At 38.6% G+C, this 72,089-nt stretch overlaps 3 protein-coding genes across 3 annotated transcripts in view; 1 reads left to right on the top strand and 2 right to left on the bottom strand.

The window, feature by feature from the left end:
• Positions 1-29,696, bottom strand: part of LOC133988275 (adenylate cyclase type 6-like) — a 40,826-nt gene extending 11,130 nt beyond the window's left edge. The window contains exons 1-5 of the mRNA XM_062427870.1: positions 29,559-29,696; positions 24,237-24,509; positions 23,211-24,150; positions 2,607-2,756; positions 109-230 (exon numbers count right to left, since the gene is read on the bottom strand). Of these exons, the coding sequence (XP_062283854.1) occupies positions 109-230; positions 2,607-2,756; positions 23,211-24,150; positions 24,237-24,256 (1,232 nt within the window). The 5' untranslated portion in view covers positions 24,257-24,509; positions 29,559-29,696. The remainder of the gene's footprint in view (positions 1-108; positions 231-2,606; positions 2,757-23,210; positions 24,151-24,236; positions 24,510-29,558) is intronic.
• An 8,923-nt stretch (positions 29,697-38,619) lies between these two features.
• cacnb3a (calcium channel, voltage-dependent, beta 3a) lies at positions 38,620-55,773 on the top strand. The gene is made up of 14 exons (XM_062427871.1): positions 38,620-38,700; positions 39,595-39,687; positions 50,039-50,158; positions 51,103-51,225; positions 51,332-51,447; positions 51,533-51,606; positions 51,725-51,744; positions 51,920-51,997; positions 52,203-52,261; positions 52,372-52,472; positions 52,566-52,717; positions 52,808-52,903; positions 53,245-53,415; positions 55,351-55,773. Exons 1-14 carry the CDS (start codon positions 38,620-38,622, stop codon positions 55,771-55,773), a joined length of 1,707 nt encoding a protein of 568 aa, XP_062283855.1.
• Positions 55,774-61,216: 5,443 nt separating this feature from the next.
• ddx23 (DEAD (Asp-Glu-Ala-Asp) box polypeptide 23) lies at positions 61,217-68,332 on the bottom strand. The gene is made up of 17 exons (XM_062426387.1): positions 68,235-68,332; positions 67,000-67,145; positions 66,744-66,860; positions 66,366-66,456; positions 66,210-66,275; positions 65,982-66,120; positions 65,753-65,886; positions 65,524-65,636; positions 65,257-65,400; positions 64,880-65,105; positions 64,469-64,614; positions 64,139-64,316; positions 63,417-63,659; positions 63,142-63,293; positions 62,936-63,044; positions 62,618-62,792; positions 61,217-62,506 (listed from the first exon to the last, which is right to left on the bottom strand). The coding sequence occupies exons 2-17, from the start codon at positions 67,143-67,145 to the stop codon at positions 62,283-62,285; spliced, it is 2,403 nt and encodes an 800-aa protein (XP_062282371.1). The 5' UTR covers positions 68,235-68,332; the 3' UTR covers positions 61,217-62,282.
• Between the last annotated feature and the right edge of the window lie 3,757 nt (positions 68,333-72,089).

The raw sequence follows: 72,089 nt of genomic DNA, 5'->3' as shown, positions 1-72,089 counted from the left end.
CAAGTCCTAAAGGAGTATCCTGCATAAAAAATGTAAACACTTAAGTGACTAAATTCTTAATTCACGGTTAAATCATAAAAAGAGAGACGGCCAAGTGACCAGGCTGACCTGACATTGTCATGTTTCTGGATATAGATCTTATGGAACATCATGTCTTCCTTCTTGGCATTGATGTCAGCTTTCATCTCCATGGCAACGTGCCTTGGCAACACTGAAAGCAACAGACGCTCCTGGAAAGCACACACACAAAAAAAGAACAGAAACAAAATGCAGATTGTGTCATTCATAATATTATTGTCTGTCTGCAACATGTCAAGTGTCCTCAAGTGCGTGTCACGTGGCAGCGAGTTTGAGTTTTACGGAAAAGCTATGTTTTTAAAAAAAAACTAACCCACTGATATTTTGACAATGTTAACAATATATATTGGTGATATAGCCTCTGTGTCTGAGTCCACTGTGTTATTTAATGGTGTTTGTAAAGGCCATGAAAACCTAATTTCTCAATAAAGTGCTTAATATGAGCGATGGGGTTCAACGTTAGTACAAAGTCTCCTGCCAAATTTCAAACAGTTTATTTAAAGTGAGAAATGAGTGTTTGTTTTGCCTGTGTACCACTTACTGGGGAAAAAAGATGGGAAAAAGTGATGTACTTCTGTGCACCAATCAGGATTTAGAAATAGTTGACTCAAAATCTGATGACAGGTTTGAGGTTGTTTAGTAATGTTGCGAGGCCACGTCAATCAAATCTGATCCAACCACAAATACACAGCCCTCGTGAAGCTGGCTGGCAAAGATTCGTAGTGTTAAACTCTTGATATATACTTTAATAATATTACTCAACTTGACTGTCACTTATTTAGTCATCAATATTTAACACCATAGATGAATCTCACAATCTAAATGAAAGTTTTCAGGTGCTGTGATGAGGGTCAAATGAGGGTAGATGACATGTAACAAAAATCCCTGGTTAGACTCAAATAGGGACTTACACCTCAACCCCACCAGTACAACCCCACTCTTGTTAATGCAGCTATCTGACCTAATATAGATGTCACATCATATTGAGCCATGAAAAACCTTCAGCTTAACTTCAAGTAAGTGGTGAATGTCAGATTTTAGGGGTTACACCCCTCTCTCCGAATCAAAGAGGAAGTTCATTTTTCAACACTTTCCATTTTGCACCAAAGCAAGGAATGATCGTGCATCGATATGCCGGATCGGTATTGGTACCAGAAACGGAGCGAAGCCTCCAGCTGCACTGATAAACTATTACATGACTTGACATGTCCCTCTCTGCATCACCTATCAATTTGGCGGTTTGTTTAAACTCTGATGCATGCTTCACTCCCAGGAGAGGATATCCACCATCATCACTCCCCAATATTTCTTTCCCTTTCTGTGTGTGTTTCCTACGGGGAGTGATGAGGTCAGAGCTTAGACGTCAAGCATTAATTATTGCTGGTCTGCTTTCACATGTAAATAATCTTTTTTACTTGAGTTAACTGACTGAACTGAAACCTTTTGAAGCAGATTGGATATCAGCTGATGATTGACCCAATCTACATTAAGCCCAGTTTATTCAAATTGGATCAGCTCTCTGTATCAGAAAATATATACCTATATTATATAATATATATATATATATATATATCGTTGTCACTTTAAATCGATTAACAGAAATAATTGTTATGTTTTGATTTCTACAATAGTGTCAATTTTAAAGAAAACATGAACACAAAATACATTTGCAGCTCAAAATTTGGTATAGGCACTAATTATAAAGTAATACCTAACAGTATGTAAAGGTTAAACATGTTAAGTTAGCCCGGTTTAATCTACAAGAGTTTTCTGACAGCTCATGTAACATGTTTTGCTCAGACAAAGGAAATAAACTCCTGATGAGTGGAAAGCAGTTGAAATCATCTTCTGACGTCATTACTACAGAGATGCACAAGGGACCGAATCACCTGTCAAGCAGCCAAGAATCACTACTGAATGTCCTGATGAGGAGCTCAAACTGACCGGATACTAACAGCTGTGGGGGAAAAAATAAGTCTAGTTGTTCCCAAAAGCCTGACAGAAGAGCGTGTGAGTATGAGACTAATAAACAAAATTAAGAATTAACTGCACTTGAAAAAAAAACATACTTGGACAAGCTACACAAAATGTGGGATTTATGTTTTGCTTTAATGGAGGATTTTCACGGGTCATTCTTTTGTTAGTATCTCTAGGAATCTTTCCCAACAGGATGAGTCTGAAAATGTTTCGTATTCTCTCAGAAAGCAGGCATTGGAAAAGGAAAAAGTCTTATATTCAGGGCAGTATGGTAATAAATACACAGAGGGGTGGTGGAGCGAGTCGTCCACGAAGTTCCTCGTATCCTCAGCTCCTCCAGACTCCATTTCGAAGAATTCTGGTTGAAGTGTGTGTATGTGTGTGAATGAGCATTAGAAACTCATCAGCGTATGAATGCGTATGAATGGGTGAATGTTGGCATGTAGTGTAAAGCGCTTTGAGTGTTCATAAGACTAGAAAGGCGCTATATGTAATGTATGTATTATATGTATCCCATATAAATAAATGTGCATGTGTGTGTGCAGGCCTACCTGTTGTTGATTCTCCCTCTGCAGATGTAGTCTGGCCTGGATGTATCCTCTGGTCTCCTGGAAGGCTTGTCTCTGGGAAACCTCAGCGGGGTAATGGGTGCAGATTCCAATGATGTTAGTGCACAGGAAGATCAGGACATTAGCACTCACCTGCAAAGGAGGAGAAAAAGAAGAGAGAGAGAAAGAGGAATAAAAAGGTGGTCAAGAACAAGAGGAAGAAAGAGAAACTCTGAATGTGATGTTCCCACATCATGATGATTTAAGCATAACAGGAAGCAGGTTAAAAGTGACAATGCTGTCTCATTAAACTAGACTTGTCAAATGTGTTTATTGTACTTGTTGTTGCTTCTGGGACCAAATGGTTTCATGAGTCAGTCTTTACTGAATAAAATGGATCAAATGTGCTCATTTAAATAGTGTAAATCAGTTATTTTATCTTCTAAACATGCCAGGACTTTTTTTCTGTGGGTTTAAACTTCACAGTAAAGCTGTCAGTTGACGGGTTTCATTGAGATCGATAAAGATAGGCCTGCAGTGCATCTCAGGTGCTCGACTTTACCGGGAAATCCTTGCATAAAAAGACATAAAAAACATTATCTGGTGACTTTTATTAGACTCTTTGTAAAGATTAAATTATGATTCAAGTGAAGTGGTGTGAAATTTCATTGCTCTGTTTACTCCTTTTCTCAAATATTCTGTATCCCTGTCTCTAACCAGAGTATACTGTATGTATAGTGCATTTACATCAGTGCATCAACACGATTACAAGACAATGTGTTTAGCTGTGAATCAGTTAATTATATGACAAGTACAAAAACATGCTTAGCGCCAATTATCGCTAATAAATTAGAGTAGAAAAAAATGAAATGAAATAAATAGTGAAAAATGCCTGTTACAGTGACGTCTTCAAATGTCAGTAAAAAATCTGAAGATATTCAGTTTGTTCATGTATGACACATAAATGCTTCAAGTGAGAAGCTGCAACCAGCAACTATTTATCATTCCAGCTTGGACAAAATTACTAAAACAATTAGTCAGTTATCAAAATATATTATTATCACAGTATATTATTCATAGACAGTATATTTTAATTGCATTTACGACTGTATTAATTTGCTGGTCTCGAGTGTTCATGGTTATTCTATAGTTGAATGCCTTACACACACACACACACACACACACACACACACACACACACACACACACACACACACACACACACACACACACACACACACACACACACACACACACACACACACTTCCTCTGACAGGAAATGGTCCTGTTTGTGGGCTCACTTGTCCCCTTTGCTCCTCACAGACCACTGACCACCTAATACTTTTTACAGCATGCTATCTGTGAAGATGCATCATGTGTTCTGCGATGGGATAACCTTCAAGTGTCCATAAAAATGTCCCCAACTGCATCGTGGGAATTGCCATTGACCCGTTACAAGGGCCACTTCCTCAAAAGATCTGCTCTTGTTTACAGCACGAATGTGACGCTCTTCACTCCAGAGGCCACATTTGGACACTAACAAAGGCTGAGAATGCACCAGAAGGAAGGCTGGAGATGATACATCCTGTATCAAACACCAAGAGGAGCAAAGAACAGGCTTTCACATCTAATTATGAGCCCTAATTCAATTCAAACATCCTTTTTTATCCTGCACTTGAGATGAGATCGGTTTCCAGAGCAAATCTCCTTTTTAATCTTTGTACTTCTTTTTCTCAAGGATTTATGATCCACATTTATACAGTATTTGGGTATGTAGCCAGAAATCATTACACACTGACATCTCCTGGGTAGAAATGGAAATACACAAAGGCCAAGGGTTTGGTTAATGCTACTCTAAATTCACATTTTACACCATAAAATGCCCTTATTACATATATGCTCATATGGATTATTTAATAACATTTGTGTTGTATTTTACACATGAAGCCAAGGAGTTAAATTATGATGCAAAAAGCAATGGTGTCTTGTGTTGTGCCTTAAGAGATGAAATCAGATAAGCATTGATTTGGAGTATTGTTTTGTTTCAGTTGTAGTCCATAATATATTTAAGCAAAACATAAAAGAGGAACTTTATGTCACTAAATGCTTTATTTGCATTGCATGATAGATGTGAAAATGTTACACAACATACGTCTGCATAATTAATAACAATCATGAGCTGTAATCTATTATCTTTTTAAACCAAACTGATCCAGATTCATTCATTTAAGTAGAGTGTATTCAAGTTTGTTTGTTTTTTACTTCTGGCTTTAATAATCTTGTAGTTATTTTCCAAAGAAGTCACTGTCTAAAGGTGATCTTTGGCAAGATGTCACGAGCAAATTCATACATGAAAGCCCTTTTTGTAGTAAAAGTTTATGAGTATAATAAGAACAAATTCCATCATTGAGCTTGGCTTCTGTTGTTGATAAACTACGAATACATGTTTAATGATTCTGCTTTACATCATTCATTTTCATTACAACTGAATTTACTATGTTTTTATATACTTAAAATCTGTCACAGTTTCTTTCTCAGGTTTCTGACATTTCTTAAATGATACATTAAATTATTTGTTTTCTTAATGTAATTTCATCACTTTACCAAATAATTCTCTGATATTTAAAGAATCAGTATTCACACATTTTCTAAATGTTCATTATCTGAAAGATATTGTGCATTTCTTGGAGAACTATAACAGGATACTTTTATGAGACTTCATAATCCTTTACTCTTTAATTACCTTTAAATCAAAGTTAGGTGTTGAGGAGCATTTTGGTGTAAAATCAAGCATGAGCTTGTAGGGGAAAACATTTTTTTTAAGCTGAAAAGTAGAAAGTTAAAGTAAAGTTTAGCCATCTCTGAGCTCATTTTGAGTATTCTGCACTTTAAACTTTTTTGGTAGGCCAAACAAAAACACACTTTCCATTCTCCAGAATTAAAATACCTTCTTCAGCATGACTCATGGTAACTTTTAAAGTACTTTATACCGTTAAAATCCTTTGCTCTTCCTTAGAAATTCCTCTTCAAGTGTTTTGACTATCAATCACATTGCTTACCTTAACTTTGAACTTTCACTGGAAAGTTTTCTAAATATGTATAAAAGGAGTGTCACATTTCTGAATATTGACTCTTTAGTTAGAATATTATCAGAGCAAGAAACAAGTGTCCTTTTTATATGTTTCTGCTCTACTTGACCCTTGTATACTGTCCAGGTCCAGTTTTACATTTAAGAGCAGTAAAAACACCCTAAACACTGTTTTTTTAACCTTGATATTTTATGACTTTTACCAAAATGCGAATTTAAATTTTTCAATTTGTATTTGTTTTTTGTAACTGATCTACATTTTTGCATATAAAAGGTGTTCTTGGTTAAATTTGACCATTATTTATTCAAAAACTACCATCTAAAAATGTAGTTGTAGTCCTCACATTCAATAAAATTCACTGAAGTCATAACAGCTGTTATGTTCTCCTGTTTCTGGTAACATAAGACCATAATATATTAATATGTTATTTGGAATGTTTTTTCTCCATAAAAATGTGTAGAAACTAAAGAATATACTCTATCTGCTCTCTGAAAGCTTAATTACTTAATGTGAATATGAAGAATATGTAAGGGTTAATGTCTGATCCTTGTTTGTTCAGTGGATTTCCTGCCATTATACATATAACATATGTACATAAACCCCTTCTCAAGTTTCAACCTTTATTTTACTATCTGGCAGAACAATGGTGAGCAGAGATGATAAATATAGAGTACTTACTAGAGCTCTCTACTGTCTTAACACTGGTCTTAAGAAACTAGTTTAAGGGAAGCATGAAGAAAAACAGAAGAGTATAAATTAATGAAAGAAAATGAATAAAAAAGAACACAGCAGCTAGGAGACGAACAGGAAAGGAGGATAAAGGTGAGCCAAGGTGACACAGAGTATCACTGACACGAGAATAGCAACAGATGGGTAATGGAGCGATGAGTTTAAAAAGAAAGCAAACAAGGGCTGGGGTAAAAAATAGAATAGCAGTATAAAGGACAACAAAGATAAAGTGGAGGACTGACAGATGTTGCGGGTAGGAAGGAAATTAGCAGTAAGGAGCGGGGCGAGGAAGGAAGAAGACAATGCGAGGATGACAACAGAAAGAAGAGTGTGAGTGGGTGAGAGCAAAAAGAGACAGAAAGACAGAGACGGAGAGCAGGACAGATATGGGCCAAAGTGACATTAGGCAGATGGCTCACAGCGCTCAGCTCTGTTTACATTACTCTCACTGTTCAAGCAAAAGCAGCCATGAGACACAAGTGAAACCTGCAGCACGATGTGTGTTTGCAGGTGAACTCCTGTCAGTCTATAGTTTAAATACATGTGCAGACTTCTATGTGTGGATGTGGGGGTTTTTCTCCACATGCAAAAAGCTTCAGCTGTTGTAAGTATTTATCTGCTGAGAGTCACACAAAGTGTGTATCACACTCCATGTGTCTGAGCTCACAGGCTCAAACTAATTGCTTGCTTTTCTCAAGAGGGCAAGGGCTAGTGGGTTTACAGAGTACACAGTAAGGTCCTGTGTTTACGTAACAGCACTCCACCTCTTTAGGAGCTCTGCTTGGCAGCGTTTTACCTGCTACCTGTGCATGCTGCCACGCTCCCTGTTCAAGTCCACTGCACCTGCTCATATCCTCTGTGCTCAACAACAACTCATTTATCTAAACTCATCACCTATTACCTTATCCTGCCGCCCTGTGCGTCGCTTCTTTTTCTCCTGCACCATTATAATCAGACCACTACACATTATAATCTTAATGTCAAACTCCCTGTCAGGTAGGGTTCATGAGTTACCAATAAGATTATGGTCTTTTTTGTCAAGGCTAAAATAAACAAGGAATTGAACATTACGTCACTGGAACATCACATTGTTTTCTGCCATAAAGGCAGTCGTCATTTCCCCGGGGGTGACATGATGGAAGCAGCCAGCCAGCCGACCAGTCAGTGTAGAGGACCTCGGCCTAATCCCTGGATATCAAAATGGCATTATGTAAGAGCTGCTCTCATCTAGGCAGGACAGGCAAAACAGCAGTAGTACTGGCTATTCAGCACAACATAGATTAAAATGTGTTTTACCAGAAAAAGCCTCCAACAGCTTAGGGAGGATGTGCAGGCTTAATCAATAAATGATCAACATGGCTATGTGGATGCATAGCTGCATACATGACCAACTGTATGCATGAAATACCTCCACAATTAACTGGAACCACCCTCTAAAAATGTACATGTATTGATCCTTAAAGGCGTGATCCACATGCATGTACAGAAGCCCAATTTCTTTTATTTCAAACTTAATTTCTACATTATAGTTGGAAACCCAAAGTCTCTAAAGACAGTATATAATCAGGGAAAATGTGTGTAAAATTATGCACAACAATGTTTACTTTAAAGGGAATGGTGCAGTTGTAGTCTTAGGTTTGAATATTTCACTGTAATTATAAAGCTTCAATGAAGAGCTGGAAGAACATGATATTTTAGATACTCAGTGTGGAATAAGATGATGCATTTTTTGTCAAAACTATCAGTCATATGTATAATCATTAATTATATATAATCATAGAAAATAAGTAATATTTATGAAATTATTTATAATCATTATGACATATTTTGACTTATAAAGGACTAAGAATGTGTGAACTGTGTATGTGGCACTCTTAGCTGGTCAGCTTTTGCACATCATTGTTAGTAGTTTTACATATTGTGTGGCATTAAAATGTGTCAGTATGGTTTAATGGAAGCTCAATTCTGCCACTTGAAAGAAACCCCCAAACCACATAAATTATTATTAATTTATAATCCCATATTCATGAGATACTATACAAGATACTATCATGAAATACTTACTATACATCGATTCTATTATTTAAATATGATTTGGCTTTATAATTCCTCTACTTTATGACTTGAGATCTTTATAATTATGGAGAAACTATGAGTCTTTGGCCCTAACATGCTCACAATAATCAATGCTGATGTTAAGCAGGTATAATGTTTAGCATATGCATCATCTTAGTTTTGCATGTTAGCAAGCTAACATTTTCTAATTAGCACTCAACACAAACCACAGCTGAGGTTAGTGGCAATGCCATTAGTTTTGCAGGTATGCAGTTATAAACCATAGTATCGGACATGCTAGATAAAATCTTAAGAAAACTGAATGAAGTTAATGCAATTCAACCTGATTCTTGACCAAATTTCATGACGATCCATCTGATAGTTGTCCAGATATTTCACTAAAAGCCCAACATATCAACCTAGATTCATCATCTGGAGGCCATTAATGTTCATACAAAATGTCATGACAATCCATCAAATAGTTGTTGAGATATTTCAGTCTGGACCACAGTGGCAGACCGATCAACACTGGTCGCGACACTAGCATGCTAACAATTCATAACAATGGAAGAAAATTAAGAGGTGGATCTTTATCTTTAGAAGTGGTGTAAATGGAGAACACAGATGTCAAAACAAACAGGAGACAAGTGCAATTCTGCAGCAACACTTCACCTCCTCCCCACATCACCACTGTGCATCTAATAAAAGCGCGTCCGTGTCCAAGTTGGGCAAGCAGGCGAGGACGAGAGGGGGGCTAATGGAATATTCAGAAACTTTATTTATAATTTTTCTCCTCCTTTATGATGGATTTAGCACAGCAGCCATTTACTTTAGCAGGAAGTCTGTGGTCCTAACAGTGAGTCTATAAACATTGACTTTTAAGGCCATTAGGCCCCTTTTCAGACTGGGAGCGTGTTCTTTAAAGAGGAGAGAGCATGTGGGAGAATGTGGACGAATGAGACATTTAACATTAACCTATAGAGACATAATGTAATGTACCATACACATACAGTATATGCTTTTATATAAACAATATATTACAAAGCTACTTGTATGTGAGAGGAAATGCTCATAGAGATAAACCCTATGGAGAATCGTAACATGACTGCAGTTCCTCTCAGTTCTGCAGGACTTTATAGCATCTTTCAGCTCATTATTTTCCTTTTCATCTGCAACAGGTTGTTGGTTTCAGCAAAAACAAACTAGCTGGTGGACTAGCAGAGCTTTTAGCAGCTAAAGAGACAAATGTTGGAGACCAAAACAGAGATACAAGGACAGCCAATTGGATTTTGTACAAATGGCCAGAAACACAACTCCCAATTAATGGATGAGCAAGTTTAAGTTAAGTTTGCCAGATCAAATTACTGACAATATGACAGTGATAGTATGACAGCGTTGCTAGCGACACATCACCAGCCAGCAGACAGACACAGTTAGCGACAAGCTTGTGAACATAGTGGAGCATTTAGCAGCTGAAAAGCCTTCAAACATGTTGAAAACATGAAGGAACGAAATGCGTTACCCAGGTCCAGGACATACAGACAAATACATACAAATAGACCCTATAATAAATAATTAAATAACCTAAAAGCCAATGAGTTGGTGGAGACCAAAACAAAGCTACAAGAAGAGTCAATATTGGATATTGGAAACACGACTCCGAATGAAAACTTTGTTTTGTATCTCTTGGATGCACTAATAAGCAACTGTTTGCTAACAGGTTTGCCCCCCAAGAGGCTAAAAAACTAATTATTGCAGGTTTATGGGCCAACATAAAGAAAAAATAACTAAAACAGACCTCACCAACGCATACAGGATGTGACTGAAAGCAGCACTCACATGCCAATTACATTTCAAACCACACAACAGTAAATGTGCCAGTTTTGCAATGCTTATTTTTGGGCTGATGTTGCACAGTAGAGGTGAAAACAGAAGCCTTATATGTTGTTAATATGTTTTTGTTGGTGTTTGCTTTTTTCAATTAATTCAAGAATAAAATTGGTTTTAGGATTGTATCTGAGGGCAGATGTTATGTTAAAACTCATTTGGCATAACATTACTAATAAACATTAACATATCTTCTGTGTTATCCTACAAGACTTGAAATGTAATTGATTATCTATCCACACACAATCAAAGTAGTCTGCTTCATTTATGGTTGAAGCAAAGTACTGTTATTGACAGGAATCTGTTCTGTTCATTAGGTGATTTGACCATGTTTATAATAAGAAATATAAAAATAATGCAAATTTCCCCTTTGTGGGACTTATCTTATATTATCTTTGACATCTCGTAAATTTGTTGATGTTACAAGCCTTTGAATTACACTTTTATCATGTAATCTATAAAAGCTGTAACTTCAGCTGTCGTTAGGGTGCCAAAGAGTTTTGTGAAATTTTCTTACCACTGCCATGCAGTCTTAATCAAAATGCATAATATTTCCGTATAGTGCATACATAGTCCGTCTTAAGAAGAAAGTGTCTTTTCTTTTTTCTCAGCATGTTCACACAGCGCAGCAGTAGGTGACCTGCCCCCTCCTTTAATCCCCCCATCCTGCTCTCCATTCCACTTTAACAATACTCAGCCAACACCCAACTGAGACGCTGATCACAGGAAGGTGTGTGTGTGTGTGCATACAAATACTAAGAGGTTAGGATGTATGATCTTAAAGGACGGGTTCACAGTTTTTCAAGTCTGTCTTAAAACAATAATCAGGTACATTAAAATAGGTTTTTCTTGCCATAATAATTCCTCCTGTTAATACGGGCCATAAGAAGATCCCTTCATAATGCACTTACAATGTAAGTATGTATTTGAAAGTTTATCTAAAGCTAATATGACGTTTCAGCTGACTAAATTAGTCAAATAAAGTAGATATATTTCAATGTTAAAGTCTTTTTAGTGCCAAAATTCCTCTTTTTGTGATTAAACTTCACCACAGCTCAACAGGGAAACACTGTCTAAAGAAACACAAAGAGGGAATTTGATGCTAAAAAGACTGTAAATGTGACAGATATCCACTTTCTATGACAAACTATGTCTGCTGAAGCCTCATATAAGCTTCAGATAAACGTTTGAATGCATTTTTACACAAAATGACTGTGTGGACACACTGTGGATTTTGGACCCCATCATTTACTGAAAGTGAATTTGAAGAGGATCTTTTAAAACCAGTATGAATAGGAGGAATGATTGAGGAATGATTACAGTGAGGAAAACCTCTTTCAGTGTTCATTTGGGCACCTGACTGTTGTCTTAAAAGTGTCTTGGAAAATTGTGGACCTATCCTTTAACATATTCCCCCTGGCATGTACAACATCATTTATTCAGACCCTGTTAATGTCAGTTAATGGACAAATGCTGCAGGACATGCAGTTTTTTTTTATACACTAAAATGTTGTGGTGTAATTAACACTTTTAATCCCTTTACATCTATAAGAAAAAAATCAATCAGATACATTTTTCTACAGAGACATGCTTTGCCTCTCATGTCAGTCAGTTTAGAAAGCTGCTGATACGCAAAAACAAGGCTTTACTATGACGTGCATGCAGGTATCATGTTCAATTTCCCGACTTAATACTCCAGCTAGACAGCTCATTTTGAAACCAGCAGTCATTATAGGCCTCTTAAATATGGGAGATGGAGATGTGATGATGATGATGGCGATGGTGATTTTATATTTAACTCAGTGTTGTTGAACAGAGTCTCTCTTTCTCTGCATGTGTGTCCTTCTCAGTCTTGTGAAAGGTTCTGCTTAGTGTTGGCCCGAGACTCACACCCACAGTGAATGTGAATTATCAGAGATGGCAGCTGCGCAGCTTTCACTTAGCAACTATCACCCACATTCCTCAGCCTCCTTCCAAAGACCTGCAGCCCCCCACCCGGGTTCAGGGAAGGTGCAGTGTGGGGACCATCCGAGGAAGAGGAGGAGGAGGATGGTAGTGGGTGTAAGGGGTGGGTTAATGACTTTTACAGACTCATTACACCAGCATCCCACAGTGAGCACAGACTGTATTCGTATTACATGTTCTGACTGTCATGTATGTAATGTTACGTATGTTTTGCACAAATCACAACCAAGTCTCGCCCCTCTAAGCTACTTTTGCTATGCCTGTCAACCTTTCCAGCATTTATGCAATCTAACAGGGACATATTATGGTTTTTGTGATTTTCTGTTATTCATGCAACGTTATGATGTTGGATATTTATGTTAAACTTGCTAAAAGTTTCACAACTTGAAGTTAACATATGCAAATGAAAAACCCAGACATCAACCTGCCCTTAACTCTTTGTTTGCAACATTTTTTTCCTACTATGCCCATAAACGTGCGTCTGTTGTCCACTCCACTAACATTTTTCAGATGAGAATCCAGCTTTAACATTTTGACAAGTTGACTTTTCAAGTAACAAATGAGAAAAAAATAGTGAAATCCTTCTATCAGTTTTTTTTTTGCACTTGATGGCTACATACATGAAGCTGATTATTTCAACACATTTAACACCATTCACAACTACACTATGAAACCAGGAACAAACATCTGCTTTGGCCTACATTTTCAAGAATTTCAAACACCTAATTTAGAGTTTCTGATAACGGTCCTCGATTCTGGAGCTCAATTCCCAGAAATGTTGTAGTAAACTTATCCCCAGATGTTTTTGTTTTTTGTTTTTTTTTAATAAAGAGATTAGGTGATTTTGCTCCTGAAATATGATGATGTTGTGATGATGAAGTTAAAAATTCTTCTAGGGGAGCCACAAAATGAACCTTTTGGCTTTTTTGGCTCTGCCTGTACATCTGTGTGATTTTATCTGCTATTCTGATATTGACATTTGCTGTCAAATAAATAAACAAATAAGCAAACAAGCTAAAGCTGCATGCCCAGGAAAAAAGTCAACATCACCACCACTTGTTTGTCCATGTAGTAGACATAGAAATAAAGAAACAGTGTTGCTCTTGTGCAGCGCTAGTTAGTCGTATAGTTAAAAGTATGATAAGAACAAATGTAAGAAAAGGGATTAACTGGTGTGTTTAGTGCACTTAACGCTATCTCGGATAGGGTTTAAATCCCGCCTGAAAACGCACCTATTCAGAGTGGCATACTCTGTCTCACACTAACTATGCAATCACGTTCTTGTTTATTTGTTGCACTGATGCACTTTATAGTCACATTCATATTTATTTCTTTATCTTTGCACTAAATGTTACCTGATTTTTATTGTTTGATGTACTGTTGTCGTGTTTTATGTGCCTTGTAAGGTGTCCTTGAACGCTATCTCGGATAGGTTTGGGAGGGGTTACTGGAGTGTAAACCAGCTCTTTGCCCAGTCTGCCGACTTAACTACCATGGTGTCAAGAGCTTTCAGCCGATCTGCCCCCTGCCTTTGGAACTCTCTCCCACCAGACATTTGCACTTCGGACTCTGTTTCCACCTTTAAATCCCGCCTGAAAACGCACCTATTCAGAGTGGCATACTCTCGTCAATGAACTACTCTCCTGTGAATGTTATTGCTGTTATTGGTCTTCGGAGCCGTTTCTAAACCAACTAACGTGACCGTAATCCTCACGACGAAGCAACATGTCACCCAGTACAAAAGTGTGACTCATTGACATGTTCTTTAATAGTTTGGGGACAACAACAGAGGTTTGTGGCACAGAGGAATAGGATATAACAGGCTTTGAATACACACACAATACTTACAAGTAGGATCAGTTTAGTGTTGGTTTGACTGCACACATTAAAAAGAAAATCAGCAGCCATGCCCTTTAATGATATGCTTCTTGTCCAAGTAACACCGAATCAGCACTGAGTGTAAACTAGTTAGCTGGGCATGCTAACAACTGCAGACAAACACAGTGTTTAATCCATTCCTTACACTTGGTTTTGAAAAGGCTAAATACATATAACAAATATATACAACATAGTTATGATTGCTGAAAATCACTCTTTGAAGGGGAAGATTTTAGCTAATTAATCAACTAATTCTTTCAGGACTGCCTAACATCAAATAGTTGGGAGCTGCCTGGACTGCTGAGGTTATTTAAATACGCTAAGAGCCATATTTTATGTTGACGTGGAAAAAATCATTTAGCTGGTCAGGACCAGACTGTCCAGAAAACCTTGTGGAGAACAAGATGCTGAATTTATAAGACCTTTTCCCAGAGGGAGCATTGACTGATGGGATATTGTTGTTGAAACGGGGCCAGCGAGAGTGCAAGTCAAAGCTCATCTGCCTTTGAGAAGCATCTGGAACTCCTTATAACATCTGTGTTAGATCAGACTCTGTAAAACATACTCCAGCACCCCAACCGCAATGACACTGCGTTCCTCGTGACAAAACATAAGAGTCTCCCCGGTAGATTGCCCCTTATCTTTCCTTGAGAGCGTCGGTTATTCATTTCCATATTCATTCATTTCATTTATTTTTTCCTGCCTCCTCCCGTGCAGACTCGCGCTCGCTGTCACTTTAGTCTTTTGTAAAAGGGTCTGTGTATGTATGCGGTGCCAGGCAGCTGCTGGGTTTGTGTACTCAGGCTGAGCCTCATGTCTACACACAGCTCTCACTGCCCTTATCAGAAATGACCAGAACCACATCAACAGATAAAGAGTCAAGCCCCGCCTGCTCACTCTGCTCCCTCGCTAGGCCGGGTGGTCTACACTCTGTCTGGAGGTGAGCGTCGACCGACTACAATCAGACAAAACTTCACATCCAAAAAATTATCTTTTAAGCTGTAGAAAACAAAAAATATTTTGCAGATCAATCACCTGAAAAAGAGATTCAGTAATTTGTGATAGTTTTGTCCTTTCACAGGAAATCATTTCCAGGACAACATCAATACAAGTGTTTAAAAGTATTCTCAGTTTCCAAAATCTTTCACCACTACGACATGAAGCAGTGTCATTTAAAAAAAGGCCCAAAATATAATATAATTCACCATCTTAAGTTTTCAATTACGTTCTTCTCCCTTTGAAAGTTTCCATTGCAGAAAACTTAAATTAGTTCCTCTTTCACACAGACATGAAAAAGTACAATTTATCTCATATTTTACGAGTGAACACAAACAGTTTGTAGATTCCCATCATAGATCTTTACATGCAAATAAACCATCTGTGAAATGAGGAAGAAAAACGTCACAGGAAATGTTGACTTGTGTAAATATCATGAATATGTGGGTCCGAAAAATGTCTTCTTTCACATAAAAAGCCTGTGACAAAGTCCAGTCCGAACGCCGCTTTTTTCTATTAAAGAAACATAGATGAAAAAGAGGCCGATTAAGTTATTGTGGATTTAGAAATGATTTACTTTGGGAGATTTGTTCCAGACCAGTCCACATGCTGCGGACAGACAACAAGTTCAGGAATAACTGAACAAAAAGCCTCTTAGAGGAGTTATGTCAACATCAGAAGAATGCAAAGGAGTTGTAATTATCAATAAAACAAATTATCTGCACCAGATGAAGAATCTCATGTAAATACAAACTAAGAATCACTGGGTTCAAATTTGATCAATTTCTGGAAAATATACTTTAGCACTGATGCAATATTGAGTGAACTTTTCCCAGTAGCTCTCAGTATTAGTGTTATTTATTTAGTTACTTTTGGGTTATTTATCCAAACTACAAATTACTGCAAGTTACTAACAATATCAATAACAAACAGTGTCATGTAAGTTTAAAAAGAGAGGGGTAGACTATGACAAGCTTTGTGTAAATAACCCAACAGTAATATAAACAAATTACACTAAAGTCTTTCCATGTAACCATTTTGAACCATTTCCATTTGGTTATGACAGAAGCAGACAAGGTCAATTATTGGAGCCTTCTTTAAAGAGCGTTGTGTATCTGCGAGGCCTGACAACACATTTTTGCACTGTTTCCTCAGCATTTGGGTCTAAAAACATGCACAGTCATAGCGAGCTGACCAGAGATAAGCTTCCCTGAACCAGACAACTGGCAAACAACATCCTGTGCATCCCTCCCTCTCGACTCCCCCACCACCTCCACTCATATGACCTCTCTTCTGTCATCGCCATGTTTAATTATGGACTGTCTCATTTCGACAGCGGGGGGGAGGAAAACAAAGCATGAATCTATCCTGAGCAGCTAAACAGCAGCGTGTCTAGAAAGCTCGGACCCTTCCAACACCCCGCCTGTGAGCTCTCTGATTCTCAGAAGGAGAGAGTGAACGGCAGAAATCAATTTTGGCCTGATTTTTTTTTTCTTTTTCTTTTTCTGTTTCTTTTTTTTTTGTCCTTACTTGAAGCAGCGATTACCAAATTGTATACCAGCAGGCTGAACTGGGTCTCGGCTGCTTGAGTCGTACCTGTTTCCATGGCAACTGCTGGACCAACTGAACACAAGCACTGAGGGAGACACTTAGCAATGCTGTTTATTCCCCATCATTCTCAGAAGTGATGCTAAACTGATAATTCATTTCCAGCGCTCTCATTGGTCCACAGAATGACTGATTGGCAGCGGTGATATATATGTGTGCGTGTGTGTGTGTATGTCCATGTAATTATTATACAAGTAAATACAGGCAATTATGAACAAGAAAATGTATTTACACAGAAACAATTATTACCTTTAGCTATAGTGCTTAAATTTTGATACACTGCAACCTATCTTGAGTAAAGCTGTGGTTTGTATGTGTGTGTGTGTATGTATGTGTGCATGTGTGTGTGTTTGACAGAGAGAGAAAGAGAGAGATCCCAACGGTCAGCACCCATCCTGCTTGCAAGCAAAGTATACATGTGACAGGTATCCTCGTTAAAATGCTGCTGCCGCGTTAAACACACAAATTATTTATCAAGGAGGCTGTGGAAGGACTGCGTGGGGAGAATATCGGATTCTCCCCCGATCACACCACCTTGCCACCGCCGCCTCCTCCTTTTGCTTATACTGGGTGTCTTATTCTATAGCCGCAGCTTCGCACAAGTGATCACAGGCTGACACTTCCTCCACTGGGATCCAAGTCTCACTTCTTAATGCAAGATGCATACACAAGGTTATTCCAGCACCGGGAGCTGCTGTGAAACAATGAACAGCTGATACAGTCGATACTGTGTGAGATTTGCTCTGATTAGCGTGCATTCATTCTCTGTATTAACATCCTGGAAATTTAAAAATTGAGTAAACAGCCTGTCGGAAAGTTTGACGTGAGGCCATTTTGGTCTTGCGTATAAACTAAGCGCATTCCTATTTAAACTCTATTCTTATCTTATCTAATGAATACAAAACACTTAGTGGGAGCTTGACAAGGAGACCAGGGAAACATATTGACTGTCCCCTGACCCAGAGTCCATGTAGAGGCCTGATTTGCCCTCTGTGCTGCTTAATGGGCTTTTAGGGGCTTAACCCACCGTCTCTGCTGTGGTCAAAGATAAAAGATCTATCCCAAAATGCATTAGGTTACGCTTCATTAACGCAGAGAATAAAAAGATCGCTTAAGTGTGTGTGAGCATACAGTGTTAGCAGATTCTACACCTGTGTGAGAGTGTGTGTTTCAGCGCGTACAGGCGGGCCCATGTGTATGCAGAGAAAAGGGGGATAGAGTGACCTGCCTGTTGCTCTGACGCAGGCTCTGATAAGACTGTTCCATGTGACGCAACAGTTAGCAGAAACGCCAAGGGCTGGGTATTTTTAGGAACCAGTCTTTGACCTCTCGCAGCACTTGTGTCAACAACATCCACACAACAATGCACGCCATTGTCACTGAGGCCATAGAGCAAATAACGCCGGGGTGAAGAATGTTAAAATTACGAAAAGATTCAGTGAAAAAACCAAAACATTTCATTGACAAACATATCAGATAGGACCAATGTTCCTGCAAAGTAAAGTGTGGCCTGCCAGAGTGCTGTGTATAAAACAGACAGGAGCACGTAAATGTACATGTCGGTATTCACACGCTCAAATGGACACCCACACACACACACACACACACACACACACACAGGCAGGACAATAGTTATGTGGATTGTTTTGTCCCAAAAGAAAACAAACAGCAGCAATTCTGACAAACATTCAGCAGAGAAGGCGTCAACCATAACAAAGCATGGGATGGTGTGTGTGTGTGTGTGTGTGTGTGTGTGTGTGTGTGTGTGTGTGTGTGTGTGTGTGTGTGTGTGTGTGTGTGTGTGTGTGTGTGTGTGTGTGTGTGTAGATGATAAGTTGGGTGGGACACTGCTGTGGCTAATTGATTTCAGCTGTGAAGACTGAGGATTGCAGAATGAAGGATGAACAGCAGAGTGACGCTCACGTGTTGCAGGACAGGACATCAACATTACAAACCACGATTACAAGTTAAAGCTGATTGGTGTTTGTTTCGAAAGCAGTGTTGAGTTTAGTTTATGGTGCGAGGACGTCGAAAAGTTAACACTCGATTCTACTGTATGCAGCTGTGACAACACACATACCAGCCAACGCCAAGAGCAACACAGCTCAGGAAACTTAGCAGATGGATCGCATGTGTTTTGACAGGTTTGAAGGGATTAAGGATCATACATTTCAAGAGCTGAACATGAAGTACTTCTCATACAGAGGAAAGACCCCATCAAGACTTACATGACAGACTCTGCTCACAATAATAGTGAATTAAAACAGGAAAAAAACCTTCAACTGTATTCTGTTACTCATTCTCGCATGTATAGACATTTAGTGATCACATTCACACATTTGCTGTCATATTTTTAGTCAAAAGGTGAATATAATGGGATTTTAACACTTGTACTGTTTTATTACTGTTCTCTTTTATATTTTATATTTCCTTGATATTTTAAATAATCATCATGATTAATCATCATGAATTATCAGTTTAATACCACATCAGGGTAATGCATTAATGAATAATTCAACTTTTTTAATGAAAATGTTGCTAAATCTTGACTGTTGCATGGAGGCATCTGACATCACCTTTTTCTTAAGGCCTTCCCACTTCAAACCAGTAAAAGGAGCTCAGACATAACACAAAAATGTTTATGTAAATAAATAACCCAATTTGTTGTAAGACACAAAATGTATGTTTTCATGTATTGTTTCACCCCAATTCACATCGTGTGTAGTTCTAATAAATGTGTTGAGTGCGTCTTCTTCTAAAAAAACATTTGCAAAGTCGAATTTTTTTTACTTTTTAACCCTGCATTGTTTACATCTTTATCGTCTTGCACGTAGTCTTTTTCTTCTCTGCACATATCTTACTTTCCCGGCACGTTACCACCAACACTTGCTCAGTGGAATAACAAGAAACAGACAGCAGGAATGTGGATCCCGTCACAACTAAAACAATGCTCCACAGCGCTACTGGTGGTCAAAATCTCCACAGGGAACCTTTAACAGAAAAGTGTGATTATGTGGGACGACATCGCTCAAAAGCTTGTATGCAACTCGGGTGGTTTTTCAGCACTGACCTCAGGTTTCTGAGGCACTCAGGTAAAGACGTTTAGCAGCTTGAGGTGCTTTCTTATGTATTAACTGAATTTATGATGTTTTGTGTGTCATCTCATATCTCAGGTTATTTATATTTTTTCATGAGCTATCACAGTGCCGTAAGCCACACAATTGTGGGGAAAGCACCTTAGAAAATATTTATTGATTTGCATCTTATAAAACAACAGCCTAATATACAAATAATAACACATCTTTAACTGCACACGGAAAGAGAAAAATCAGCTTCTGAGCTCAGTCTTTGTCGGGAATCAACACACTAGGGCTGTGATGGTTTCTTACTGCAAAACTGAAAAAGCAACACATCCCCATGGTTTGACGGTTTACCGACACTCCCACCCCAGACCGAAGAGCGGTTACCCCAGCCAGTTGGATAGCGGAGTCGATGATATTGTCATGCAGCCACATCTCAGTGAAGATTAAGGCACAGCAGTTTGTCATTTCTCTCCAGGAGGTCAGAAAAAAACTTTTTTTTTTAGAAAATTTCAAAAGTAAATGTAATAAGCTTAACCCTGTTGTAGGCATCACTTGGCCGCGGTATGGCAGTAATGCGGTTATCGTCATAGACCTACTAACTAATGGTTATTTACATCATCAGTAATGCTGACAATATATTAATTGTGAGATACAGATACAATAACATAATTTCTTAGAGCCCAACGTCACGTCTTTGAATGTCTTGTTTTGTGTAATCAACAGCCTAATGTCCAAAAATATTAAAATTATTATTCGGTTATAAAAAATATTTTTCTGATTTTTTCCTTCAACTGACTAATCCATTAAATAGGCGTTGCAGCTCTACACACACTCATGATTTAAAAGGGAGGCTCAAGTGAAACCAAACATCCAGAATCTAGTTACAGTCGTCCTTCCCAATGGCTCAATCAACAGAAACCTCTCAACCCCAACTTGAAAACACAGATTCCTCCTCTATTCCCCGTTGAAATCTGCAGCGCATGCAGACATGGGAATGAAAAGACGAGCAGAAAATAAGATCTATATTTACATCACACCTCATACATAACTTTACCATTATCGGTACCCATCAACACCAGCAACCGAAACCCAGTGAGGTTAATGAGTTATTAGAGAAAGAGGAAATACTTTCACGCAAGCGTGAAGTAGTGATTGATGACACTGTATTACTGTGTCACATAGTACACACACGACCATAGGAATAAGCAGCTATATCATGACATTCATACGACAGCAAATAATGTTGGCGCCTGTGATGGATTGCACAATGGTTATATCCTGCATTTTATGTTAAAGATCACACAGCTGTCACGGAGTTCCCACGATTTTTTGTAAAGAGCAGTCCTGTACTTAGCCAATAACTTAATAATACTTTACCAATAATTTATTCATAATAAACAATTAAATTATTAACAAAGTGATTTGTGTTTGTGGTTATTTTCTGCAAATTTAACTATATTTTTCATACAATCAAGATCATACGTGACAGACTATGTGTGAAACGTTAAAGTGATTATCATTAAGTCCTATATCCCTCTATTGTTTTCAAGTTATGGCCTTCCCATTATAGTTTCCATAACTTTTCCCCAAGGAGACAGACAGTTGTAAAACCGTTATGGCAGCTCAGAATGCAAGCAGCCACCATACTGCCCCCCCGCTCCCCTTTGGCCTCACCCCTGTCACCCCACCCTTGGAGAAAAGTACAAAGCGTCCCTTGTTTGCGAGCACAGAGACCTGAGTGATACTGCTTTATATCATGGTATTCTCTCACTGTCACACAACACACACACACACACACACACACACAGAGCCGTCCAGCCTGAGCAGTTCACTCAGCCCACTGACCTTCAGCGAGCCCCTAGGTCCTTGGCATGACGCACAAACAACACACTGTACAGCGAGACCCATAAGCCCCAAAGTACATGTAAATACGCAGATACAATGTGGTGACAGTAGAATTGTACTACAGTTCACACATTATCACCCCATCATAAATATCATGCCAAAGGAGACACTTTAAACACCCCCAGACATGATTGTGGCGACGTAATAATGCGTCAAGCTCAGTTAAATTATGGTGATGACTCTTGTAGCAGTATATCACAATTCATCTGTTTCCTGTGTATTTAGTTACTTGTCAACTCTTTCAACCACGATGTTTCCTATTTTGTCCTTAACATAGTTTCAAATTTTGATGGCACATTTTTTTCAGTGCTTCTGATTAATTGATAAGGAATTTAAAGCTGCACAATCAATTTATTTTTTTTATATCAAGAGTAGGGGAAAAAATGACTATGTTTGTGTGAAAGGTGTTGTTCATAGTAACAAACACAGTTTTGTTTGGCTCATTGTTTCATAGTCCACTATTTTACTGCTTTTGTTCATTCTCACTTTTTTCTCAACAACTGTGTTTTAAGCAAAAACTGATAAACACCCTACTCTACTCTGCCAGTCCGGCACCAAACAGCAGAGAGACAAATTTAGCGACCAGCTGGTGAACATAATCGAGCATTTAGCAGCTGAAAAACCCAAACATTTCTCTCAGGAGCTGGTGGAGACTAAACCAAATCTAAAAGTGGAGACAATTATGGAGTAACCTTCACCAGGGGGCCCCACAATGAATATTAATATTGCTCCATGAATGCTAGATGTTTGCTAACATGTTCACCATATTGACTTTATAGGGTGATAATGTATCAATGGTGTGTTTAGAGCTTGTTATGCTGGCCAAAACAAACACAAATTACAGGTTTAAAATAAAGTTTCTACACTGAAAAAGACTGAACATATATTCACATATGCTCTGGAAATATGACATCAGCTACATCTAAACAGGGACCAGAACTTTTTCCCCAATATGAGACAGCTATTAACTGGACACATGTAATCTAAACGTCTTCACTGCCGCTGTCTCTTCTTTTTCTGGTGAAGTTTGCTTTGTGTTGGAAAGTTAGCTGCTTCACTTGATTAGAAAGCTCAAACTATAACTGTGACCTCATCCCTCAACATCTTGAAGAAAAAAGTTACTTGGATTTGAAAAATGTTTGGCTTCACAACACATATTTGCGCAGATGGGCCCAATAAAGCGCCTGTGTGTTTGAAGAGGTGATACTGTACATGACGGTCATTCATAAACTTTCTAAACCAGGAAATACGGCAGGAAATGTCTACATAATATCTGAGAAATAATATAATAGGAAGGGAAAACCAAGTGCTTTCTAAATGTGGAACTGTCAAATATTTTCCACCCTGTTCACCATCTGTGTCAGTTCAGGTCAACCATGACAAGCAAAGAGAGCAGTCACACAGTCATTACCTGTTTCCAGAGAAACTTGTCTTCCTGGTTGATCTGCCAGGTGGTGACCACGTGTATGATAGACAGCACAGCTCCACTCATCACCGCCGCTCTCATCCTCACCGGCAGCAGTGTGTAGATAATGTAGATGAAGAACACGGACCACCAGATGCCTTCTGAAGCGCTCCGAGGTGCCACCATGAGCACCCCGAACACCTGCACCGACAACAAGACTCCGATCACCAGGTAACTGACCATCCACATGTAGTCCTGGTGGAAGCCGTTGCGGTTGCACACTACCATAAGAGCCATGAAGAGCGCCATCGCCACCGACAGGGCTGACGAATAAGCCACGTGGGGGGGGGCCTGGACACAGTGGAAGGTCAGCATGATGCCGCACACGATCACGAGTACCCCCATTAGCATGGTCAAGGAGCTCTGGTTCAGCCTGAAGAAGTAACGCTGGTATAGGCGCTCCAGTTTGCGGGACTGGAATTTTTTCGACTGGAATACTCGCACCACCCTGAGCCAGCAGTCCGCAGCCGTAACCACCCCTGCTGCACCGTTGGGACCCTCATCACCCATGTCCCCACTTCCTCCGTTACACCCCCCTTTCCTGCCTTTCAAATCCCCGTCCTCAAAGCCCAAGTCGACCGATTTCAGCCCCACCCCTTCCCCGGGAGCCGCAACCCTTTTGCCATAGTGGTCCTCCTGCCATCCGCAACGGACGCCAAAGTTGCCCACGCCTCCCACGGCTCCCGCCACCCCTCCGCGGTGGTGCTGATGGAGGGGGGCTCCAGAGGGGGGCTCCATAGCATCTGGGTCCCGCAGACAGCTCATGTAACGCGGGTTGCAGAGAGATGAGCCTCCCTTCCGTTTGGACTTCTTGCCATTGCGCTCCCCCCACGCAGTCTTGCGGTCATCCACTCTGGCGACTAGGAAACCACTGAACCAGGACATTCTGTGTGAGCAGAGAGAGGACGAGTCAAAACCAGACAACAGATAACCATGTTGTCCTCTATCCACCTGTACGAGTTGCTCATTTACCTGTTGGGGTTCTGGTACATGTCCCAGCCCTTTCCCTTGAAGCCGGTTCACTCATTTATCCCCGTGGACGAAATTTTGAAGAAGTGAGGAGTTTATAGAGGCCGCACTTCAGGGCCACAGGGCTGGAGTGACTGGATCGGGTCAAAAGGTTCACCAGCCGCTTCACACAGCTCCAGATGTTTGTGCCAGAGCCAGTGATCAATGAACAAAGTTAACGAGAGGACCAGTCTCTGCTGCGGCGGGTCTACAGTATCTCCACGTCTTCTGCTGGGTCTAAAAGAAAACATAGCACACATACAGTAGATTACAGAGTGACAAATACTAACAGCTGATGCACAAATACTTAACATCGGCAATGGTGTCATGACAATACATTTTTAGCAAAAAGTAGATAGTTATATGGATGTTTTGTGCAGTCTGAAATTAATGCTAATATAATTATAAAGTATTTTTAATAGCTTGTTAAGTAAAGACTTTCTTCGTCTGAAATCTGACAGGAAATAAAATGCATCATTGTCAGCTAAATGCACATGAATCCAATTTCCTGGATAACCGGACATACTTGAGGTTCCGTCTCATGTCGCAAAAACTGAGTAACTTCCAAAACTGTAGGGGCAAGAGGAGAGGCAGGGAAAGTTAGGGTTAGACCCAAAATAGATTGTAGTGCTGAGTTTTTTAAGGTAAAGCTGCACTTTTTGACCTCCATACAAAAAACACACACCCTCTGGTATAAATACACAACAGAATTTTGGAGTCAGCTGGACTGAAGATAAAGAGAGACTCCTACTAGCTCTGTTTATTATCACAATCAATGATAAAAGACAAGTAATAAATACAGATAAATGCCACCGGACAACAGGACACTGTCAAGACGAATATCAAAACAGACATGGTATATACACCATGACAGCGCTGGATCTGTGGGCCCTACAGCATTAAACCAAAAGTCGGTTAAAATCAATTTTAGCATCACATAACATACATAAATCACAGACATGTGTGTAATTAAATAAGTCTGGTTTTGTTGAATGAAATTACATCGTAACGATTATATTACTGTCCACTCTATCATAGACTTCATAATCTTTGAGTTCAGCTTTTTCTAAAAATTCGATATGACAGATAATGAATCAAATAATGATAATTATCCGTTATTTACGAGGTCTTTGAATTGCCATATATTAAGTTTATATCTGATACAGTATGTTTTGATACAGTACGAAAAGTCTTTCTTTATATATCGAGCTGCTTTATATAAATTGCATCTAGTATTACAGTCATTCATTCATGCACAAACAGGGATGCAATGCTTCAGTACATCTGATTGGGATCGGATTGTATCCTTTTTAAACAGACTGAAGATTACAGCTGCAACAATTATTCAATTAATCAATCAACAGAAGTTAATCAGCAATTATTTTGATAATCAAATAGTCGTTAAAGTCGTTTTTTAGCAAAAATGGCAAAAGTTCCCTGGTACCAGCTTGTCAAATGTGAATATTTTCTGGTTTTCGTGCTCTTTTATGATAATAAACTGATCATCTTCTGGTTTCAGACTGCGCACAGCAAAACAAGACATTTCGAAGAGTAACAATGGACTCTGGGAACTTGGATGTACATTTTATGGGCCGCATGAATAATCAATTAATTGAGGAAACAATCAGCGACTGATCCACAGTTCTTTGTCAATTTCTTCATAACATTCAGTCTTTCTTCTGTCATTTACGTTCATTAAGTCACAACAGGCCACTACCTCAGTTTTTAGTGCCACATGGCTGCCTGCCTTCATGTTACCTAACAAGAGAGCGATCCCAATGACTCCCTCACAGTGAGATACACAGATTTTACATTTGTGAGAGAAGTGGTATCAGACTGGGAATCACATATTGACAGATACTGTGTATTGAAGTATCAGTATCAAAAGATAAGAAGTGGAATCGGTACATCAGACTTTCAATAGAAAACATCTAAAATATTGCTCCTAATGGTCTCTGAGGACTTAACGAGAGGGTTTCTGTCATATTCAGTTGTGGGTTTATGCTGACCAGCTCACATTTATCAACTTTTATCAAATAAACTCATAAACTCTTTGAAACATTTGCCTCCGGCAAGAGGTTGAGGTCTGTCAAGACCAAAACATCACGACACAAGAACAGTTTCTTCCCATCTGCAGCAGGCCTCATCAACGAGGCCCGAGACCCCCACTGGCACGGACTGTATCCCTCCCATGGACACTACACGTTATATATTAACATAAAACCCCCATAATCTTATAACGGCACGTATGTGAGCTTTGATCTGACATGGCGCATTGTAATGCAACTTGTTTTATCATTAATATTATTATTATTTACACCCTGCTGTTTACTCCTGGTCAATATTTTGTACATTTAATCTAATTTTTCTCCCACTTAAAATTTTAACTCGCAGCAGCTCTTCTCTCTTAGTATCTTTTTTTTTAAATAAATTAGGAGTACTTCATTTTGTTTGTATATTTTTGACTGTCATGTACCACAACAACACCAAAGGCAAATTCCATGTCTGTGCAAACCTGCTTGGCAATAACCCTGATTGTAATTTTATATGATATTGATGTCTCCTCTGATATCACTATAATATCCCTGCAGCATTTTTACAATAGAAGTTAATATGATTGTATAATACTGTGATCATTTACTGTAAGTACTGTTTGTTGTTTCATGCTGACTGAATTAGAAAACAGCCACAGCAGCTGCTACCAGCTGATCTTACCGACCAGGCCTCCGCACTCATGAACTCCACATAGTACACGGAGAGCAGTGCTTCTAAAAGTGAGGTTCAGGGACACCCAGGTGTACTTGAGGGGGGATCCAGGGTGTCCCCAGAAAAAAGGGGAATCATTTATTTTCACTATAATTTCATCCATAAGTTGCACAGTGACCGAGTTTATGACTTTTTGGTCATGGGTTTGATACAGTTTCTGTAATAAAAACATCTAAAAGCAGATGGGCGACCCTGAGACAAAATCTTATCAAATTGGGGTCAATTTGGGTCTAATTTGTGTCAGATTAGGGGTCTTTGAAGTGAAAAAGTTTGAGAATCACTGGTATAAAGAGAGACGCAAACACAACACAAGCGCCTCCCATGCCGCCACCTCCTCGACCTGTGTTATCACCGGAGAGGCATGCTGTGTTGTTGAAGTAAAAATAGCATTTCCTGATGTTCCTTGTCTTAATTAGAGAAACATTGACTGTAGAGCTGATCAACGGCCTATCTGGGACCTCCGGACCACCGTGTTTGAATACTATGTCTGACTGACTGTATCTTGGACAGGACAGTATGGATTATCCATTACACAGTGTGGGTTATCTCATATTAAAGGTTGTCATTATGTAATTAGGAACTTCCGGTCTTACTGCTGCCTGTACAGAGTCTTTTTTTTTGTAGTGTTTGGTTGTTGTTGCTTTTGTTTAATTGTTTTCATGTCCTCTTATTTGTGTTTGTAGGAGTTGCTGTCATCTTTGATATTGGTTATGTTGATTTATATTTATCAAGGATATAAATAGGCCTAATGTCTAGTCATGTGAGGTTATTACCAGACTGTTTTCTCTTTGTTTGTTTGTGTTTCTTATTGCTCTGCTTGGTTAATAGTTTCTTTTTTTTTTTAAAGAAGAAAGACACTATATGGTGGTTAAATGTGTCTTTCAAAGATATCAATTTAAAATTAAAAAAAAAGCATCAGAAGCATTTCCTCACTATGTCTTGCCTGCAGGCGCCTTCTTTGGCAGGTCCACGCCGTATCCCTCCTCTCTGGCAGTGGATCGACAAGATTCAAGGAGAACCCACCACCACCACCACCACCCCCTATCTCTCTCTCACACACACACACACACACCTCCTCCCTCCCACCTCCTCCTCCCCTGCGTCCCTCACTCCCCTGCACAAGGTCGACCAGCTTGTACCCATTTGCAAACGTCGCGTTGTGTTGCCAGTCGCTCTGGTGCGTGTGTGTGTTTGCATGGCGCTGCTTGGCTGTGTACTCTCCGGTTTCCCCCACTAGCACTAGCAGAGGAGCGGGGAAGGGAGGAGGAGGAGAGAGGAGAGGGAAAGGGAAGGGAAGGCGGGGGTGACTGACTATTCCTAGGGGACATTTTCAACCGGACAGCCGCTCCAGTGGCGTTTACAGCCACAAACAGCGCGCATAAAGTCATTCATTGTGGGGCTTGTGGATGAGGCTGTGCACGCTCCTCTCTCTCTCTCCCTCCCTCTCTCTCTCTCTCTCACTCTCTCTCTCTCTCTCTGTAGCTCACTTATCAGCCAGATGATGATGATGAAGATACAGACACGAGAACAGATGAAGCAATTAAGGTGGGGGGGGGAATCAAAGGCATGCAAAAGCGTTCAATGGACATGTTTGCGCTGGATTTGTTGCGGCTCATGTGCTGATGATCCGGGGTGGAAAAAAAAAAAAAGGAAAAAAATGCCATGCACAGGCCGTGTGTGAGGGCCCGCATTCAAACAGCGTAGGCTTCTTGTTACATAACACCGTGGCCTATGTGACAACCATAGCGGGGACCATGAAACCATTCCGCTGCGTCCGGTGGACCAACTTAACGCACAAACACGCCGCTGTCAGCGCTTTATTTTATTTCATATTTATTGCACACGTCCTTCAGCCTGCAGCCGAGCGATAGCTGGCGGGATGAGTGTATTGACAAACATGAGTCTTGGGTAAATAAACAGGTATAAACACGTTATTGCTGCTGCACATTCCTCAGCATCAGTGACTGGATGGAGGGCTGTAGCGGTGATTAATGCTTTTTTTTTTAAACAAAAAAACATTTATTGAACCCACATGTGCATATATAGAGGTGAGGAAGGTTGTAGGTGGAGAAGTTTAAAGTTGTGTGATTATAAAAAATAAATAAAAATGTGAGTCGTTTTGAAGCATCCAATGCAACCTGCAGGCGTGTGAATGCAGCCTTCAGATCAGGACTGTCAGCCGGAATAAGACACATAAGCGCACTGTGATGCAGCTCATCCTCGTTTATATGTATGTATCCTTATATGAAAACATGTAGTGACCGTGTATCCTCTGCCACCACAACCACCAGCAACAGCAGCATGAAGCAGCAGCAGCAGCAGCAGCAGCGGAGGCCTTATGTCATTCACTCCGGCAGAAATGGTGTATTGACGGAGAAGTGGCAGAGGCGTCTACGGTCCAATGCAACAGCGTTTGAGACATTTGTCTGACGGGTGAACATATATTATATATGTCGGCCTGCAGTGTACAGCAGCAGCAGCAGCAGCAGCACTCACATACGGTCAGAAAGACGGACTCACCGTGATCATCTTGCGGTTCTCTTGCCCGGCAGCACCGTAGCACAGCAGCCAGGTTGGACGAACATTGGTGGGCGAGCTGTCCGAGGATGGTCCGGTTAAAGTGGTCACCCCTGTGGATCTCCTCCTGTCGTCTTCTCGCTCCACTCCCTTGCCTCTCCTCCCCCTGACCCTCTCGGCTCCAAGCACCACTGTCAAGACGGCGGTGACGTCTAAGCAGCAAACTTCCGGTTATTGTTCACATTAAAGCTCCTTGCAGACAGCAGAGGTGGAAGTACTCAGATCCTTCACTGTAGTAAAAGTACCAATACAGCAATGTAAAAATACTCCATTACAAGTAAAAGTCATGTATGAAAAATCCTACTTTAATAAAAGTAGGCTATGTAAGATTTATTAGCTTGATGTAGTTTCAGTATTACAGTAAAAGTGGTTTGGTCCCTTTGACTGATTTTATTATTATATATGACATCATTAGATTATTAATACTGAAGCATCAGTGTTAGAGCAGCATGTTACTGTTGTAGCTACTGGAGGTGGAGTTGGTTTAAACTACTTTATAGCCTATACAGTTAGCTAATTTAGTCCAGTGGTTCCCAACCTAAGGGTTGGGCCCCTCCAAAGGGTCAGCAGACAAATCTTGGTCTTGACAGTTGTGAGAAGGTTAATAATGGGAGAGGAAAGAAAGTTCTGATACACCAATCAGTTGTCAGTTTTTAGAGCGTAAAATCATTATTTGGCTGAGCTGTTAACTTAATATGCCCACGACTACACACTGCTTACTGTAATTTGCCAAAAGCGACAAAGGTTGGAAACTGGTTTAGTCTTTAACAATGCGCTGTATTTTAAAAGCTTTTCATATTAGCAATTATGTCAAGTATCCATCTGAAAAGTATCAAAAGCTGTCAAATAAATGTAGTGGAGTCGGAATATAATTAGCATCAAATATATATACCTCAAAGTTGTATTTAAGTATGGTACTTGAGTAAATGTACTTACTTACTTTTCACCACTGAAAAGTATGTTGAAACTATGTAAATACTCCATCAGCTACAAGTCAAAGCCTTGAATTGAAAATGACACTTAAAAGTGTGTAATTAATACTAACAAAATGTACTTAAAGTAATGAAAATAAATTATATTTTACTTTCCCACATATTTTATAGCCAGACATGTATTTACACCCAAAGTGTTCAATATTACATAAATTATAAAACACATAATACCGATGAAATATATTATGGAATCAATACAAACAGAATATCAATGGATTTGTAAGATAGTCTTTATATCCTCCAAACTCAGCTTATTGTTTTGAAATGAATTTTCAACCTGCCTTTTCTTTACAATAACAGAGTTGAGTGCAGATCTTGTCCTTATTCAATCAGTTTTATTTCAAAAGGTCAACGTTTTCTTTTTATCTTGCAACACAATTTTTTCCATTGGCTGTTTTTTTAATTTCATGTTAGTTTTCATCAGTTTATTCATTTATTTTGTATCAAACATATTTGGTAAAAAGGTTTTTCATTTTGAAATAAAGAATTAATTATGAAATTTAACTTCATAATTATGATCTCATTTGACAGTGTTGTGTGGTTCATTTCACTCTTCATGTTATAAAATTGTATTTTTCAGTGTTATCCGCCTCAGTTCCTGTGTGGTGTGTCTGACTGTGTCTGACTTGACGCAGCTGTCCTCAGCCTGCTCACACCACTCTTCATTCCACTTCTGTAACTCGGCACTCCCTCTAGAGGTGAAACCGAGTCCTGCACCACCAGCTGGGATCTGGTCCCAGTTGTTCAAAAAGTTTTATCTGGAACACAATAATCTGGATCTGGAAATCACCTTTTTTTTGCTATCCAGAATCAAACAATCAATCTCATTTTTGTTTATCAAAGCAACACTCAAGTGGATCACTCTGATCCAGATACAAACTTTTCAAGATCACAAAATATGGATTACTAGTGCTCAAAATGGGATTATTTACCACAGTGTAGTCGAGCTTTGTAAAGACCAACAGGGCGAGAGGTCACTACACGTTTTTAACTGAGACAGAAGACAGCACAAACATAACTTTCAGTATCTTTTAAACTGTCAGACCCACAAATAATATAAATAAAAACAAACAAATACATATTACACACACACACACACTCTCACACACACAAACACACACGCACACACAAACACATCATATAAAAATCATATATATTTGGACTTTAAGTCAGAGCTTCTTCAACAACATCAACAACATAGTATGTACTGCATTTATATATAACTTAATTTATATATCATTGTATTTATATATTAACTTAACTTATATTACTGTATTTATATATTAACTTAACATATATTACTGTATTTCTTTATTAACTTAAGTTATATTACTGTATTTATATGTTAACTTATATTTGATTGTATTTACATATTAACTTAACTTCTATACTACTGTATTTGTTAACTTCTATATTACTGTATTTATATATTAACTTAACTTATATATTGCTGTGTTTATATATCAACTTAACTTATATATTACTGTATTTATATATTAATTTAACATATATATTACTGTATTTACATGTTAATTTAACATATACATTATCGTATTCATATATTTACTAAACTTATATATTATTGTATTTATATATGAACTTATTATTAACTTCTCTATTAACTTTAACTTAAATCTTAAAAATAACACATTATCATGAAATTGGTTAACATAATAGTTGTCTAATGAAAATGATAGTTAGGCTATATGTAAATTACTTTATTATCATTAGGATACCTTTTGTCCATCAGGATGGAAAATTCACTAAATCATGAACATAAACTACATATTATTCTTATAAGAGACATTGAAGCAATCTATGATAAACAGAGATGAGGCTTCATTATACATTAAAAACAGTGTGAGGCTTAAATCTCATCAGCCAGTTTGCAGAGTGAAGAATATTGATGAAGACTTGGGATGAAGGTCTTCTTCAATACAGTTTTAGGTGCCAGAGGACCTCTGTAGCGCCTCCCGGAGCTCAAAGACTCAAACTGGCTGAACAGAGGATTGGACTGAATCAAGGACCTTCAGGGTTTGCCAACTATTCAGCTGCCATCAGGACAATCTAATGGAAAGTTTATTCTTAGACCTGCAGTTTAAGTGACTGTACCAGGTGGGAAAATAAAAAAAAGTTTAAACACTCTCAATAAGACTTTTGTACACTAGTTATAAAATGTGCTGACTAACACCAAAGCTGCTGAGTCCTGTGAGAAGATAAAGTGACTGTGAGCATTTCTGTAAAATACACTCTGTATTTTCAGAGGAGCTCACCTTGAAGTCAAGAACTGTACCGAGATATTTAAAGCTTTCCACAGTTTCAACATGTTGGCCGTCTACTGAAACTCTATTTTTAAATCATGTTTTGTACAGATAATTAATTTCTAATTTCTTTGTCTTTGCAATGTTGACTTCCAGCTGGCTAATGTGACAGCACACAAACTGTACTTAAACTCTGCACAGTTATTGATAGATAATAACTGTATAAATATTGTGTTTGCATCTTTAATAGCACTGTCCTTTACTGTGTTGTCTATGATTGATGCTCAATAGTGTCCTTTAAGGTGAAGGTACACTGTGAATACTGTAAATACAAAAGTGCAGACGATGTCACAGTATTTTTCCAGCGTTGCGTACCGTATACAGGCTTCATTTTCCTCAGAATTATAGGTGAAAAGTAAGTTATGCTGCTGCTCATAAAGCTTATTTTTAAGTAGAAAAGTGTAACCAGGGAGAGGGTTAAACAAATTAGCCATGGCTATATCCTATATGCATAACATCTGTATCATGTTAATGTAACCTGTTACAATGTTTTGTGCCCAGAGGACAGTGCTGAGAGAGTTTAGTTAATAAATCAAAAACTAAAAGTGGAACCCTTTTCTATAAATAAACTCTATCAATGATGAAGTTGTATGTGAATGAATCTTAAAATGCCCTCTTTTTTTTTTACTTTTTTACTTTTGTTTTAAAAATTGTAATAATGTAAGTCTTGAATACAGTATGAACAATGAATCCAACAGAGATGTGAAACCTTTAGTGAATTCTGGGAATGAAACTAGGCTCATTTACAGCATCAGATTTCTAGGAAACATCTACTGCTTCACTGTCATTGTCTAAACTACTCTTAAATCAGACCTGACAGAGACGTATTTAGAAAGCTGAAAGGTGATAAAGATCACAAAACACTTTTACTGTTTAACAAACAGAAACCAACAGGTGACACTGCAGACAGTTTGCATGTGAGCTGTAAGATACAACAGTTTAAAGTGTGAGACTCTAGAAATGTATGTTTTCTCACTTTAATGCTGCATGGAAAGCTACTTGTTTCAAGTAATGTGTGTAATTAGGTTTAACAAACCCATTTTGAGTTTGTGTACTTTGTATTTAGTTCTTCTAACTTACTGCAGGAGTCACTGTGCATTACCAACATTATGTTTAATAAGATTCTGTTAAGTATCATAATGAATTTTTAAAAAATTAAAAGTTAAAGTTTATTCTTTAATGCAGAAACACTAATACTATCCAAACTGAAGGTGTTCATTTTGAAGATAGAAAGTATTGATGCATGACCTTGTGTACAGCATGTTATTATGTAACCTGATATACTTTATCAGGTTGTGTACATGTAGTACTACCGCACAGACAGCTGGATTAAACTGTAACAGAGATATGAGACTTTACTTTCCACCAAAGATATTACAAGAGATCGTGTATGACATTAAGTTAAAGTTAATTGTTGTCATTCCTTTCTTTAAAGGTTAAGCAAAAGCAGAAACAAAATAGCCATAGTGCCATACATAAAACAGTAAAGCAAAAAATAACAGTATAGGACAAAAGGAGCAGCAAACTTAGAAACTTCACTTAAGATTAAAGTGTAGAAACATCAAGTGCCTAAATACTAAAGTACTGAGATGCTTATGTAAGTCATAATATTTACTCCTCTGTTTCTGAATAGCAAGCTGCCATAGCAGGTGTCTACACTGGGACTGCAGTTTGGAAACAGCAGAGGCAACATTAGGGGGAACAGAGCATGCTGAAGAATAACTTCTTTATTTAAGGCTTGAGCAGACAAAGAACTGAAACAAAGTGCAGCACAAAGAGCAGAATGAACAAAGGATCCAGCAAATCTGAACTAAAACCAGACTTAAATATAAACTGAACTAATGAAACAATGAGGAATAGGTGGCAAAACACAAGGGCAGACTGGGAGCTGATTGGCCGGATGAGACACAGGTAGCAGGATAGGGCTAATGACACTAAAGGCAGGTGAGTACATGCACACAGGAGGAAACAACACAAAGCAAACAGGAAACCAAAAAACATCTTTCTCGCCCTCAGTCTAGTCCAAACAAACCAAAGTGTGCTGTAGTCACATTATGTTAGGTGGAGCTGGAACAATTAGTTAAAAATTAAAAATTAAATTAATTAAAAATGAATGGGTAACTATTTTCATAAACTAATCTTGTTAGTCTTTTTTTAATGCAAAAATACATTTTTTTTTTAGCTTTTTTCACCTTATGTGATAGTAAACTGAATATTTTTTGGATTTTGAACTGTTAGTCAGACAAAAAAAGTTAAGTGAAGATGTCACCTTGGAGTTTGGTGAAATTGTGAAAAGCATTTTTCACCATTTTCTGACATTTTTTGGACTAAACAGTTAACAGAGAAAGTAAGTCGCTCAGTCGTTCTTTGGAAACATTGAACTGTAACAATGTCTGACTGGGCTCAGCATGAACCCATTAAGGCAGAGTTTTACAACACAAGACAGGTGAGGAAAAAGCTGTTTAGTTTGATCAAGTTCAAAAATAGAGTCAGCCTCAGCCACATAACTGGAACATTGATGTAAAAGAAACCTGCCTGTTTATGTAAGTGGATGGAAAGATTTGTCCAAACTTTGACTACAGTTTTTTTACACTCATCTACATTAATGTGGATATGAGTGAAGTCAGATGGCTGAAACCTGCAGAGTTGTGTCGGCTCAGGATAAAGTCATAGCAGGGAAGTCTGTGACTAAACATTTATTTGCTCGTCACCATCATCTGTCAGGACTTTCCTTTTTAAAGTAATCTTTATTCAGTCAGACAGTCAAGATTTCTTTTTCTAGAGAGATGCTAAAACAAAAAAAACATTCATAAGAAAAGCCCACAATCAGCAACAACAAAACTACACAATCAAAGAATTGATAAAAACTGTTAAAAGAGTTAAAACATCAGATAACCACCAGTGCAGATTTTTGCTGGGCAGGCAGCTCGCAGTAGCTTGTTTGCTTTAAATTGCAACCTGTTGCTGAAGACAGAGCTGATAGGGTTAAGACCTACCATACAGTAAATGTGGGCTGTAAAACCAAAACAATGAGTTAAATGATAATTCTCTGGGGGCTCGTCACACTGTAACATTTAGTCATTTGACTCAGTGAAATATAATTATTATTACAGCCCGACTCACAGTGGATATTTTAGTTCAGCTGAAAAATAAACTTGTCAGAGCTCTCTGGTGGACAAACTCCATGATACTGTCTCTGTTTCTAACCCAGAACACGGATCTGTTGGAGTACAATCACGCTGCTGAACGGAGCAGGAGAAGAAATGCTGCGGTTTTTACTTCAGATACAAAATACAAACAGAAAGCAGCTTTATACAGTAATTAAAACCACAACATATGTGTAATCACTGAGCTGCAAATGTGTTGCCAGTATGCTTATTAACTTTCTTGCAGACCGATGTGAACATTGATCCTCATCATCTACTGTAATATGAAGCCAGGGCTAGGAGATGTTTAGCTTAGCTTAGCATAATGACTGGAAACACTAAGCCTTCCTTTGTCCACAGGTAACAATTTGACCAATCAGCATGTCTAAAGTTTACCGACTGAGGTATTATATCTTGTTCTGTACAAAACTATATCTTGCTAGCTCATATAGCTGAACTTTTCCTTTGAAAATGTTCCCCTTTAAAAAAAAATGTGATAGGGCCTCCTTTTCACGCTCCAGTTTTAACCCATTCATTCCTATTGGTATAACTTTTCTAGGATATGCAGATCTATGATTAATTTAATATGACTCCACCCAAATGCACAAATGTATTTGACTGGTTTTCTATAAGCCAATCAGAGAGTTCAGCATCATCTAAAGTGGACTTCAGTAGAGCCACACCCTCTTTTTCATCAAGCATGGCCGACTGTGAGGCAAGGAGGAGGTATATTTTAATCTATTAATCTAATAGTTAAAGTACAAAATTTGTCTTTAAATTTAACATGAGGTGTTAAATTTTGTAGTGATTTCTAACAAAAATAATGAATGCTAGATAGTACTGACAGACGCCACTGAAGTGTGAACAGGTTAACTTGTTTTAGATTGCGTGCTCTGGGCCTAACAATAAACCAATCCAGTACACTGGATACCTTTGGATAAGGTGATTCATTTATACAAAGTCCGACATACACATGCTCACCTTAGTGCAGGTAGATAACAGCATATTTATTCTCGTTGGTGTTTCCATTCAGCACCAACACGGTCAAAAATTGTTTTGCTTCCCTGCCAAACACCTGATTGTCATTACCTGGAGCTTGGCTACATGCACTTCCTGCACTAAAGTGACACACTGTGTTCAAAGTGAGAACTACATGTGTATACATATAATCACATGGTGGTTTAGGTAAGGATAAAATAAAACAATTTTAAAAAACTACATCATGGCTCCAACATATTACTTATACATGTCAAAATGTCAAAGATTTACGGCTTTTACTCAGGAAATCTGTCAATAGTTAGGGGATCTGAATGTTTGTTCAAAAAAAAAACCCAAAAATCACTTTTTTCATTGATATGAGTTAAACCAGCAGTGCAAAACTAAACTATATATAAATGAACGTCAGTTACATTCAAGCCCTTGCCCAACAAGTTCACACTATACTGATTAAGCCACCAACAGATAAATTACTCTATTTTACAGGTTTTAAATCTCAAATCGGGCGGGACATTCCTGCTCTGGGTTTTCAAATGCACATCCAGAGACTAACTTCCAGTATTCCCTTACTTGAATGGGGATTAATAATTTAACTGTGCAGCTCCTCTATGCTTTCGAAATTGTTTTCAGGCCAAATAGTTTGCTGGGGTTTTGTGACACTCAAATCAATTTATTCACCATTTTAAAGCCAAAACAATAGTGACAGACCCTAAGACGTAAGCATGAGTCGACAATATTTTGTAGTTATTTTCACTGCCAGAAGGGGGAGACAAAGTCTACACTACAGCTTTAACAATTTATTAAAATAAATAAACTCATTTTTATTTGAAAAATTGTCTCTTATGACTATTTATTGTCATTTTTACTATTAGGTGGTTTCTTGCATTAATCCTCCGTTCACTGGAATGGATGCAAAGATAACACATAGACTAATAAAGTATTTTAATCAACTTTTTCTTTATTGCTGATGATTTATGAGTGCATTTAGAGTGGAAATCACCATTACAATATTTTTGTGTGGAGCATAAATTGGTTCTGAACGGGTTTTGTAAAAATTTGAATGCAGGACCTTTGCAATAATTTCACTGTGTGGTGTTGAAAGTTTTATTTAAGGAAACACTTTCAAGTACTTCTTCTACCCCTGCCAATACCAGCATTCCCAGTTAGAGAGAGGGTGAAACTGAAGCCTGGGGCCCCCAAAATCACTGGTTCCGCCCCTGTGCGTTGACTCCCCCGGTGGAGAAACTCAGTCAGTACGGGCCTCTGCACGACCGATGACGCTTCGGTCTCTACGGTTTATTTTAGCTCCGGTATTTTTCCTGTTTCCTTCATCTTTTTCCTAATTTAACACACATTTTTCTTTGTTTTGTTTTTTTCCCTCCGGTAGTATGAGCTCAGCTTGGACATTACTGGCCTTTTCCTCTCTGTTTCCGTGCCTGTGTGCTGCCTCCTCGCTGTCTTCGATGCATTCAGATGTATTTTGTATCCCTCGTTGTTTCCTCCAGTAACCCATGTCTGTGCGCATCCCGCCTCCCTGCGCTCTCAATAGATGGTGCAAGTCAAAATGTCCAAATCGCCTGTAGACCCTCTGTCTGCTGCGGAAACCGGCTCGCAATCGCACTATTTCCAGGTAAGTCTGATCACTCTTTATTCACACATTTGTGTGATAACCGAGCGAAGTGTAGAAAAATGGTCCTGCTACTTGTTGTTGAATTTGAGGCGTCGCGTTTTGGCACCGATCGAGCTACTTTTTTTTTTTTTCTTTACCTCTCGCCTTCACTGAAACTGCAGATTGATGTTTGGTCGATGAAAAGCAAATGATTAGAAAGTGTCCTCTCTTCTGATTAATGAAGCGACACACACACACAAAAGGAGCGTGAAATCCTCATAGATGTTGGTGCATTTGCTGCTTTTTTAGTCTGAACTCGCAGATCAGGCCTTTTTATGGATTCTGTATTGATGCTTGATTATTTATTTTAATGCATTTCCTGCTTCAGGCTCAATCTAGACTACATGCAGGGAAGCAGGCACACATATGTAACACGATGGGACTTGTATGTTGGAGCTTTCTCTGAAGGTGCAGAGCATGACTCTGACTCACCTGTAGCCTGAATCTACAGGGCCTGTCAACACACTGCAACATCCACACTGTCTTATTAATGGACTGCGTTATAGGAGGCCAAAGGAAAACTGTCTACTGCATTACACACACATCTGTGTGCTGTTACATTAATGTAGTCCTGATATATATGTGTGATTTTGGCAAAGCTACAGCTGATTATTGTAGCTCTTTTACACCCAGCCTCCTTAAGGAACGTTTATGTTGCCTAAATTATAAAGAAAAGCCTTAAAACTCATTATAGTGGAAGCTGGTTTTATGCTATTCATTCTATCTGTTCATCTGTTGCGCTCCCTTTTTCTCTCTCACCTGTGTGTGTGTGTGTGTGTGTGTGTGTGTGTGTGTGTGTGTGTGTGTGTGTGTGTGTGTGTGTGTGTGTGTGTGTGTGTGTGTGTGTCATCAAAGCTGCCCAGGAAGTTGCCTAAACGCAAGAGCCGTTTCAAACGCTCAGATGGCAGCACGTCTTCTGACACAACGTCCAGCTTCATCAAACGGCAGGTAAAAGCTTTCTGAGCCATTTCTTGATTTGTCCTTCCTTGGTTATGCGTGCATTGTGGGCTACATGCAGGTCTTCTCATAAATGCGTTGTCAGTAGGAGGTCAGATCTGTGGCGTCTATGGTAAATTAAGACTTTAAGGTCTGGAGAAAGCTGCTAGAAAAGAGTATGAAGTTGCTTTTTTGGTCAGTACAGACAGATTTTGTTGGCATCAGTAAGGCACCTGTAGTTTTTCAGATATATTCTACTGGCTAAGACTCAAAATAGGTTTTTTAAAAATTATTTAATTAGTAGTGTAGTGCTTTATTTACCATGCTGGTATCCAATATATGACATTTTTTTCCCTGTATCTTCATCCGGAGAGCAGTCTCCTCAGTTGCAGTTGTTCTTTTGTCCAACAGAGAGCAGCAAAGTGATACTTGAAAGAAGCAGTGTGCTACATCAAAATCCCAACACAGCCCAGTTTTCTAATTAATGTTTTGAGGTCAAGCACGTGCAAAAGACTCAGATTGAGATTTCGTATTATTTAACACTGAAAACAATCAGTAGAGATTTTCAGATTCCCCTCACGCTGTCACTGCATGGACATTGTGAATCTCACATAACGTAACATCCAGATCTACTGATTTGATGATTTATAATAAAGACGATGTTAATTTATCTCCATATGTTGTTTCTGATGGTTTTATTTGATTTGATTTGATTTGTGTGTCAGAGCAGATGAGAGTTGGTTGTAGTTTCACAGAGAGTCCAGCAGAGGGGAGAATACGACCCCTGTAGGAATCAGGTTTGAGTTTCTCCGAGCCACAGACGGACTGTGCATGCAGAGCTCATCCCAAGCCGCTCGATCCCTAAGGTTCATGACATCAAAGAGGGAAAGTCAGGAGCTGGGAAGGATTCAAATATCCCTTCTCAGAAAGGGTCTAATGTGCTAACGACAGAAACTACAAGGCTGTTTTATTTTTTCTGCAGGCTTTGACACCTTCTGTAGGGTATTTCTGTCCGCTTAAACTTAATTTATTAATCTAGAGCTGAAAATATTTCAATAGAATACAGTTTTATTGTCGGCAAAGGTGGAAAATTGTCTTTGGATTATCTGGAAGTTCAATAAAACATTAAAACATACACAGAACAACACTGACAGTATCAGGAAGTCCATTATTCAATTCAATCAAAAAGGAATCTGCAGCCATTTTGATAAATTATCAATACTTTACATAATTTTTCAAGTAAAAATGAATACTTTTCTCCTCAAATGTGGTTATTTTCAGCTTTTCTTTCTCATATATGATAGTAAACTTATCTGTCTTTGGGTTTTGGACTGTTGGTCGTTCAGAACAAGCAATTACAAGTCAACACTAGACTTTAGATGATTGCTCTCAGGCTCATAATTTATTGTAATTAGCAGATTCATCAACAATGAAAATGATTGTTAATTGAAGCCTTTAAGTGTTCAAACCAGCTTCATCTGGTCTAAACTGGGATGTCTTTATTGAAATAAAGTAGCACTGAAACAATTAGTTTGTTTACTTTATTCACTGATTGTCAGAACATGTTTTGATGATCAATTAATAATTTAAAGTGAGACTGATGTAAAATCATCTTTCTCTCCCAAATGAAAAACTGAACTCATAAACAGTAACACAAACCCTTTACAGCTGCAACAATTAATCGATAAGTCGATTGAGAGAAGATTAATTGGTAATTCTTCTGGTAATCAAATTATTATTTTAGTCATTTTTTTAAAGGAAGAATGCCAATATTTGCTGTTTGCAGCTTTTTAGATTTTATTTTATGATAAATGGGATAATAAACTGAATATTTGGGTTTCTGATTGTTGCTCTGACAAAGCAAGACATTAAAAGACATCTTTATCTTTTACTGACATAACGATTCATTGATGAATCAAGAAAATAGTCATAAGATTAATCGATAATACAAATAATCTGTAATTGCAGACCTGGTATAGCTTTACTCAGATGTTATTCTTCTTCAGTCTCACCTGCTCTGATATGACCTGGAGCTTTTAGAGGCATTTGACACATTACTGCTGTTTAAGGTGTTTAAACGACATCACTGAGAATGTTACTATCAGCATTTTTCACGTAATTGTCACTTTGTGCTAAAGCTTTGTTTTATTTTAAATTGTGATCCTTTCATGCTTGTATGCAATAGTTATGTAGTCTCACTTAAAGTCATTTATCAAACCACCAAACTAAGACAGCCACTAACAATTATTTTAATTTTCATTTAATTGGTTAGTTTGCTACTAATTTTGTAAATTATTCAATTGATCACTTGGTTTATGAAAACAAAAAAGCAAATCCCAAATAAATATTTATTATTGTCTCCTGAAATCCAAAGTGATATCTTCTAATTGCTTGTTTTGCCTGATAAAAAGTCCAAAACCCAAAGATTAAATTTATTAGCATGTAAGATCAAGAAAAACAGCAAATCCTCCCTGTAGAGAAAAGGGATGCATGTTTGTTGACTGATTAATTGATTCATTATTTCAGCGCTACAAAATATTTAATTGGACCCAAACTTGGAAAGTCCTTCAACCCTGAATCTGAATAACACAGTACTGTTTTTTAGTAAAACTATTCAAATATCAAATTACAGATGAAACACTTAGTCGATTAATCTTTAACTCTTGATAATCGATAAAGAGTTGATTGTTTGTATGATGTGATTCATGTAGATCTTCAGAATTTGCAGCAGTTAAAGACGTCACATTGACCTTTCCCCTTTTCACTATTTTCTGACATTTTGTAAACTGATTGATTAATTGAGAAAATAAGCAGCAGATTAAACTACAATAAAATGAAACGTCACTTGCAGCCTTGTGTCAAATATATTTATAGTCAATATTGAATTTAAATATTAAAAATGACAAAAAAAGTATTCCACATTCAAAGTGGATTCATATTAAATTAATTGTCAGAGCGAAAAAATATTTAAAACGTGCACAAATTAGCTTTTGTTTAAACTTAAGCTAAAATTAAAAAATGTCAAAATGTTAAAACGACAATAATTGAATCCCTTCATTAAAAGTTCTAAAAGTTGCACATGGGTTATAGAGGGGTGATATTCTTTTCATACTAGAAAGCGTCTTTTGTTTAATATCTGTAAACACAATATTCAAACACCATGAGAAAAAGTCCTGTTACATGCAGAGCAGCGTTAACATCGAAGGAAAGTGGAGCAGTGAGGCTGCGAGGCGTTCATGGTAGAGGCAAAAAAGGGCTGAGCAGACATCTTCCTCAGGAGGGGACATTAGTTATCCTGATAGGAGGGGAGGGGTTTTTGGGGGGGTTAGAGGGGCGAGGGGCTTAATGACAATCTCCAGATTCCCTGAGAATATTGCACGGCTTAAAATATTCATGATGCTCATTTTGAAGGCCTCGGGCGATGTGACGTGTGGGTTCATTGTTCACACACAAGCACCTTTAGTTTCTTTTCAATCATCACCTTCTCTCGGCACGCATAACAGGCAAACCCGACCACCCTCCTCCTCCTCCTCCTCCTCATAGGTAATACAGTATATGTTTTATGCAGGGGGAGTAGATTTCACAAACAGAGCAGATAGTTTCTTGTCTGTGAAAGGGGTGGGGTGTCTATGGAGGAGCAGTGGAGTATGACTCATTTCTGCAGCAGGATACAATAAGCAGTATGCTGCCATAAATGTGGATGTATGTGTTATATGTAGGACATGAGGCTTTGAGGAAAAAATGAGTGGGGGGCGAAGGGGCGGGGGGTTTAAACAGCTGTTATAATGAATTTACAGCAGTTTCCACTTGTGCATGCTGGAGTTTGATCTGATATATCAAATAATGTGAGAGAGGTGGTTTGATCAAGTGATGCAAAAGCTGCGTTGGTTGTTATTCGTGTGTGTGTGTGTGTGTGTGTGTGTGTGTGTGTGTGTGTGTGTGTGTGTGTGTGTGTGTGTGTGTGTGTGTGTGTGTGTGTGTGTGTGTGTGTGTGTGTGTGTGTGTGTGTGTGTGTGTGGTAAGAATAGAATAGAAGGTGTTGCTGTTAGTCGACTCCAGTGCAGGTCGTCCCTGGTTAGGGGATGGGACACAGTGTAGTGTGTCTGCATACAGAGCGAAGTGTATAGAGAGAGGGAGGGACCGGCGGCAGCAGCATCACCACCACATTAAATGAGTAAGTAAAAATGACTCCCAACACAGTCCGCTTCTTCTTCTCTGCATCTAAAACTCCTGTCTCCCCCATCCTCATGTTTCCTCTTTGTAGCATTTCCATCGGATGGTTGCCGCTCATGTTTTTCTTTGTCTTCCTCCTTCGCCCTCTTCCCTCTTCACACACACACACAGGTCAACAATGCTTTTGCTTCTCATTCCTCCACCTGCTTTACTTTTTTTTTCTTTTTTACCCATGTACGCTCCCCTCACCTTTTTACAATTTTTACCGTCTCATCTTCTCCATCAAGAACACCACGCTTGCTCTTTGATTTGTGTGATTGATCAATCTGACAAGTGTCTGATCTTGACTTTGATACTGATGTTTAACCACTGTGTGATTTATTGCTTTGTGTATCACAGAGCTCTGTGCATGTGTAACTTGCTGACATTGAATTATGACCGCACAGTTAATCGAACACTTTTTGAAATTGGATATTTGGCTACAGATTTTCAAATTGCTGTAGTTGCAGTTTTTTTTTCTCAGGGGGGGGGCTTTTTTTTGTTGCACTGAGGGAAGGGAAAGGTGTTCCAGCCTCCTTAATAATATATTCTGCTGTTGTGCAAAATCTCCTTCCTGCACAAAGAAAAAGCCAGAGAAATCAGATTTTAGCTTTAGCATGCACACTTTCCACATTATACAACATCATTTCAAAGGAAAAGTGCAATGTTTTGTATTTCAAGTAGTGTATTACAAATTACTTATACTTAAAAGATGATTTTTATTTCCAAATTGTGATTTGAAAGAGTACAATTTTTAAATCTTACATAATAGTTAACTTATAAAATTAACAGTGTCTTAAAAAGCTTTTTTTAAATAAATCTGTTGATTTAAAAGTACCACTACTTTGATGAAATTTTACTTGAGTACAAGTAAAAATACTGGTCTAAAAATATACTCAAGTAAAAGTAAAAAGTAGCTTGTTAAAAATGTACTTAGAGTAAAAGTTACTTAGTTACTTTTGTCGTTCAAAAAGGACAAAGTGAGCCCATAAATCTCTAACTAGTTGTTTTTTATTAAAGGTAAAGGTATACATTTATGAATTCAACTTCAATGACAAAATTAAATATGTCGACACAAGACATTTAAAACGTTTATGGAGATATGTGTGATTTTAGTGAAGACCATCCCATAAAACTTTTTCAAACAACACAACCATTGAATTGAAGGTGGCATAAATTGTGGATTCTGTAAACCAGGGGCGATTTTAGACCCTTTTTAGGGATGCTCTAACACCCCTAAATTTGATCTCAGCACCCCTACAAATAAATAATAAACCCACCATAGTCTCTAAAAATTGTGTGGGAAACCCTGAATTATTAAACACTTGCAGGGCATTGACTGTCTAATTGTCATTAGGGGCTGAGCCCCTCTAAAGGTCTGATCCTAGTCCTACAATCGCCCCTGCTGTAAACCATCCTCTTTTTTTTACCAGCAAATCTATAAATCAATACGGGTCAAGGTCACAAGAGCAATAACTTTTCTTTAAATGACCCAAAGAAGACCAAACTTTTAAGTATCAATGTTTAAAAGGCTGTGCCTCTGTGCACCATTCGTTTAATTATCTCATTTCCGACGCTGTCCTTTTCACATGAACGCATCATGCTCAATGCCTGTACCTGCAGAGTGAGACAGCTGACGGCACAACGTCTAATGGACATTTCTTTTAGTGTGCGTCCATAAATATGTGAGTCTGTTGTGTTCTGTTAGAGTTTATATGTCGCTATGAGAGCTAGCTGCCGATTGTCACAGGCTTCAATAATTTATGAATGTTAAGTTATTGTATCATGCTGGTTAATGATGCTGTACAATCCCCTTTGCTTTAAAAAGTAAAAGTAAAGATTTTTAAAACTACTTTAAAAAGTACAAGTACACAAAAAAACTACTCAATTACAGTAATGCAAGTAAATGTAATTCGTTACTTTCCACCTCTGGGGCCAACCCAGGTGGGGTTTTTTGTTTGTTTTTAGTCCTGAAAAATAAAACCTATTTTTGGAGAATCATTGCAGTAGTTTAGAGTATGGAAGCTCAGTTGCTTATGAGTGTTTATACTTTTAACTCCCACTGCTACTGTTGATGGCAGATTTACTCAGCTGCAGTTTAACTACAAACATAGCATTAATTCTGTGAATCAGCAAACCAGTACAAAGTAATCTTGGCTGCTGTCTTGTTAAAATGCTCTGTGCATGCTGATGTCTGTACATTTACACTTGGCCAAGGATGGTTTTGTGGAAGCAGAAGCACCACTCTGTAATTTTGTTAGAGAAAATATGGGATTGTGAATGTTTGCTGTTCACAGAAGCCAAACAGAGTGGGAATTTTAGTTAACTCTTAGAAATACTAACTGACTGCTTTACAAAGTAAGAACGTTGTTAGGACTTCAACAGCAAGCAACTACAATATTTCATCTAAGAAATATTCTTGCACTTCTTGTTGGGATGATGTTGTTGGTTTTAGCTTTTTATGTTCAGACTGAAAATGCCAGTGACTTTTAAAATATCAAATTTCTCCAAGGCTGTGCAGAAAAAATGTCTCTGAAACCATCGACACGTTGATGCCTGTCAGTGTGTCTTTGTGTGTGTTTGCATAGTGTCTATACTTAAACATATGTATCATATAAGCACAATTTTCAATTTCTTTTCTGTTTCACTGTGTATAAATGACAATGAAACAAATGACAGCAAACATCTGGAGTCGTCTATAGTGTGACATTATCTAGAAGTTGTCAAGTAAGACGTGCAATTTCAGAGGACTTAAACTTTCATCTGCAACTGAGCGTTCACCAAACATAACTGAGTTCAAACAGCATGTTAGTCCCAAACATGTCAGTAAACAATAACATCACTCTTTTATGATACAATGAGGAATTAAGTATTAAATTAATGTTTAAAATACACTTTTTAGTACCTAAATCTACATTTTTTGTTTTCCCTTGAGCAGTAATTATTAATCATTAGTTATTAAGTTTCTATCAAACCAAGATTCACAATTTATATAAATTAAAGCTGTTGTAATGAATATTTGTTTGTTATAAAGGGATCAATTGACTGTGTAATGTGAAAGTGGTTGCTCAGTGTGATAAACCCACAAACCCAGAAAAACTGACTCTGCGGTTCTCTATGGAGCATTCAGCTCATTATTTTGGTTTTCGGGCGCACAACTTAACTGTGTTGATTGACTCTCCCGGCTCTCATAGCATTGTTTCCAGCAGCAGTTAGCAAAAAGCCGGTAAACATAGTTGAGCATTTCACGGCTAGAGAGACAGATTTTGCAGAGTCCAAAACATTGGATGTCTTTACTTGGATTCTTCAGGTGGACACAAACACGATTGTAAATACATTTATTCCTTCATAAGATGATAATACTATATGTCAAATTTATTTCTGTTTGTTTACAGCTTCTTATGGCGTCCCAATCGTCCAAAACATTCATTAATGCAGATTTGCTCACACCAGGAAACATTAATAACGTCAGATAGTGTACAAAAAAGACCTGTCAATCAATTTTAAAGCAGTAGATTACAATTAAGCATTTTGAGTTTTGGTCACACAGTTTTATTTAATTTGCATAAACAAAAGTATGACCCACACTGCCATTTCTAATCTACATATTCTATTAAAAGAAAAAGAATATAAGTGAGAAATGAGAACACATTTTAATGTAAAATCACTGAACAATGTATTAGTAAAACTGTAGTGAAATTAGAAGAGAGATCCCCTGTTGTTCTGTCCCTCGACTGTAGGATGACTTGGCCCTCCTGAGGACTCAACTAGCTGGATGACACACTTCCCCGTCGGCCCCTCCCTGTGGAGTTGAGGCCATCAATGTTGCAGTGTGTGAAGAATAATCACAGAAGCAGAATGGGAAGGAGCAGAGTTAAATTTAGCCTCCAGACGGGGACATTAGCAGTGAAAAACAAGACATCCTCACACCAGACGATAAAGATGTAGTCATGTCGTTACACACTCTGCAATGCAGCTCAGGCTTCACCTGCAAAATGTACAATTCTCTGTCCAGTTACTTTAGTGGTAACACTTGTTTGTTTTTTTGTTGGGGCGGGGGTTAACAGGTAGGCAGGACAGAGAGCGTACAGCAGTCTCATGTCCAAACATGAATAATGAACGTCAATCACAGCTTAGGCAGCTCACTGTGTTCTAACATCATTAAACAGCACTCTGACATAACGCCTTTCCCCTGCGCCCACCACCACATTTATTCCACTTTTATGTCTGTGTGTGTTTGAGTGCGCTCCCAGTGAAGACAGGGACGCCGTTACAGTCAGAAAATTCAGATTCATGTCTTTATCAGGCTCTAGCGCCGTCCTCCTTATCAGCCAGGTATGCAACTCTCTCTGACCATTTCTATCTGTGTTTCTCTGTCTCTCATGGTCTTTTTTTTTCCTCCCCACCTTCTCTCCCCTTCCCCTCCTCCTCTGCTGTGTTTCCCCTCTTTTTCTTCTATCCATGGTGAGTATAGATATCTAGGTCTCACTCCAATCCTTCATAGCATTTTATTATGTTCTAATCTCATCTTCCCCTTGAGATAGCGTCGCTTTATCTCGTCGTATAAATCGTTTATACCTCTCTCGTTGCACCAACCATGCATCAGTCATGCTCACTCTCCGTCCTCGTAAACATCCTTCTCTTTTCAGTATATCTTGTCAAAGATATTCACCCCACACTTCTCTCTCTCTCTCTATCTCTATTTTTCTCTCTCCCTATCTATCTCTTGTCTTCCTCACCCTCTTTTTCCGTCTCTCTCAGTGCTGCTCTGGTACTGCTGCAGTGTTGCCTTGCAGAGCTTGTGAGTGCTAGAAATCAGATCTAGTTATCTAACATAGACACTCACAAAAAAAACAGGAGATGTTCGCTTGCTGTTTCTCTGGGGTTTGAAGTGGTATTGTTGGTATTTTGGGATATATATATGAATTCTGACGTGCTGCTGGAGCAAAGGTGGTGGTTGTTTTTCATGTCTGTGCACTTTTTTGAGCCTGAATTTCCTTTTGTTGTACTGCTGCTAATTGGTCCTCTGGAGGATCTGTTTGTATATGTTGGCAAGATGGATGACCACGACTAAGTCACTGCACTCTGGAGTGAAGTGGAAACCCAAAGTGAAAACTGTATTAAACGTCGTTTCTCAATGTATTGCTTTATTTGCAAGAATGAGCCTCATTGTCTCAGTGCATATAAATGTAATTATGATTTTCTTGCGTGTCTCGTCCATCACTTCTTTTATTTCTTGTTTTGTCTGCTGTCTCACCTTTCTGTTGCCTAACTTGGTTTTGTTTGCTGCAGCAAGTTTTTTTTTTTTTCTACTGACAGATTCAGGACTGAGCTCCTTCAGAGAAGCCAAATAGATACCAAATATAGGAGGGCTGAAACACACACATAGAGACACACAGAGTGCCCAAACTGTATCTAGAACACCACTTCATATTCGTTTCCTTTTCATCTTTTTCTCTTTGAAAATCAGCATCATGGTTACTGTCTAGATATCCCATGGCCATATGATTATTTTAACATACAATTTATGATAGACGTTTAAGAAAATAACCACAGGAGTCTTCTGAATAAAAGCCAGCAGCAGCACCTATAGGGCAGTTATCACCATTTTACTTTGTGTTTGCTTTATCTGTCGCCTTCAGCATAATGTGCGAGCCATCCCCGCAATGTGTCCTTAAACCGCTTACAATGAAAAATTATAGCCAGCATATATTTTGCTAATGGGGAGATGTCCTTGGAGAATAAACAGGGGAATAAAGGATGTATATGTGCTGCACTGTGGGGGATGATGGAATGGATTGGGGCCAAGCAGGAGAGAAGAGGAAGCAGTTGCCTCCTTTGTGCTATATTTGGTCTGCCAGAGGATGGCTGGTGTGGGAGAGCAACGCATTGTGTTGTAGATACACGCAGGCTCATACATGAATGTGTGCATGAATACAGACACGTATTTGAATGCACACCTGCAAACAAACAGGATCAGAGAGCAGATGAAAGTAAAAACGGAAACAGCAGATCTCTAGCCTCATAGGAATACGATGCAGTAACCTTAGCGTGACTAGACAATCTTCATGTAAGTACTTAAATAATCATATAATTCCTATATGACACAATAATATCCCTAACATGTCCACCTCCAACCATCTCCTGGCAGGGGTCGGCTGATTCGTACACCAGTAGACCGTCGGATTCAGACCTGTCAGCAGAGGAGGACCGCGAGGCGTATCGGCGTGAAGCCGAACGCCAGGCACAGCTGCAGCTCGACAGAGCTAAGGTAGGTCATACAGTGATTTACACTGATGCAGTGGTGTTTTTCAAGTTTAAAAATGTGTAGGTGAATGGATGAGGCAGGCGATGTTCAGTATTTTTGTTATTGTCAACAAACCTCACGAAATCTCAAAACTTTCCAACTTCACTGTGCTGTCCATAACTCTGAGGCCCTATGGTTCATTTATGTTTTTAAATGTCTCACTGATTTCCTAAAACAGCTGGATACTGTTGTTTCTAGGAAGGTGTTGGGGACTACTTAAGTCAAGGAGTTAGTGCACTTGTGAGTATTTACGGTATTCAGATGGTATTTGTCTGTTCGACTCAACATTAACTGCAATCTCCGTGTTCATCAATGTGGCTCATCAATCAGTTTTTAATATATTTTGAACAACAATGGAGTTTCAAGGCACAGAGGAGTAAGAGATATGAGGGTTTTAGGTCTTTTCATGGGATTTGTTGACAACAAATATTGAATATCACAAGACTTATCCTTTATGTCTTGAGCCACATGTCGAGCTCTTCTGCTTTGGAGGCTTTCTCATATGTCTCATCTACTCTCATCCTACTATCTGTAAAGAACAATGAAGCACAGTTGAAAGAGTCAATCCAAAGGCATAAGTTAGTCAAACAAAACATTTAAATCTATTGTACATCTGCAGTCAAACTTCTGTTTTTCATTCAGAGCTGCAACAATTAGTTGACTAGTCAATTTACAGAAAATGAATCGTCAACTATTCTGATAATCAATTAATAATTCAAGTCATTTTCAAACAAAAATGCCAAACATTTGCTAGCTTCAGTTGCTCATTTGATGATTTAATGCTTTTTTGTCATACATGATATTGAGTTTGGTCATTAGTGGCAGCCCTAGACACAATCTTAGAGCTTTCTACTGGAGTTTCCATCATTGATGAGGGTTTTTCTTGTACTTATTTATTGTCACTACAGTCCAAACCTGTAGCGTTTGCAGTAAAGACGAATGTGAGTTACTGTGGAGCTCTCGATGAGGACTGTCCGGTCCAAGGAGCTGCAGTCAACTTTGATGCCAAAGACTTTCTGCACATCAAAGAAGTGAGTGATTATTCATTAACTAATGATGAAGAACTCCTCCCTTACTTTAAAATAACAAAGACACACAGTATGTGACACGGGACTGTTGTCATTCTGAATTTAACAGAAGTACAATAATGACTGGTGGATCGGACGGCTAGTAAAAGAGGGTGCGGACATCACCTTCATCCCCAGCCCTCTACGACTGGAGGCGATGAGACTCAAACAGGAGCAGAAACAGAAGTTTGTGAAAACCAGGATACATTTACTCTTCAGAGGATGTGTTTCCACAGTTCAAGTTTGATAATTTAGTTTTCTGTTGTTGCAGGAAAACAGGGGGTAACTCCTCTAGTCTGGGCGACATGGTGACTGGGAGCTGGAGGACCACACCGCCATCTGCAGGTGAATGTAAGTACTACAAACCTGTCCAGTGTGCTCCAAAAGAAACTCTCTTTGCCTTCTGCTGTCTTCTTTCTTTTTTCCTTTATTGATTCCTACATTATTTTCTTGTTTTCACAAGCTAAACAGAAGCAAAAACAGGTAGGTTTGCATGAAATAATATCTCATAATGCACAGTTTTTGACTTTTACCTTTAAGGGACAAAGTACTGTGTTTCATTGCTTTTCCAGACAAATCTACCCTTCCCCCATCGTTTCTCACCCCTTCTTTCTCCGTTCTCCATCCCTCTCCCCTCATCCTCCCATATTTCTGTCAGGAACACGTACCCCCCTACGATGTGGTGCCCTCTATGAGGCCGGTGGTCCTCGTGGGACCATCGCTGAAGGGCTATGAGGTCAGCCTCTCCCCGTTTCACCTCCAGCAGAGAATAACTGCTTCGCTCTGCACTATTTGTTCTGTTGAAACTGTTCCTGCACTGCTGCATTAGTCGTTAGCTGACCATCTGAATTGAACATTTGATCGTGTGTATTTATACGCTGTTTTGAAGGTTTGTGTCTGTTTAAACAAATCTGTTCGTTTCCTCTTATCCTCCCATTTAGGTGACGGATATGATGCAGAAAGCTCTTTTTGACTTCTTGAAACATAGATTTGAGGGAAGGTCAGTAAAACCAAGAGATACTAGAATAAATCCTGTACGTGTAGAATGTCGGGTCCTCAATACATCTGATCAAAATGTTTTGTCACTGTCATTTGTGGCTTCGATTGCAGAATCTCAATCACCCGTGTAACTGCCGACCTGTCCTTAGCCAAAAGATCTGTCCTCAACAAAAGACCCATCATGGAAAGATCCAACACTCGTTCCAGTCTAGGTAACTGCGAATGATAGCATGAAAAATCCACAGGTCTTTGATATAAAGAAGCAGTGAATTTTCTGATATCTCTCATGTGTGCTGTCTGTGCAGCGGAAGTTCAGAGTGAGATCGAGAGGATATTTGAGCTTGCCAAAACCCTGCAGCTTGTGGTTCTGGACGCAGACACCATCAACCATCCTGCACAGCTAGCCAAAACCTCCCTTGCACCCATCATTGTCTACGTGAAAGTTTCTTCGCCAAAGGTAGGTTACCTCACTCATGAGCGATTTGCTTGGATGTAGGCTTCCTCATCTTCCCTGACCTTTAACGTCTCATCTTTACCTTCCTCTCAGGTGCTCCAGAGGCTGGTCAAATCCAGGGGGAAGTCTCAGAGCAAGCACCTGAATGTGCAGATGATGGCTGCAGACAAACTCTCTCAGTGCCCCCCTGTGAGTGGAGGGAGTGTTTCATACATTTCCACTGCTATAATGCTTGGTCCTTCCAAATCAACCAGTACAATATGTGCACTGGTTAATACATAATATGTGATCAAGTCATATTAACAAAGTGAAAAAGAGGAAGAAAAATCCTTGATCATTAATTTAAATGATCTGAGTTTGCAGTAACTACCATTATAGTTTTCTAATCATATATACAAGGTGTTTGCACCTAATTGGTGGTTAACACTGCTGGTAAACCTGTAAGAGTCCAGCTTGAATTGACAATTCCAACCAAAAGCATCAAAGTTTCTTGTAAAAATAATGTAAAATATTGTTTTTTTCACCTGTAGGATATGTTTGATGTCATTTTGGATGAGAACCAGCTTGAAGATGCTTGTGAGCATTTGTCTGAATACCTTGACGTTTACTGGCGTGCCACTCATCTCCCAGGCACCACCCCTCTTAATCCCTTACTGGAGCAAAGTCTGATGACTCCGCCTTCTGCCATCTCTAGCCTACAGGTGAGTTTGTTGCCCTCGTTTGTTTAAAATGAGGAGAGCTTGAACATTGTTTTAATACTTTTTTAAGATTCTTCAGTAGGAATCTTGTATGTGTTCACTGTCTTTACCAGCTCTTCCCATCTCAGATTCTCACTCTTGTGTTTTTTAGTTAATTGTCTCCAGTTGTCTTGTGTGTCCTTTCACTCATCCATGCTTAACATTTTTGCAGTTTTCTGAAACACAGGAATTAATTGAATGATCGCTTACAAAATGGGGTGAGTAGTAGGGTTTATATATACTATATATATATTAATATTTGCACTCTCAACCCCAACAATCCCTTTTTACACTCCTGACACCTGAACGCAACATACAGGTTGAGACAGTGAATGAACAGCATTTTATTCATTCAGATCTCGCCACAGAAAAGATGACATGTTGTTTTTATTGGGGTTTTTTTTGTTGTTGTTTTTAATTGCATCCTTCCTCCTTTTCCTTAGTTGATGGTCTCAGGTGAATCAACATTGCTCTACAAGCTCTCTGGGAGAAAATTCACAAAGCAGGGCTTCAATTTCATACTATTATTGAAAATGTGCCTGAAATGACTAAACATTTGCATGAAACGTCAGCTTAGAAAAAAAAATCTCAACCACTGTTTTTTTTAAATCGCCGATTATCCTTTTCCAGGCATTGCTTTGTGAATGGAGCCCCCAACTCACATAACGCTATCTTGAATGACGATGCTAATTAACGGCACATGACCGATGCTTTAAACAGTGTATTTACTGGAACCAAATACACAACAATATACTGAGACCATAACATTAGTACAACAACATTTTACATCCAAGAGTAACCCCCTGACCATCCATTCAACTGTTTCACTGGCATTTCTTTTCAGTGTCTGTATTAATCTGTTCACACACAGACAAAACACTGTAAACACTTTGAAGAAGGCTTTACCGACATTGCAAACACTGCTACATGCCAGCTATTAACTGTAACTTAGCAGCAGATTATGGCAGGTTATGCTTAGTATTTACTGTCATGATTTCCCACATATAAACTTTTACTGTGTCTTTGAGCAGTGCACTTGCAGTTTGTGGCTTTGAACACTAGAAACAGAGACCGCCCTCATTAATATCAAATAGCATTTCAGCAACAGAGGTTAGAAAAAATAATCAGCAACAATTTTGATCATCAATTAACAGTTTAAGTCTTTTTAAAGGAAAAATGCCAAACATTTGTTGTTTTCAGCACCTCTCTGTGAGAATTTGAGAGAAATGAAAACCTTCAGTGTTAGAGCTCTTGACTGACAAAATCAGCAATTTAAAAATATCTGTGTACTGAGCTCTGGGAAATTTGTATCAGCCATTTTTCACTAACTTCCATGATACAGACAAAAAATGATTTGACTAATTGAAAAAATAATTGATGGATTAATCGATAATGAAAATATGATTCAGTGAATTTACAATCCTTTTCATTATCAATTAATCTGACCAACATTTTCTCGAAGAATCAAATATACAAAGTAGTGAAAAAAGGATCATTTCTATTTTCAAATTGCTTGCTTTGTCTGAACAATTGTCCAACCCCCAAAGATAATCTATTTATAATTATATCAAACAGGGAAAAGCAGAAAATCCTCACATGGAGAAGCTATAAGCAACAAATGTTAAGTGTAAGATTTTTGCTTCCATATAATTGGAAGGTGGTATGTTATCGCAGTGTTTGTAATCATAACAGCTATGTTAGAGTTAAAGTCCTTCTTCATATGGTGTTCGCATTATTTTGTCCACCCTCTGTGTGTGTCTGCTGTGGCAGAAAAACTGTCACACCTCTTACCAGAAGCTACGTAGAGATGTTGTCCTGGTTTTGGAGGTAGAGCTGTCCTCTAATTCATTCTTTCTTCTTTTTTTTCTCTTCATCACCACTTCAATCATTCAGAACCAGAACAAGAACCAGCCGCAGCCTCGTGAAGCGGTGGGCTTGGAGGGCGACGAGGAGGAGGTGGGCGAGGAGGCTCACTCACCCTTGGAGCAGGACAGTCTGATGCTGTCTGACGAGGCCAGCGACTCCCTGTCTCGTGGCCGGAGGGGGAGCCCGTGCCACAGGGGGGGCGAGGAGGAGGAAGATGAAGAAGAGGAGGAGGAAGAAGAAGAAGAGGAAGAAGAGGAGGAGGATGAGTATGCCTCTCCTTGCCATGCTCGCACATACAGGGACATGTACCCCCCTCACCGTGGGCACACAGGCAGTGCCCACAGTGCCAACGGGCACGAGTCGCAGGACAGGCTGCTCCAACGTGAAGCCCAGCAAGGTCACAACCAGAGGAACAACCGCCAGCGCAGCCGCCCCTGGCCCCGAGACACCTACTGAGGAACAAGAGCCCCCACCGGCCTCTAGATCAGCACCAAGACCCCACCATTCCTCCCCAAGCCCCCCCAACTGTCTCCACACACACACGCAATTTAAAGATGAAACAGCTTTCCCAAAATCAGCTCCAAACAGATTTTAGCGTTTAGTATTTACAATCACTCTCTTCCAGACTCCCAGTTTCACTTTATCTAAACCGAGGGGATGTAACGACTTCTCCAGGGTCAGATCATTCAGATTGTCAACAGGGCTACTCAACTCTGCAATGGAAAGGTTTCTGGCTACCAGCTGTACGCAAACTTTAGCTGCTTTGCCGAAGGTTTCTCTATTGTAGGATGTCTCATATACTGGCCTTAAAATTCCTAAGACTTTTAACTATCTTTACTATTGCATGTATGAATATAATTATTTTGAGACTATTTGCACATTAATGTCAGAACAGGAACTGAATGATCTTTATGGATAAACTAATGTAGGAATGTCTACTGTTGAATCCATTTATGGGAAATAGTAATGCATTTGATTACAATGTATATACCGAATGGGCACCTGGTTTTGTTTCATTGCTACTTTATTTATTTGTTTGATCGATTTTGTGTTCATACAGACTCGTTTGTTGTTTCGGAGAAATGTTTCCACCCATGTGTTCGGTCAGTTTACACTCTGAAGACGGCGAATGGCATTAGGGAGACACACATCAGTTTAACAGCCTCTAAATGGTCACAATGTGAGTGTAAGCGGTTTGTATGGCATTAGATTTTTTTCATAATTATTAAACAAAATCCCCCAAGAATCAAACTAAAAGAAGAAATAAATTGAAAGTGAATAAAAAAGAATTTCAAAACCAAAAAATGACCTTAAAGGCAAAACTTAAAACAAAACTAAAGTGCTACGATTGGCTATAATATTCTACATTTTTATTTTCTTTCACTTATTCTTTTGCTGCCCTTTTTTTTTTTGTTTCGTACCACTTGTTGCATCATTGACTTGTCCCTCCAAAAAGTATTTGGCCAGTGTGGATGTTGCAAATCTGTAATACCTGCAGACCTGTAATACCCACCTGCTAGAGCTACATCAATTAGTCAATTAATTGGGGATTTTGTCATAAATTATTATAAAACAAATCTAATTCCATAGTTTGAAGCTGCAGTACAGTGTCAGTGTCACTTACAGTTCGTTCTGGGCATCACGTGTCTTTGCTGTTGCACAATCACTCTCAACACCTCTAAGAATCTTAATAAAACAGGCACAAAGAATGTAGACATAACTAAGAAAGGGAACTTTTAAAGGACGAATTATATTTGCCAAACTGTTTTGTTTACATCAACTCATTCACATATATCAAGCACATGCTGCGCCGCTGCAGCTCCTCTTCAAATCCAGGCTTCAGAGAATGTAAGCTTGCATGCCTTTGCACCTCCAGCACCACCCGGTGTCTCCCAACCCAACCGATTGCCCTGTAATTCGATTGTAGCACGTTATTGATTGTAGCATCCACAGTTTCTACACTAATCTTACCCCCTTGTATGTCAAACATTCAGTTCAGTTTGTGTACTGCAGTTTAACAGTTGAGCACTGATTAGGTTTTTTTTTGTTTGTTGTTAAAAAAGGCAGATCCTCAGGTGTCCCTGTGAGGGCAAGTCCTAAGCCCCGTTTCCACCAAAAGTTTCAGGTACTTTGGACCTAGAAGAACTCATCTCAGGGACTGAACTTGGAAATTTAAAGTCCCTGCTGTGCAGTCCCGTTAGCTTTTCCACCGCATCTGAGGAACCAGGTAGATCATGCAAATTAGACCCATGAATTTGGGAAAAGATGGCACCAGTTTTGTCCTGTTCTTTGTATTCACTGCTGAGATGGACGTAATGAATGAATGAAAAGGAGAAAGTGTGTCTCCTGAGAGTTATTTATTTGGGCTTAAGAACGTAACCACAGTGAAACAATTAGAAAATATTTTATTTCTCTCGTTCACCAGCTTTGTTCTCCCTACTGCAGCTCCCTCTCCTAACTCAACTACAACAGAACTCTCTCGTGCGCACTCTCTCGCTCTCTCTTTCTCTCTCTCACTCTTTTTAAAAAAATAGTTGGGATGCCAAAACAATGCCTTACTCTACTTCTAATGTTAAACAGAGAAATGTCCTCCCCTTGTCCCCAATCCAAGAGTACTTACTTGTTTTATGAATGAAGCGGCACCCAGGTTGAAGCAGTCGCACTATGTATGTTTGACCAATCAGTGGTGGTCTTCCCTGCAAACCTTGCCCCAAAAGTTTCTGTACTTTTGGAAAGTAAAACTTTTGGGGGGTAAAACAATCTCCCTGGAACTTAATTTAGACCCTGGTTCCTCTGGTGGAAACACAGTTCAAGGAGCTGAGTTCCTCAATAGTTTCTTAGTACCTGTGTAAAGTTCCTGTGTTGGAAACACGGTTCTACAAACACATCATGCTCAACTGCTCACTCCCATGTAATGAATGTGTTGTGCTCCTGAAGGACTTGCAGCTGTAGCACCTCATGACACTATGATGTCAATCTGCGCCATTATCAGTCCATGAGCCGATGACGAGTTGCTGACAAGCAGCAACCTGCTTTTCATTTCATACAAGGGTCGATACACAGCCGGCTTTAGAAAATACTGGTTTACTGCTTCCATGTCTCACAGGTATCTCTATCTAGTGTTCTGTATATTTTGAAGAGAAAAAAAAAAAATCAGCATGATTGAAAAAAAGAAAAGAAAAAAAATCTATGCAAGTGTTGCATGAAATCTGATTGTTTCTTTTCACGGTTAAGTATTTTAGTAATGCATTGATTCTTCTCCTCGTTGTCTTGTAGTGATAGTCTTGTCTTTGGGGCTATTCACTCTGTGAAATGCAGCAGTTCACCCCCACCACTAACAACACTATTACTAAAAATCAGAGCGCATCACTTTATTTTTCCACAAACCCTAATATTGGGGACACTTTATCCCACAATATTAGATGTACGCACTTTTAAAGTCACTCACAAAAAATTGTCCCAGATCAGGCTTATGATTTTTTAATTTGTGATTAAAGGAACGAGTGATTTATCAAAGCCCTGCATGTTTTAGTTCACCAATTAGCTATTTCCATTATATTTTGGCAGTTTTTTCAAAGAGGACCAATTTAGCAACTGATAAGCAGTTGAGGTTTTCTCAATTTATGAAGCACAATTTTTACAAGGGTTATAATTTAGTTTCCTCTGTCTTATTCTGTATGCAATACTAAGCCTAACATTGAAAAAAGTTTAAACGCCTTAGACCATCTGGACTTCCTCTTTTTTGTGTGAGCAGAGAAATTTAAAAAAAAAAAAAAAAAAAAAGAAAAGAAAAGAAAAATTGCACTACTTTTTTTGGGGGATGGTTGCTTTGTAATGCAATAACTGCACTAATATAACCATGTATCCACCAGACGACCACAGCGTGCTAGCGTGACCCAAACACGCCTCTTCCCTCTATTTATCAGAAGAGACAGCAAATGTGTAAAAAGTGAGACATTTCCTGCCTGATGCTGTAAAGAATGCTTTCTATTTGAAAATAGATTTACAATGCTATGTGAAATAAACAAAATAAACATGACATTTTATGTACTTTTAATAGTGTGGGTCTATTTTGTGTTTCATTAGAACACAATCATTAATACATTTAATATTGTTATATAAGTATTTCCATATTTAATTTTATATATATATATATACTCAAAATGATACATTAAATTATCAGTGTTGGGGAAGCTACTTTGCAAGCGTAGCTTGTAAAACTACATGTAGTTCAGCCTGGCAGTAGTTTGAACAAACTAAAGCTAAAAAAAAGTAGCTTTAGCAACTACTAATACTCATTATACTCATTTAACTCAGCGTTAAATAAATCAACAACATGTATATGAAACAAAATATAATAGCCTACAAAAAATTCACATGCCAGCAGAAATATGCCTCTCAAATCGGTTTTATTTTTTTAAAGAAAAAATGCTGACTTTTTTTGTAAACATACTGTAGGTTCACCATAGACATGTTGGGTAATATAAAGAGAAAATGAAAATCCTACCCCAATGCACTTGTAAATCAGAATTGTAAATCAGTCAACAAAAAATGTAATAAAAAATACAAAGACGTAGACATATTCTAGATCGGTGTGTCTTGAACAACAATGTTGGCATGTCATGACATGATTATGCCTTTTTTCAAAGAAAGTTCTGAAACACAATAATGGTAACATACTATTTATATTATTTATTATATAGGTCTTTTTTTTTAAATAAAAAATATTTCATGTTATTGGCCAAAATTGTAGTTTGTAAATTGAGTAGTTAAACTACAAAAAATTACCCAAAAAGTAGTTGAAATACACAGCACAAAATATGAATGTAGTTTAACTGCACGCTACTCCCGGGGGGAAAAAATCTATTTCCGGGAGTCGGAAGGAGAGAAGGAGAGAAGGAGAGAGAGAGAGACGGTGGAGCAGTGGAGACCGGTAGTCAGAGCAACACAGCTCTCATCACGCCATAGATCTCCTTCTCAACTGGACACACACACCACTGAACAAAACGAGAACCGCGGTCAGCTGATCCGGGCTCATTCATACCTCCAGACAAAAAGCATAAAACTCAAAAAACCTACTCGGACCGCAGCTCACACACACTGATGACTTGTAAGTAGGAGGACGTTTTAGTTTTTTGTTTTACTTAATTGACGGATTTTTGACGGACAAATGAACTGCTTTATTTTTATTTTTTGAAGAACTGAATTGAAAAGTGAACTGATTTATTTTTTTCTTTAGATGAATTGCTGATTTCTGAGGTCTGAGCTGAACTGCCTATTCTTTTTGTTTTGTTTTATTTTTTATAGAAAGAATGACATTTTGTTGTGTTTTTTTCCTGTTTTCAATACAAACTTTTCTGTCTCTATATGTCAATGTGGTCTATTTCATTTCAAAGGGTGTAGCTATAAAAAATTTAAAAAAAAGGGTTCGTCCTTGTGTGGGGTTTGTAATACAGAGACGCTGATTTAAAATACAAGCAAATCTTACATGCCAAGAGAGAGACCTGGCTGGCACCTAAGTCAAACTAAAAAAAGAGAAAAAACAAGCTCAAACCATCACAGCATTCATACACAAATGTTTATACTAAAAGGAAACCTACTAAAGATTAGGGCTGCCTCTAAGGATTATTTTTGAGCATTGATTTATTTGCCAACTATTTTCTCAATTTAGTCAGTGTGGCATTTACAATTCCTCCAAAGCCATGATGATGTACTGTGTTCTTTAATGTAATTTATTTATACAATTTAGGGTATATGTTTGATAAAAATCTGCACATTTTCACATTTGAAAAGCTGTAAGAGAATTTGTAGAAACATGACAAATTAAAAACTGATTATCAAAATAGTTTGAGATAGGCACTCACAATTAAGAGGGGCATGTAAAATACGTTAAATTTGATTTAAAAAGCCTTTATTGTTTACATGACATGTTCATAAAACAACTCAAAAACACGTCAGGTAAATGACATGAAAAACAATGTGTACATGAGTGATCTTCCTGATTGACACTCATTATCTTCCACCTGTTGCCCCACATAGCCAATCAGGACACAGCTCTGAATGAACGCACATAAAAGGTAACACTCGGGTATTTTCTATTGATCTGAATCCTGATTAAGACAAGATCAAAATCCTTAAAAAAGAGACTTTAATGAATAAGTCAAGTAACCAGTTATTTTTAATTATGCCTGCCTTTTTAACATTATGCCTGCCTGACATTTGTTTTTTATTTACATGTTTGAAGATTTCAACCCTTTTTCTACATCTCAAGATTTAGTCATTGAACACACTTCTGTGGTCAAGCAGATGTCAGCCTTTCACATTAATTATTTAGGCAGTTACGAGACAAATGTCACACATTTTCTGTATTCACTTCATACAAATGTTTATATTTAAAAAGGGTGCATTGTAATTTAGTCAGTGAACAAAAAAAAAATCCATAACTGCTGGAATTGGTCTCTTGTAAAATAACAAAGAAAGATGTATAACACAGCATTTACTTCTACTCATCTGCACTCAACCCCTAGCTGGTATTTATCACATTTGATAACAGAAAATAAGCTTTTTTACACATCAGCTGCATCATCAGTGATCCTGGACCTGCACTCTTGTTTAAAGAAACATTACAAGCATCATAACATTTATTACACAGTTATGAACTGTGTAAATATAGTCAAATTCACACACATCTATGAGTCCATATTTGAGCCTCACAATGCCAAAAACCAGTTACTGTGATCAATTTTCCACCAGTTAATGTGTTTAAATCAGGCGAAAAAAGGACATGACTACCCACAGAATGGACTAAAACACAGAAACTGACAGAAAGGTAAATCAGAAATACTAAATAATCCTAAATGTGAGACAAATACATATCCTGAGATATGATGGAGGAAGGTGATAAAACAGTCTGAAACTCCTGTGTGTTGTGTGGTCAGTGCATACAGTCCGACAGCCATGATAAATCAGGCAAAGATGGTCTCCTCGCGTCTCTTCTTGGTCAAGATGGTTCCAGGTTTGTGCTGAGCGTCCGGGTGGTTGGCCAGTTCCGGAGGGCACTGGGAGACCGGGCTCTCCAGGATGGCCTGCTTTAGGTCGTAAAACACTGCAGAGTCCTCTTTAGTGAGGAAGGTCATGGCCATACCACTCTTACCAGCACGACCAGTACGGCCGATACGATGAATGTAGTCTGCAAGTGGAGAGAGAAGAGTGCTTTGTTACCAGAGTGAAACAATAAGAAAAACTATACTTCATAAAGAATAAAACTTAAATAGACAAGAAAAAACTGTTCGCTTCTTACCTTCGATGTTCTTCGCCATGTCGTAGTTAAGAACCATGGAGACGTCCTGGATATCAATACCTCGACCAGCAACGTCTGTGGCCACCAGGATATCTTTGGCTCCAGCTTTGAGGTTGGAAAGCGCAAACTCTCTCTGTTCCTGTCCTTTGCCACCGTGCAGCGTGCAGGCGTTGTACTGTGAGGAGAGATGAGACGTGAGATTTTGTTCTATTTGATCAGCAACGACGGCTCATTTAATAAAGTCTATTCACAGACTACATACAAAGCCACAAATTGTGATAGTAAAACAAACAACTGGTCGAGTCTACAGTGACATACCCCCATCTTCTCCAGAGACTTGGCCAGCACGTCGCAACCCTTCTTCTGGTTGACGAAGATGATGATGGGAGGCTCGAAACCATGCGACAACACCTCCAGCAGCTTCTTCCTGCACCACACATAAAGAAAACAAAAACCACTCAGTACTTGGAAGACTTTTTCACAGAAGTAAATGTGATGTTTTGGGTTTACAGTGTCCATCTCACCTCTTCTCTCCCTCTCCCATGAGCAGGACCTTCTGTTCGACTCTCTCGTGAGGTTTGCCAGCAGAGCCGATGTAAACCACAGCGGGACGTCTCAAGTAGCTCCTGGCCAGTCGCTCCACAGCTGGAGGCATAGTAGCTGTGAACATGACCGTCTGCAGGATGCAATAAAATACAGCGTGTGAGTTTGGAAACACATACAAACAGAGAGAGAGCACCTTGTACCTGCATAACATTATTATAAATGATGTTTGCAAATGTTGGACAGGTGAACGTACTTGTCTGTATTTATGTTTTCCAGAATCAAAGTTCATCTTCATTTTCTCGGGGTCCTCTGCTTCGTCTGTGTCTGGTTTCTGGTTGGTCACTGGGATGTACTCCAGAATCTTCTGCACATCAGGCTCAAAGCCCATGTCAATCATACGATCGGCCTCGTCCAGGACCACATAGGTACAGCGGCCCAGGACCAAGTAGCGGTTCTCCAGCACGTCAATCAAACGTCCGGGAGTGGCAATCACAATCTATTAGATGAGAAAAGCAAACAGTTAATGTATATTTGTGTTTTGTGAGCACAGTATTGTTTCCTTAAATATATGTGAAAAGGATAAAAGGATAAACCTCCTGTCTGCACTTGTCTAAAGTATCTGAAAGGAACCTTTTCATTAAATTGTAGAAATTCGATAAGTTAAAGAAACAGCTGCTATGAATCACTTTTACAAACCAAAATAAATTAAATACATTTCCTTTTGAACACATTATCTGTTTGCCACTATTTAATATCAAAAAGAATAATGTCATTTTAGGGTAATGAACATCATGAAGATTTACTAATTTGTTACTAACATTATAAATTGAGAGAGTGATTCTTCATTAAATGAGACCGCACCAAAGACACATTTTTTTATAACATTTGGTGCTCACTGAATGCTGAGCCAAAGAACATATCGTCTGTTTCAGTGTTTCCAGTCCTACAAGAAAGTATAAAAGCTGCATGTTTCACCTCGCAGCCCATCCTGAGACGGAAGCCCTGGTCCTCTCTGGAGATTCCTCCAATCACAGCCACCGTACGGATGCCGAGTGGTTTACCAAACTTAATGGTCTCCTCTTCAATCTGTTGTGCCAACTCACGAGTGGGAGCCAGGATCACAGCATATGGACCCTGATCAGAGTCCTCAATCCTGCACGAACAGCCATAGAGAGCAAATGTGATTTTTTTTAAAAAGGAAAGAAAAAACACAAAATAAGTCATACAAAAAATTCCGGGATTAAAAATGTAATGGGATTTTATTAATGCCTTTATATGTGATCACTTGAGCCTTGACTGTGTTACCTGTCTATTTTTGGCAGGGTTGTAATCCAGACCAGCAGTGGAATCAGGAAAGCAGCCGTTTTACCGCTACCAGTCTCAGCCACACCAATGATGTCACGGTTCTGTAAGCCAATAGGAATGGCCTGCCTCTGGATAGGTGTCGGATCCTGAATTTTAAGGAGGTAAAAAATTACTGTTGGCGATTAAATTCATTTAAAACAAAGACAGTTAAGAGATATCACTTTGTGGGTCAATTACAAGATGATTGAAAAAGGTGAAATAAAAGAGTTAACTATTTCAATAATCAGCATTTAACATCAAAGAAACACTAAAAACAAAAAAAGCTGCTGGTGATAAAAACTCAACGACACTCAAAATCTCTCAAAGTATTCCACTTATGAAAACATCAACGAGGTGACTCAGTGAGCTGACCTTGTAGCCACATTTGTCGATGACCTCCAGGATATGTGCTGGCAGCTGGTACTCCTTCCAGTTCCTGATCGGGTTCGGGATCTTTCCTCCCTTGGTGGTGATGCTGTAGTCCTCTCTGAAGATTCTCCAGTCTCTGTCTGTCATCTCCTCCAGCTTCTTCTGAGACCAGTGTCTGTCGTCCCAGCGCTGCTTGGCTTCCTTCTTACGCATCTTCTTTAGCCTCACTCTGAGAGGAGTAAAGATCGGAGATTGGATAGTGGTGGGTTGGAGGTGAGACAGAGAGTGTTGGTAAGTCTTTATTTTTTGGTTTAAGTTTAAAATCTTGAGGTTGCTTTTGAAAAGAGTATTCCTTTTAAAGCATTTGATGTTTTACTCACTCCTCCTGCTCTTTTTCTTCTAGCGTGCGCCTCTTCTCCATTAGGTCACCATAGAAACGTGACTGCTCTCTTTTCTGCTGCTTCAAGTCAATGCCGGCAATGAAGCCTCGTCCATACAGCTGTACGTGATGCTTTTCTTTGTAACTGGGAGACAGACATAGAAACATCATGTTGTTTTACACATGAAGATGTAATGGTTGAAGATAACCTGCCTCAAATCTAGAGAGGTGCATGTTTGAGTGATACAGTGTGTTCATGTTGACTCACATTGGGTTGTAGTCGACTGACGTGTCCTCAGAAGCATCCCACTCAAACACAAACTTCCTGTCATTCAGGTGACGTGTTCTCCGGCGTTTCTTGAGCCCACCCAGGTAACGCTCCTGTAAAAATCAGATATTCATTTTAGTAAATTACACGATTAAAAGACATATGAAGAGGCACCTTCTGTGAATTCATACAAAAAAACATCTTAAGACTTATTGTTTCAATCTCTCACCTTGATGGCCTGCAGCTCTTTGCCTTTATCTTTCTCCTCTCTGAGTTTTTGTCGTCCGTCGTCTTCTTCATTACCGTTGTTCTCCCTCTCCATTCGCTCTCTCCGCTCTCGCCTCTCCCTTTCTTGCGGGTCCTCTGTGACACACATCCTCAGTTAGGATCAACACACTTCTACAGTGTAACAAAATAAAGATTGTCTACAATTGAACCAATCAGAGGCTGATACACACCCAGCATTTTTCGTCCTGTGTCCTGGAACAACCTTCTCTTCTTCCTCTCCTCTTCTATCATCCTCTTCCTCTCCTCCGTCTGCTGCTCACGGCGTTTCAGAGCCTCGGCTTCTCGCTCTGCCTTTGACAAGAACTTGGGCTGAAAAGGAAAAATTTAAAAGAAGTGAGGACAAAATAATCTTGGGTCAACAAAGGAAAGGAAATTGTGTTCCTCAGGGAAATCCTCACCTTTGCCTCTGCTTCCTCTTCTGCCTTCTTCTTGGCGAGAAGCTCTTCCAAAGATAGTGGCTGGGCCTGAACAGAGGCAACACAGGTCAAACAATCAAAGTAACAACCTAAGAAACACGCATCACCATGAAAGATTCAACCAAAGCAGATTCTTACCTTCTCTTTCTTCTTTGTATCATCTTCATCCTCTTCAGTTTTTATGTCCTTATCTCTCTTTAACTTCTCTTTTGACTTGGGTGATAAACTCCTTTAAAAAAAGAGCGACAGACCGCATTTAACACATCAGAAATGTTATTGAATGCTAACATGAACACTATTCACAAGTTCAAAAATAGTAATTAAGATAACGTGAATGTGGCTTAAATGTTGCTTGAGTTTTTTTTAGAGTGTTATGGTCTAACAGTCACAACCTGAATTGCAAACTAAAATTATAGCATACATTTTTTGGTTTTTCTCAAAGAAAGTAAATCAGCATTCAGTGCATTTGTGATCCTTTTCTATCGCACATTGCTGCAGATGTCAGTCTTTACACACCTGGACCTCTTGCGATCTTTATCACGTCGATGGCTGTCTCTGTCCTTGCGGCCCCTGTCTCTGTCCTTGTCTCTGTCACGTTCCTTGTCTCTATCCTTGTCTTTCATGCGACGATCTCTGTAGCAACAATAAAAAAAGTAAAATAAAAAGTTTTTATTTCAGCATCAGACAGGCTGAAGTCTGGCTATGCAAAAAAAAAAAACAGGGATTATCAGAAAAGATTCAGAGAGCAATAACAGTCTGCCAGTTTTGTTACCTATCTGGAGATTTAGAGCGATTTCGTTCACGAGATCGATGGCGTTTCCGTGTAGGCGAGCTTTTACGATCTCGTTCTCGTGTCCTCTCCCTGTCTTTGGTCCCTGAGGATTCACCATCCTTCTTGTCTGCTGAGTCGGCTGCCATCTGCAAACACAGTGAGTAAGAGTCGGAGGCTGAATTTATTGTTAATACATGTTTATAATCAGTTATTTTACTTTCACTTGGATAGATACATTTTAGACAAGCTATTATTTTTCAGTGGGTTTGCATTAATAAACAACCTGGCACTGTAATAAACTTTTAGATGCATTTTTGCACAAAGGATTTTGGCCCGAATCCCTTTTAATTAAAGGCACATTTAAAGGGGATCTTTTAACAGCCAGAATAAACTTGGATAGGTACGTTTTAGATATGTATTGTGCACTTATTTTTCAGAGTGCTTGCATTAGTAACAGCCCATAAAGAGCACATATAAAGGGGATATTTTAAAGATCAGGGGGAAACACACTTGACAGAATTGTTAACCTATCCTTTAATGGTACAAGAAAGCAAAGCTTGAATAACATCCACTTTTAGTTTTCTGCCAAAAAACAATGAAGAATTAATGCATGACTAAATCATTTTCAGAAGTTAGCTGCATATGAGGTGGGCTAGCAATTCTTTATATATTTGCACCAAAGTTAGTATATAATAACATAGTATATATGTTATTATATATGTTAACCATAGTATTTATTGTATTATATATTTTCCCTTTAAATTTGCGCAATAACAATATCAAACTCAGGTATATTATCACTCAACACCAATATTACTCTTGTACATAATGTTACTATTATTTTACTATAGTTTTTATTGCTTTTGTATTAATTTATTTATTGTTTTTTATTGACGCTCTTTCTATTTTTACTGTCCACTTTGCTGCTGCAGTAATGTACCTTTCCCCATCGTGGGACCAAAAAAGGAATATCTTATCTTATCTTGTCAATATCCCAATTTGTCAAATTATCCGTAATTAATAAACTAAAAGTAAGAAAGTTAAATCAGCTTCTGCAGAATGAATGCAGAGTAGCCACAAGCTAAGTTAGCTACCGACATAGCAAAAAAAAAAAAGCGACTTATCTTCAAGAAACTCCACAAATATTTAGCTTTAAAACTACATTAAAGACGAACATTTACGCTTCATAAAGCTATATCAAAGAGGACGAGCAGTTTTCAACATTTAAAGCTCACCTTGTTCACTTGTCAACACCACAGTTACGATTTCTCTTCGCTTCAAGAAGACGCCATAGCTGTCCACATGAGCTTCGGCCAGCAAGAGATTGTGGGACGTGTAGTCCGGAGCGCTCCAAACAGAGTGGAGCCAAAAGGGGCTTTAAACTACATTTCCCAGCAAGGGGGAGTTTTTCTTTCAGGGCCCCAAATGTTTGGTGCATGAATACCTAAATGCCTGCCTAAAAGAATCACTTTCCAAGCAGCATCTCGGGCACAAGGTGGCGATAGTGTTACAATTTAAGACCAAAAGTTTTTTTTTATATTATAGTTGAATTGTATACCACGTGGTAGGTGTAGCTCGTGCAAATGAAACTATATAACTGTCTATTGTCCATACTTGAATGCATTTGACGACATAATTCAGGTTGTATTAAATATAAATGAAGTCTAACGTTACCATAGATGGTAAGTGAAATTAAAACTTAAAATCAATTAAAAGAATTATTAAATACATTCATAAAAAATAAATGATATAATACGTAAAACAACACCTGATTAATAAAATTGAGCTCCAAATGAATTATTATGTAGGTCTCGTGAGGTCTTTTTAAACAATTCCAGAAGTAGGCAGGGTATTTCATATTGACAGGATTGAAAGACAAAACCTGAATCAATGTAGTCCAGCTGGAAAGTCTCCTGTGTGGTGGAAAGTAACTATTTGTTGAAGTACTGCACTTAAGTACAATTTTGAGGTAGCTACTTATACTTTAATGAAGTATTCCCATTTTATGCTAGACCACTTTATGCCTCCACTCCACTACATTTCAGAAGGAAATATTGCGCTTTCTACTACACTACATTTATTTGACAGCTAGTTACGTTTCAGATAAAGATTTGACACAATGGATAATATAACAAGATTTTAAAATAAAACACATTGTTAAAGATGAAACCAATGGTTTCCAACATTTTTGGTTTTTGACATCTTACAACTTCTCACATGGTTTCATTTCAATAAATGTTCAAATGATCCAGTATTTCAGCAAAAATCAAAGATTAGAGAAAAAGTTTTTTTTAAACTGTTTATCAGAACTTTATTTCCTCTCCCATTAATCATCTCATGACCCCTCACATTTATCTGGTGACCCCTCTGAGGGGCCCGACCCCTAAGCTGTGAACCACTGGACTAAACTAGGTAACTGCATATAAAGTAGTTGAAATTGGATCCACCTCCAGCAGCTACAACAGTAACATGCTGCTCTAATCTAATGATGTCATATTTAATAATAAAATCAGTCAAAGGGACCAAACCACTACTTTACTGTAATACTTTTACTTCTAATGGAGTATGTTTACATTGCTGTATTGGTACTTTTGCATAAGTTAAGGATCTGACTATTTCTTCAACTACTGCTTGTTAGTCTGCTTTTTACAAGACTAAAACGTCTGCAGGCCGCATCACTCTGTTGCATTGACTGTAGTGTGACCATGATGAAATAGGTCTGTCAGCTCAGTACAACTTAAAAACACGAGCTTCTGAGGCAGATTAACATTCAAGGATTGCTGTTAGTGCAGAGACGAGACTGTAATCTAAACCGTCCTCTGGTGTGTATGTGCGTATACATGCTTCTGTGGAAAGATAAAAGACTTTTTGGATGCTACGATGCTTGGCTACAGTCCGGATTGGCTCAGTGCTGATTCATATTCTGGACCTGCCTTTTTATCCACAGGGAGATCGAGAGAGATTTATGGAGCCCTTCTGAAGGTGAAACTGTTTCAGTAGGAACAGATCAAAGTTGATGGTATAAAAAATAAAAATCACAAAGGGGAACGATTCTGGAGAAGAAAACTATGAGCTAGTTAGACAGTTAAAGTCAGGATTTGTATTTTATGTACTGAACTGTGGTTATTAGCATTTCTTTGTTTTTCTAGATTTCATTAGATAGTTCTAAACAAGTTTAAATAAAAGGCTGAAGATGAAAGCAGTAAATAATGAATTCCCTGTGTCTTATACAGTTACTACTAATGTGCAAAGGGCTATTATTCTTTCATCTTTTTCAGTCCAGTGTACCTTTCTTCAGAGCAGATGTTTTAATTAATAATATTAACGATGGCTCAGTTCCATTTAGGTGTCATGGTCAAGGTAAACTTTATTATCCCAAACAAGGAAATTCGGGTGGTTGAGAGGCAGAAGTACAGAAAATAATCATAAAAACAGATATAAATAAAACTGTACAATGTGCAATCTCTCCCTCCGTCCCCCCAACACATGTACTCACTCACTCACTCACGCACGCACACACACACACACACACACAAACACACACAGAGCACTTCCAAGCACCCTCGCTCTACCATACACTGACACACACACATTAATGTGGACAGATAAATACTTCATGTATAGCCGTCTATATAATCCCTAAAGAACAAACTTTGCATCAGCATTACAACCAACTACAAAATCAAAATAAAATATATTGCATCATACAAATCTTGCACAAGGATTACCATTGCACATAGCCCTGGCCAAAACACCATCAAGTCCTATGTGTTGTACTCTCTCATTTAACAGTCTAATTTCTGAAGGAACAAAAGACTAAACTTGGTTGTTGAATCCTTCCCTTTCCCCGATAGCTTAGTTTGAACCTTTCCTATATGGTGAGTAGAGCATGAGGCAGCTAACATCTGGTCACACCCAATGACTCTACTCACCATCTTGATAATGAACTACAACTTATCTTGGTCTTGGCTGCGCATGTTACCAAAAACACAAATTAGGCCAAAGGACGAGATGCTCTGAAGGACAGCCTTGTAAAACATTCATTCACTGTTGAAGTTGTTTTATCTTCACAGTAGCGCATTGGTTGAATTTCAACTGGTCATTAATTTCAATCCCTGAATATTCATTAAGTATTACGTCTTTCCTCCAGCACATCTAATATCTATGACCATTTCATTTATCCTACTCACATTAACCCCAAGAAATTTATCAGAAAAGCATTTAATGAAGTTAAATACCCAACTGTGTCCCTGTAAACCAAACCAATGAGTCAGCATGCACTATATGGGGGACCTGAAACCTACACTGCTTTGGCATGATAAAATGTCTGCTTTAGAAATAATCTATTTTGTGAATCTTTAATTAGTCTTTTTTTACATTCACAAGCTTAACTGTTGTCCTTTTGTATCTAGTACACAGTATATTTTTAGAGTAGTAGCATTAGGCAATAAGCAAGAGACCACAATGTGCCGCGGTCAGGATTTGAGAAACTTTGGAGTGGACTGACTAGTCACGATGATCTGATTATCTCTGCCCATTTTGTCACAATCTAGCAAGGCTGGGATAAAACAGTCTTTATCATGAAGCTGGCTGGCAGTATGTAATGTAAAGGCAGTCAGGTTGTGCAAGCAAATCCAATAGGCCTCTTTCACAGCAGACATTTTGTCTTGTCACATCAAGAAAAGCACCGGTTTACTATTAACATTAACATGGCAGAGAACCAGCACGAACAGTGTCACTACCCTGTAAATAAAGCAGAAAAATGTTATTCAGACATCATTCGTTTTAATATTTTTTATTGTGACATGTCCAAATATATTCAGTGAAAAAGGTTTATGAGCAAAGGCAAGCAGAACAAAACTGGAACTGGATGACTGCATCTTCATACAAAGTCTGCAATGGCTAGTGGAAACAGATATTACAGTTATGGTTCATAAACTAGCACTCATTTTGTAATGAGGTGCAGGTTAGGGTTAGGGGAGATCTCATTGAGGACAACTGTTGGATAAGTGCAGAATGGCAGGTCTGGAATAACAGGAGTAGTTAAACAAGAAGTTATCAGCAGATGAAGGTAAGAGGAGACGATAACG

Source organism: Scomber scombrus, chromosome 10 (assembly GCF_963691925.1).
Source record: "Scomber scombrus chromosome 10, fScoSco1.1, whole genome shotgun sequence".
Lineage (NCBI taxonomy): Eukaryota > Metazoa > Chordata > Actinopteri > Scombriformes > Scombridae > Scomber > Scomber scombrus.
The sequence above is the reverse complement of the archived record's forward strand: the minus strand, read 5'-3'. Positions and strand labels throughout refer to the sequence as shown.

Coding starts and splice junctions, on each gene's coding strand:
- ddx23 (XM_062426387.1), bottom strand. CDS start 67,145: ATGGCAGCCGACTCAGCAGACAAGAAGGATGGTGAATCCTCAGGGACC. Junction 66,457..66,743: donor AAAGATCGCAAGAGGTCCAG/GTGTGTAAAGAC, acceptor CTTTTTTTAAAG/GAGTTTATCACCCAAGTCAA. Junction 65,637..65,752: donor AAGAGCTGCAGGCCATCAAG/GTGAGAGATTGA, acceptor TGATTTTTACAG/GAGCGTTACCTGGGTGGGCT.
- cacnb3a (XM_062427871.1), top strand. CDS start 38,620: ATGGTGCAAGTCAAAATGTCCAAATCGCCTGTAGACCCTCTGTCTGCT. Junction 38,701..39,594: donor CGCAATCGCACTATTTCCAG/GTAAGTCTGATC, acceptor GTGTCATCAAAG/CTGCCCAGGAAGTTGCCTAA. Junction 53,416..55,350: donor CTGCCATCTCTAGCCTACAG/GTGAGTTTGTTG, acceptor ATTCAGAACCAG/AACAAGAACCAGCCGCAGCC.